Below are 50,984 nucleotides of genomic sequence, written 5' to 3' on the forward strand. Positions count from 1 at the left end.
TATCTAAGGAACCTGAAAGTCCCTGCAGAATTTCAAGCTAATTCTTATTTGTCTTTGGGTTTTATCAGTTTCTCAAAGGACTCTTTCACCCTCAAATAAGTTTAAAATCCCAAGTTTGATACACTATATTTTAAGTCCTTTCTGCCCCTGCCCCTGCCCCTCCCCTATTTAGGGTCAGGGTCGGTGGTGGGAACAAATCTGGTGAAGTTTGTTTCTTTTTTTATTAAGAAAGTGATTTCCTTAAAAAAATTCATTTATTTATTTGGCTGTGCCAGGTCTTTGTTGTGGCACGCAGGATCTTCATTTCAGGATATGATGACAGAGCCGGCAGAAGTAAAACTGCATCTTGTCTCAGCCTGGAGAGGTAAGAAAAGACATTCTTACACAAAGTAGGGAATGGGGGCTGCTTGCCAGAAAGACACCCCCAATTTCTGAGGAGGGTAGAGGGGCTGGAGATTGAATTAGTCAGCAGTGGTCAGTGCTTTAGCTGATCACACCTACATAATGAAACTTCCATTAAAACCCCCTAATCAATGGTGTTTGGAGAGTCTGAGGTTGGTAAGCACACGTGTGCTAGGAGGGTAGTGTGACCTGAAACAGCATGGAAGCTTGAACCCTGTTTTGTAGCCAGTCAGCCAGAAGTATGGGAGGCCAGGACTTTCGACTGGCACCTGAAGTGGAACACAGTCTGTGAGATTGAGCCCTTAAATGCTGAGGCACTCTGGGAAGTTAGTGTCAGAACTGCATTGAGTTGTTGTTGGTGGAAATCAGAGAATTGGTTGTTGGTGGTGGAAAATACTCCAGAGTGAGACTTTCATCATAGTGATTTTCAAAGCACATTCCCATGGAACAGTGGTGTTTGTGGAGCTGACTGAGGTTTTCTGTGGTGATTGATACTTGAATAATGATAGTTTTTAAAATTTGCTGGAAAAAAAGTGTAGAGGTTCTGAAATTGTGCTTCATGAAAACAAAATTCAGAGATCCACTTAACACCTAGTCAGAGAGGCACATTCAGTGCCTGACCTGATATGAAATAACATCTGACTTGTTATCAGAGAACTCTGTTCAGCAGCAGGGAGACCAGGTACTCTTGTCTCTAAGACTAGTATGAAAAAGCAAGTAGAATTTGGTTCTGATTTTGATTTGGCTATTTATAAACATTTTCACCACGTGCAAATGTTTGGCCATTTCTAAGCCTCAGTTTTCCTTTCTTTTACCTAGTTTTTCTTTTCTTTCTTTCTCTCTCTCTTTCCTCCTTTCCTTTTTCCTTCTTTTTCCCTCTGTCCCTTCCTCCCTTCCATCAGTTATTACTTACTATCATCTATCATTTCCATCTGTCCATCTATGGTGGACAAACTACTCATCAGTATCTATCTTCTTTTCCTTCCAGGCATTTAGAACATATACACACACACCCTCCCTCTCGCTCCCCCTCCTTCCCTCCCTCACTGAGGAGAGGTGATGACTTGTGTTCTGAAAAGCAGAAACACTGACGAGCTGGTGACAGTGTTCCATCTTTCCTTCTCCCTGCTGACAGTGTAAATGTGATGCCTCAGCTGACTAGGGTCCCTGAATGAAGACACAGTGGAGCCCAGCCATTGTGGACCTTCTGTGCATGAGAAATATGTTGTTGTGTTAGGACAGTGAGACTTGGGGGTTATTCGTTGCTTAACCCACCTTCACCTGACTAACACATCATCTTGCCTTGTTCCAAAAAAAAGTTAAAGTAGATTGAAACAGAAATAAAGCACAGTAGGATAAAAGAGTAACTGAGTAAATTAAGGGTAATTTATAATAGCATTTGCCTTACAGAATTATTGGGAGAAGACATAAATATTTATCAGTTGTGATTGACAGTAGATGTAACAATATGAGACGTTAGTTCATTTTTATGTTTGGATCTTTCTTTTTTTTTTTTGAAGATTTATGTCAATCTTTAATGATAAAGAAAAGGGAAATTCCAAAGCTCTTGTTCTTACTTTAAAAAGAACTTCCCAAGTATTATACTTTTCAGAAAACAGACAGCAATTCAAATCTTATTACAAGCGCAATGAATTTTTAAATGAATCAGTCAGAAATGGAGAATGTTAGAACTTAAAGGTTACATTCACAGGACAAAGTGGGTCTTTCTGTATGATGGTCCCTCCCCATCCCAGAGACCTCTTTCACTTTCTGCTATGCTCAGGGAGCCCTTCCTTGACCCACTTACTTACAATTACAACCCAATTTCTTCCACCCCACCCACATTATCACCCTAGCTTACTTATTTTTTCCATTGTACTTATCACTATCTGCCACACTACATCTTTTTCAAATTTATTTGATATCTTCTCCAACCCTGGAATGGAAGCTCCATGAGGACAGAGGCCTTTATCTGTTTCTGTTTACTGCTGTATCCTCAGCACCTAGAACGGTGCCTGACATTTAGTGTCAGCGCTCAGTAAAATTTTTTTGATCAAGTTATTGACTTGAGAGGAGTTTCCAGAATCCTTAGTGCAGACACCAAAATGGAGAAAATAGCCAACTGCCTGGCCCTCTAGAGTTCGTGTGAGCAAGACATACACACCACACTGAGAAATGTCTTCTCCATGTACACCCTCCTTGACCCTGATCTGTCGACCCATACCTTCCCTGTCTCTTCCCTTTACAGTGTTCTGGCTGTGAAAGATGCTGCTACCCACTAGACAGACTTCAACAACAGTAGTAATGAAGAGTAAAATTAAATAATGGTTAATATTTACTGAGCACTGATGATGTGCTTGCTTCAAGGCTAAGTACTCCCATTCATAGTTTAATTTGAATTTCAAAAACTCTAAAGTTAGCACTGTTATTGATATTTTCCTTATTTTAAGGATGAAGAAGTTGAGGCTTAAAGATGACAAATGATATCCTTAAGGCCACATTCTGAATAAGTGGCAACGTGTGTGTTTCAGTTACCTTTGCTCTGTAACAAGTCACCAAAACACAGTGGCTTAAAACAGTTTACTAATATTTCTCATGGTTCTGTGGGTTGAAAGGGTTCAACTGACTGGTTCTCGCTTGGAGTCTCTCGTGATGGACCTCTTTGTATGTAGTTAGGTGGGTTCTGAGAGTCAAGATGGCTTTCACATGTCCAGCATCTCAGGTGGGACATTAGGGGACTCTGTCTACATGGCATCTCCTCATTGTTAGCTTGGGTTTCCTCCCAGCATGGAGGCCTCATGGTCGTCCGACTTCTTGTGTGATAATTAGCTTCTTATGAATAGTCCTTAGGAGTCACACAATGTCACTTCTGCCTCATTCTATTTGTTGCATCGTAACAATTCAGTTTCACTGTGGGAGGTCATAAATACTGGCAGGTGTGGGTCATTGGGAGATTATTTTGGAGACTTGCTATCACATTGGGATCTTTAAACCAGACATTCTGAACTCAGGCTAAGAGGTTGCAAACCCATTTATCAAGATAGAATAGCAGGTGACATGTGAAGAAGGAAGCCTTAGCAAGACAATTGAGATTGGAAAAGATTCTGGTGAACTGAAGAGCAGTCTTATTAAAAACCACTAGCTATCTTTATGGTTACCATCAGTTGAATTGCCTGGCAGAACTACATGGTCTGTATTAATGCAAACTCTGATTATTAAAGGGAATCTTGAAACCTAGTTTGTTTGCTTTTATAAAATACCCTAATTTAGACTATTTTCCCACATAGGCTATTACAGAGTATTGAGTAGGTCCTTGTGATATACAGTAAGTCCTTGTTAGTTATCTATTTTATATATAGCAGTGTAAATATGTTCAAGAGTAGGTATATGTTTATGTATAATTGAGTCAGTTTGCTACATACCTGAAACTAACACAACACTGTAAATCAACTACACTCCAATAAAAAATTTAAAAATACCCTACTTTAAAAAGCACAGCATAGGTCAAGCAAAGCACTCTCGTATTTGGCCCATGGGCTGCCAGTTTAAAAAAATTTTTTATTTTATATTGGAGTACAGTTGACTAACAATATTGTTTTAGTTTCAGATGTACAGCAAAATGATTCAGTTATACACATATCTATTCTTTTTTAAATTCTTTTCCCATTTATGTTGTTACAGAATGTTGAACAGGGTTCCTATGCTATGCACTAGGTCCTTATTATTTATTTTAAATATAGTGGTGTGTCTATGATAGTCCCAAACTCCACATTTATACCTCCCCCACCTTTCCCCTTTGATAACCATAAGTTTGTTTTTTAAGATGTTCATTTGTATCAGTTTTTTAGATTCTGCATATAAGTGGTGTCATGTGAATTTATCTTTATCTTACTTCACTTAGTGTGATAATCTCAAGGTCTATCCATCTTGCTGCAAATGACATTATTTCATTGTTTGAATGGCTGAATAGTAGTCCATTTGTGTGTGTGTGTACACCGCATTTTCTTTATTCATTAATCTGCCAGTGGACATTTATGTTGCTGCCATGTCTTGGTTACTGTAAACAGCACTGCAGTGAACATTGGGGTGCATGTATCCTTTTAAATTGTGGTTTTCTGGATATGGGCTCAGGAATGCAATTGCTGGATCACATGGTAGCTCTGGTGAGCTTCCCAGATGGTGCTAGTGCTGAAGAACACACCTGCCAATGTAGGAGAAAGAAGAGATGTGGGTTCTATCCCTGGCTCTGGAAGATCCCCTGGGAGAATGCACTTTATAGTCTTCATATTAGGAGAAGGCAATGGCAACCCACTCCAGTACTCTTGCCTGGAAAATCCTATGGATGGAGGAGCCTGGTGGGTTGCAGTCCATGGGGTCACGAAGAGTCGGACACAACTGAATGACTTCACTTTCACTTTTCACTTTCATGCATCGGAGAAGGAAATGGCAACCCACTCCAGTGTTCTTGCCTGGAGAATCCCAGGGACGGGGGAGCCTGGTGGGCTGCCGTCTATGGGGTCGTACAGAGTCGGACACGACTGAAGCGACTTAGCAGCAGCAGCAGCAGCAGTCTTCATGTTAGCTCTGCTGTCTTGTTCAGTTCAGTTCAGTCACTCAGTCCTGTTTGACTCTTTGTGACCCCATGGACTGCAGCACACCAAGCTTCCTTGTCATCACCAACTCCAGGAGCTTGCTCAAACTCATGTCCATAGAGTCAGTGATGCCATCCAACCATCTCATCCTCTGTCATCCCCTTCTCCTCCCACCTTCAATCTTTCCCAGCAACAAGGTCTTTTCCAATGAGTCTGTTCTTTGCATCAGATGGCCAAAGCATTGGAGCTTGAGATTCAGCATCAGCCCTTCCAATGAATATTTGGAACGGATTTCCTTTAGGTTGACTGGTTGCAGTCAAGGGACTTGCAGTCCAGGGGACTGTCAAGAGTCTTCTCCAATACCACAGTTCAAAAGCATCAATTCTTCAGTGCTCTGCCTTATGGTCCAACTTTTATAGCCATACATGACTACTGGAAAACCATAGCTTTGACTAGATGGACCTTTGTCGACAAAGTAATGTTTCTGCTTTTTAATATGCTCTCTAGTTTGGACATAGCTTTTCTTCCAAGGAGCAAGCATCTTTTAATTTCATGGCTGCAGTCACCACCTGCAGTGATTTTGGAGCCCATGAAAATAAAGTCTGATGCTATTTCCACTGTTTCCCCATCTATTTCCCATGAAGTGATGGGACCAGATGCCATGATCTTCGTTTTTTGAATGTTGAGTTTTAAGCCAACTTTTTCACTCTCCTCTTTCACTTTCATCAAGAGGCTCTTTAGTTCCTCTTCACTTTCTGTCATAAGGGTGGTGTCATCTGCCTATCTGAGGTTATTGATATTTCTCCTGGCACTCTTGATTCCAGCTTGTGCTTCATCCAGCCCAGCATTTTGCTTGATGTACTCTGTATATAAGTTAAATAAGCAGGGTGACAATATATAGCCCTGACGTACTCCTTTCCCAGTTTTGAACCAGTCCATTGTTCCATGTCCAATTCTAACTATTGCTTCTTGACCTGCATACAGATTTCTCAGGAGGCAGGTAAGATGGTCTGATATACCCATCTCTTGAAGAATTTTCCTCAGATTGTTGTGATCCACACAGGTAAAGGCTTTGGTGTAGTCAATAACGCAGAAGTAGATGATTTTCTGGAAATCTCTTGCATTCCTATGATCCAATGGATGTTAGCAATTTGATCTCTGGTTCCTTTGCCTTTTCTAAAACCAGCTTGAATATCTGGAAATTCTCAGTTCATGTACTGTTGCTGTCTTGCTTAGAGAATTTTGAGCATTACTTTGTAAACATGTGAGATGGGTGCAATTGGGTGGTAGTTTGAACATTCTTTGGCATTACCTTTCTTTGGAATGGGAATGAAAACTGACCTTTTCCAGTCCTGTGGCCACTGCTGAGTTTAGCAAATTTGCTGGCATACTGAGTGCAGCACTTTCACAGCATCACCTTTTAGGATTTGAAATAACTCAGCTGGAATTCCATCACCTCCACTAGCTTTGTTTGTAGTGATGCTTCCTAAGGCCCACTTGACTTTGCATTCCAGGATGTCTGGCTCTAGGTGAGTGATCACACATCATGGTTATCTGGGTCATGAAGATCTTTTTTGTACAGTTCTTCTGTGTATTCTTGCCACCTCTTCTTAATATTTTCTGCTTCTGTTAAGTCTGTACTGTTTCTCTCCTTTATCGAGCCCATCTTTGCATGAAATGTTCCCTTGGTATCTCTAATTTTCTTGAAGAGATCTCTAGTCTTTCCCTTTCTGTTGTTTTCCTCTATTTCTTTGCATTGATCACTGAGGAAGGCTTTCTAATCTCTCCTTGCTATTCTTTGGAACTCTGCATTCAGATGGGTGTGTCTTTCCTTTTCTCCTTTGCCTTTTGCTTCTCTTCTTTTCTCAGCTATTTGTAAGGTCTCCTCAGACAACCATTTTGCCTTCTTGTATTTCTTTTTCTTGGGGATGGTCTTGATCACTGCCTCCTGTACAATGTCATGAACTCTGTCCATAGTTTTTCAGGCACTCTGTCTATGAAATCTCATCCCCTGAATCTCTTTCTCACTTCCGCTGTGTAATCATACAGGATTTGATTTAGGTCATACCTGAATGGTCTAGTGGTTTTCCTTACTTTCTTCAATTTATGTCTGAATTTTGCAATATGGGATCATGATCTGAGCCACAGTCAGCTCTCGGTTTTGTTTTTGCTGACTGTCTAGAGCTTCTCCATCTATGGCTGCAAAGAAGATAATCAAGCTGATTTCGGTATGGACTATCTGGTGATGTCCGTGTGTAGAGTCTTCTCTTGTGTTGTCGGAAGAGGGTGTTTGCTATGACCACTGCAGTCTCTTGGTAAAACTCTACTAGCCTTAGCCCTGCTTCATTTTGTACTCCAAGGTCAAACTTGCCTGTTACTCCAGGTATCTCTTGACTTCCTACTTTTGCATTCCAGTCCTCTATTATAATAATATACCTTTTGGGGGGTGTTAGTTCTAGAAGGTCTTGTAGGTCTTCATAGAATTATTCAATTTGAGCTTCTTCCGCTTTACTGGTTGGGGCATAGATTTGGATTACTGTGATATTGAATGGTTTGCCTTGGAAACAAACTGAGATCATTCTGTCATTTTTGAGATTGTACCCATATACTCATTTTCAGACTCTTTTGTTGACTATGAGGGCTACTCCATTTCTTCTTAGCGATTCTTGCCCACAGTAGTAGATATAATAGTCATCTGAGTTAAATTTGCCCGTTCTAGTATATTTTAATTCTCTGATTCCTAGAATGTCGATGTTCACTCTTGCCATCTCCTGTTTGACTGCTTCCAATTACCTTGATTTATGGACTTAACATTCCAGGTTCCTGTGCAATATTGTTCTTTACCACATTGGACTTTGCTTTTATCACCAGTCACATCCACAACTGGACACTGTTTTCGCTTTGGCTCCGATCTCTTCATTCTTTTTGGAGTTATTTCTCCACTCTTCTCCAATAGCATATTGGGCAGCTACCGACTTGGGGAGTTCATCTTTTAGTGTCATATCTTTTTGCTTTTTCATTCTGTTCATGGATTTCTCACGGCAAGAATACTGGAGTGGTTTGCCATTCTCCTCTTCAGTGGATCATGTTTTGTCAGACCTCTCCACTATGACCCATCTCTTGGGTGGCCCTATACAACATGGCTCGGTTTCATTGAGTTAGACAAGGCTGTGGTCCATGTGATCAGTTTGGTTAGTCTTCTGTGATTGTGGTTTTCATTCTGTCTGCCCTCTGATGGAGAAGGATGAGAGGCTGATGGAAGCTTCCTGATACTGCTGTCTTGTAGCTGTGCTCTTTCTTGTGTAGCCATTCTCATGCCCCTAAGACAAATATTTTGGCTGACATATCAGCCCACTACAGATGTTGTTCTGCACACAGAACAGCTCCTTATGATTGCCGCATAATCCTTTGCTCGCTCAAGGAAGTGGTGTACATGTGCATTCCATTTCCCTCAGATGTTTGCCTTTGTTCCTGATTTCTGGTCTTCGTGATGCTCCACTGAGCTGTCAGATAAGCTTCTAATAAATATACTCTCTGCAGTTTCCTCAGGGAATTACTCTCTCACGAGCTCTCCCTGCACTGTCTCTCATAATCCTATGTGTTTGTGAAAATTATTTCCGTGTGACTCCAACAGAGAAGGGCATGGTAGCCCCCTCTAGTATTCTTGCGTGGAGAATCTCATGGACAAAGAAACCTGGCAGACGATATAGTCCATAGGGTTGCAAAGAGTCAGACACGGCTGAAGTGACTTAGCATGCAAACATTCATTATAGCCCTATTTTTACCTCTGTAGTGTTCTCCGTAGTGACTGCAATTTACACTCTCATTAATGGTGCAGAAGGGTTCCCTTTTCTTCATACCCTTTCCAGCATTTATTGTTTGTGGACTTTGATGATGGCCATTCTGACTGATGTGAGGTGATACCTCATTGCAGATTCAATTTGCATTTCTCTGATAATTAGAGACGTTGATTGTCTTCTCATGTACCTCTTGCCCATCCATATGTCTTCTTTGGAGAAAGGTCCATTTAGGTCTTCTGCCAATTTTTTGATTGAGTTGTTTGTGTTTTTGATATTCAGCTGTATGAGTAGTCTGTAAATTATGGGCTGCCAGTTTGTAAATGTGCACCAGATCTCAAAGCTCATGGCCATACTCACTAGCAGAGCACACAAGACCCTCAGGGAGGTGCGGGCTACTCTGCCTGACTGTCCAGTTTCATTTCACACTCCTGCCAACATCCATGTATTCAGCAAGTGTTCATGACTCCTACTATATTCTAAGTATGTTCTAGGTGCTGAGGATATAGCAGATAACTAAACAAAGTCCCTGCCATCGGGGGACTTATGTTCTAGTTGGGGGAGACAGACACAAGCGAAGGTACAAAATGACAGATGGCGCCAAAGTGCCATAGGGAAAATCAGCAGGGTAAGCTCCTGCCTGGCAGCTTGCAGAACATGCCTTGCTTTCCTTCTCTGCTCTGTGTCTGCTGGGAATGACTCTCCCTTCCTTGAGGCTTAGCTGCTTGAGACCTAATGAGCATCACAACCTCTGAAATATTTTCTCTGACTCCCACCCTGTCCATGGAACATTGGTGACCCCCATCCTGGTTTCTGTGGCACCTGTCCCTGCTCTCACCACAAGGTTTAAGTATATAATTACTTTTCAGTATCTCCCGCAAGATAGTGTGTAATCATTCGAGGGCTTCTGTATTTCCTTAATATTTTATAAGTATTTGACAATCAAAGGGATAGCTTTGTGAAGGTCTTTAGTAAGGGAATTGCTGGGTGGGAGGAGAATCCTCCTGCTCTCTTTTCTTCATGCCTTCCTGTAAGAAAAGCATTTTTTTTTCTGCTGTCAAAACACAGAACGGTGCATGTGGTTACCTAGAAAACCAAGTTAAAGGACACACATTGTTTGTGTCCTTTGGTTTAGGGGCAGCTTCTTAGTGAGTGTAAAATACTGTCTTGTATTATCAGTGAGTCAAAAGAGGCAAAGCTGACTTTACCTGGTTGGGAAACAGATACTAGTATACCCATCATGTTTGTACAGTCACATATCATATTTGTACATTCATATATGCATATTCCTACACACATCGACACACACAAGATGAAGAACATATGTCCTGTGCCAATAGGCTGGGACCTAACCGTGTGTGCTTGCACTGTATGACTTAGGTAAACAGGATGCGTATTTATGACTGACAAGCATCAAACACTGAGCGCTGCTCCTGGCACAGCTCTACCTCTGACCAGCGTGTCTGACTTGCTGTGCGCTGCGGTTGCATCTGGTTGCCGCTGCCTGAGTTTCCGTGGTTAAAGCCTCCTTTGTCTAAAATTCTGAGAACCCCAGTGCCAGTGCCTAGAGGCTGGCTTGGTTTTCTAGAAGACGCAGGGTTGGGGCTCCCTCTGCCCATGTGTTGCCACCCCTGGAACAAGATGAGGGCTGATTTTCTGTTTCTTGAGCGGAGCACACACTTGTTCCACTGCACTCTGGAACACCTGAGATCTGGAGCCAGACCACAGAGGGCTGTGGGCAGAGCAGCCTCTGATGTGTCTCATCTCTGGAAACCCTGACTTTCAGGCTGTGTCAGAGCCGCCCCAGAAGAAAGTGACCAGGCTTGAACCCCGGGTGAGGGGAAGAGGAAGGAGTGGCCTTGGGCAGCTGGCTGGGAAGTTTGTGCCCTGAAAGGGTGGCAGCAGGGAAAGGCTCACCGATGGGCATTACTTGTGTGTGCCTTACCTTAGAAGAGGAGGGCTGGTTGTGGATGGGACAGTCGGGGTTGCAGCTGCCGCTGACCTCGCTGCTGGGGAACAGGCAGAGCCAGGCCGGCAGGGGTTCTGATCACATTGAGCAAGGGAGATTCGGGTCACAGATCAAATCTGCAGTTTCTCTTCTCTTCAGTTGTTTATTTGCTTCCTATGAGCTTTAAGGTGAATGCACCCAAACTTAAAAAAAAAAAAAAAGCATCCGGCTAAATGAGTGAAGATAATTCTTCAAGTCCCATGTCAGAGTAAACCTCCTCGATGTATTTCCTCTGCTCCCAGCTCTGTCCATTCCTCCACCCTCAGTCCAAGTAGGATTTACCTCCTTTTTAATACAACACTAATTTTAAGGTGTCTAGAATATTTATCACACTTGTAATGCAGTTACTGTTATATGAGGACTTCTCTGCTTCAACACAGCTTTTCTAACCATGGGGAACGTGAGCTGGAGGATTGGCTTGCTCTGTCTGCCTCCCTGAGGTGGGTGGTGAGGGCGCCACACGTAGAAGCTCAGTGATGAAGAGAGGAACCAAGGGGCTCTGAGACATGCTCCTTTCCCTGGCCCACTGCTGGTAACCAGCCACCAGTGCTGGCCACATTCAGGGAAGGAGATGGCCAGGAGATCTTTTAAAAACATTTCAAATAAATGAGGTTGGTAGAACACACAGTATGACATGGCTTCAGAAATGTTTCTTTTTTTTTTTTTTTACCATTTGACATTGTTTAATTATTAGGAATATTCAATAGAATTAGTGCTATACATGATATATAAGTATATACAAACACATTTGTACATATATGCATATTATATATATATATATTTTTAAGTTAGTATTTTATGAAATCACAACTACTAATAGATGACATCATGACATCACTGTGAAGTCTCTTGAGTGCCCCCAACTTTCATAGCCATTTCATAATCGGAGAGCTATACACAAGGTCCCCACTGGTGGTTTACTGTGTAAATAATTCCCTGAGGACAGGGTGTCGCTTGTGTCCACTGTATGCCCACAGGGGTTTGTGGTGCCAGGTGCTCAGAGCTATTGATGGAATGACTGATCGACTCCTGGCTTTATGGTGGCACCTCAGTCTAATTTGTTTCTTCTCTCAACTTCAGGTGAGGAGGGGAATGGGGCTGATGATCATCAGGAAGTCAGTCAGGAGGGCAATGAGAATTCAAGCCATCTGCCCAAAAAGTAGGAATGCAGTCAGTCATGAAGGTCTAATGTTGTGCTTTTATCAAAGGACTAATATCCACTCTGTTCTGGATAAACACAGGGAGGGACAGAAGTCATGGAAAAGGAAGGACCTTGAGATCGGGGATAGCTTTTATTAAAAAAAAAAATACCTTGGGGTTTGAGCGATAGAGAAAATGTGGCTGCTGATGAAGCCTGATTCAGATGTCTTCAGGTGCCTCTAAAATACAAATTATGTTCTGGGGACCTGGAAAGCATTGTGGGAGTTAGAGGAGGTGAAACCTCATAAAAGCAGTTTCATATTCTCACACTGAATTTCACTGGAAGGTTAGGTGGGTGGAGGTCTCTCTGTCAGCTCAGGATGAGCTCTGCTCTTCTCGTGAGCTCTGCTCTGCCACCCTGCAGCCCTAATTTTTGGGGCAGTATTGACCTTTCCTCTTCTCACAGACTGGCAAGACTTAGGCCAGTTGCCCCAAACATTGTCACTGCCCTTTCATTAAAGTTCTTGCTCTCTTTAAGCAGCCACAGAGATTTCCACTTTCTCTTGAATTGTTTTCTTGCTTCATATGAACGTTCAGTTGAATGGACCCAAACTTTTTTTTTAAGACATCAAATTAAATCAGTGGAGATAATTCTTCAAGTCCCATCCCAGAGTTAACCTCCTCAATGAAATATTTCTTCTGCTCCCAACTCTGTCCATTTATCCACCCTTATTGTTATGGATTAATTATGTCTCTTTTGGTTTTAAGTGACAGAAACCCAATTCAAATAGGTTTAGACTTAAAAAAAAGAAAATTTTATGGCCCTTGCAGTTTATAAAGTTTAAGGGTAGATCTCCAAGAGTAAGGCCCCCTAGAATCAGATACTCTGGTAATATCCTCAGGTATTTACCTTTGCCCCTCTCTCAGCTTTGCTGTCTTACACACTACCACATAGATGACTAGACAAGCAGGTCTAGGCCTCCTCTCTGTGTTACGAATAACCCCTGAAGAGCAAGAGTACTTCTTTCCTAATAGCTCCAGTAAGGTTCCAGAGCTGCTCAGTAATGGCCTAGCTTGGGGCACTTGGCCAGCTCTGACCCAGTCCCTAAGGCCACTAAAACTCATGGTTTACTGACCAAGTCTGAGTCCTGAGTCCATCCTTGGAGCAGGGTAGCATCTGGGTGGAATCAGCTACAACTGAACCGCAGAGACAGATGGTGGAAAATTTCTCAAAGAAAATTGGACGGTTGTTACCAAAAATGGGGTGATGATTACAGAGTGAATTACATCACAGTGAAAAAGCGCAGGCACTCTGTAAAGATTTCTGCATCCTTCCTACATGCAAGAGTGTTCCTATAGAAACATGTCTTTCCATCTAAGCTTTAAGGACTGGGCTCCTAAAATTGCGTCTCCCATTCCTCAATACCCTCCTGGTTCCATTTAAGAGCTGGTGGTTTTTTTTGTTTGTTTTTTGTTTTTTTTTTTTAAAGAAAGTTGGATATTTTCTTATAGAGGGTGTTCATCAAGAGGGAAAATACCATTTCATTTTTTTTTCCAATCCAGTGAAATAATCAAGAAGCACAATCTATGCTCCTCAGTGAAGACAAACAAAGTTTCTAAAACCATCTAGGAACAAAAGATCATCATAGATTTATCTGAATGGAACCAATATGTCATGTGGTTGGAGCCCCATCTCCAGGGTGATCAGGGTGTTTGGAGCATGCGGTCAGACGTACCTGGCCTTGATGAATGCTGGGAGACTGGAGGTTTTGGCCCTAACTTTGCCACTCACAACCTGGGTGAGACTGAGTAATTCACTTCTTTCCTGGGCTTCAGTTTTCTCATCTGTTAATGTTCGGTTTTGGACATTTTCTCTCTGGTGTACTCCATTTTATTTCTGAAGTATTTGATTTTTGGCAGATACTCAAAATCCATAATGCTCTTAATTATGGAGTAATCCACTTCTTTTCTGGGCTTCAGTTCTCTTATCTGTAATGTTAGGTTTTGGGTGTTTTATCTCTAGTGTACTGCACTTTATTTCTAAAGCATTTGATTTTGGGCTGGCATTCAAGTCTATAATACTCTGGGTTACACCTCCTCCATATCTGTATATGGCAAAACTTTGGCACTGCAAGATTAAATTTTAAAAACACCTTTCTGCTTGATTCAAGAAGAGGAATGTGAGTGACAATAATGCTCAACACTTCTTTCAAGATAAGGGATGTCACTAAGTCATGGATATCTTCAGATCCAGTGTGGGCTACACTTAGTTTCTGAGACATAGTCAACTAACTATCAACTGTCCACTGACCTTGTGACATGAAACTGCCCACAAAAATGAGCAGATGCCCCCTGCATGCCTAAACATGGAGGATATGAGACAGGGAGGGAGAGAGACATTTGTGCACAGGAAACAAGAAATTGTGTCTATTTCATGTTTAATCATTCTGAGATATATCATTAATGGAAATGAAATACTGCCTGCCACGATGCTCATTTCAGTTTGGAAAGGTCTTTTATCTCAGATTTCCAACTGGGCAACTAAGAAGTTATACTGGATGATGACACTGTGTTGAAACCTAAGGCAGGTCCATGCTAGATACAGAGAGAAAGAATGAACTGATGGCTGGATGCTAAGATGAATTTCAGTTCCAGCTCCATGGCCGTGAGCACAGGGATCTCTCTTCAGGAGGGAAGACAGCGCATAGGTACAGGAAAAAAAGTGGAGAACACAGAAAATACATGTCTATAAACTGGAGAAAGGGGCTACGGGACAGGAGAAGAGACGTTTGAACTCAGAGGTCATAATGCTTAGCTTCTGCCCCTGAGACCTGTGAAAGGAAGCGCTTCCTGCCACCCTTTGACCACTTCCTCAGTGTCCCTCCCACCACAGTCCCCCCCAACTCTTCAACTCTGTGGAGTTGGAGTTGAAACAACTGACCGAGGAGTGTTGTGGAAATGAAACTACTTTAGTGGATATTGTCACTGGGTCCTTGTCTGTGTCTTTATTCTCTGCCCAGCCCTCTCTGTGTGGTGGTATGGGTTAACCTGAGCCCAGGGAGAGTGAGCAAGGCCAGTGTAGGCTGTTAAACACACTCACATGTGCACACACACACATCCTAACTTGTGCGTGAACCTGCATTCTGTGTCAGCTGTCAGAATGTAGGTTCACACACAGGTTAGGGTGCAGGTGTGAAAGCAGGCCTTGATGTGCACGAACAAGGATGGTGCAGAGCTGCAAGATAAAGGACACCCCAGCACCTTTGCTCTCCCAGCTGGAATCCCTACCCTCAGAAGATTGGACCCTGAGGAGTGTCAGACCCAGGGCTGAGGTCTCCCTTTCTGTACGGTCCAATTACCTTGATATGTGAGTGATGTGATATGTGAAGATGAAGTGCATTGTAGGATTGGGGTTCTCACAAGTTAGGTATCTGCAGAGGGGAAGCTGATTCAGCCAGCGGTTCAGTCACTGTCCTGGGGATGCATTTAGGTATCTCAGTGTACATGAAAACCAGTTCCGTCAGGGGCAGGACAGACCTGCTGTGGATAGCAAGATACAGAGGTTAACCTCTGTAAGGTGATAGGGGCGGGTTTCTGGAGCTGGCAATATAAAGACAGGCAGGCTGGCCTCTGCAGTGGCGAAGCATGGAACAGGAGATGCCAGGTAGGTGCCTTGGCAGACCGATGGGGCGTTTACCAGGGGACTGGAGCAGGTGCCAGGGCACGGCCCTGGAAGGAGAATCTGGCAGAGCAACAGGCCTAGGGAAGACAACAGCGAGCAAAGCTGGCCTGAGTGTGAGAGGAATGGGCACGAGGGCAGGGCTTCAGGGACGGGGGAATAAAACCCCATTCCTGGATGTAGTGTGTTATGGACACTGGAGCTGGACAGCCTGGGTTTGAACCCAGGCCCTGCCACTCTTTTGAAAAATGATTTAATCTTTCTGAGCTTGCCAATCCCCTATTGCCAATGGGGATATTTAACCTTACTGGGTTATTTTGAGGAACTGATATGATAATCCACATAAAGGATCTGATTCAGTATCTGGATACTCTGTGACACTCAGGATCCTATTTTTTTTGCTACAGTTTATTATTTTATTTTTTTGAATAAGGACTTTCTCAGTTACCCATTGTCTCACAAAAGACAAAAGAGCTAAATATTTTTATAGTGGCATACCAGATATACACTTTTCTAAAAGTTACAGACATATATTCCATTTAATTTTTAGGAAAGGTTAAGAGAATAGATGTCTTATTGGATGCTCACTGTATATTTTCTCATTTAACCATCAAATCATGTGAAGTATATTATCATCATTACCCCCATTTCACAGATAAGATATCTAAGGTACAAACATTAGGTAACTTATTCGTCATAATGTAGTTTAGTTATAGGTACAGATTTAAACCCTGGTGTGACACTAGATAAGCATTGCTGGGGGCACCAGATGGTTGCTGGTTGATAAGAATAAGGGTATGAAGCTAGAGCATGGCCTGTAGCCCCAAGGTGACAGGAGAGCAGGTCTCCTGTTACTTCCTGTTCAGAAGTCGGTCTGGTCCCAGCGCTCAGCCTGCAGTGTCACCACCTGTAATGTGCAGTAAGTTTTGGGTGAAGAGGGTAGACGGATTATGGAGCCATTGGGTCACGGAGCTGGGAAGTTGTCTGCCCTCCCTGGCTCCTTGTTGGTTAAGAACTGAGGCCCTAGCGTGCTGACTCAGGGCTGGCCAGCCCACGGCACATGGGAAGGACCAGATGGCTCCAGGCAGTAAGTGCTGTAACTGTGTTCTTCTGGGTCTTGGTTTTTGTCAGCTGCAGCTGATTTTCTGAGGATTTAGTTTCCTATTTGGGCGGGAGATGCATTAAGCCCATTTTGGACTGATTTTTAAGAGCAGCAGCTTTCAGCATTTCAGTTTTAGTTTTCTGGATGACTTTGTGTTTATGGGCATGGGATCTTGGGAATCTGATCATGACCAGTGTCCACGCACCTCTCTTCCTCTCTTTGTCCTTCTTCTTACCAGTCCCTCCAGTTTCCTCTCTTTCCCCAGTTTTCAGCCTCCCTTTCCTCACCAAATCTTTATCTTCTGGCTCGCGGCTCTTTCACCTCCACCTTCCTCTGTCCACATCTTTTCCTATCTGTCTTTTGATCTTTTAACCAACTTCTCCCTCATCATAGAACTATAGTCTTTGGAGGAGTCGGGACCTCAGAACATCTGGTGCAGCCTGAGCCCCAGCTCTCCGCCAGCACATCATTATCCCAAGCTTGGGCATCTCCTGGAGCTGGGAACTGACCCCAGCCCAGGGTGGCTCGAGTCGTGTTTGCAGCGCTGTGACTGTAAACACAGTGGGGCTCCACTGATGAAAGAAGTTGTTCCCTCGGCCTCTGAGGAAGTGGAACCTTCTACTGTTTGGTACTACTTCTCCACAGGTCTGTCTAGACAAGCGACACTCAGGGGATATTTATTGAACATTTCCTGGCTAGAGGTTACAGATTGCAAAGTTGACTTGAAAGTGTCTCAAGAGTTAAGATGCTTGTGTTTAGGAAATAGACTAGATTTCCAGTGACATGGTGTTAAGTGTTGTAACAAACAAGCTGTAGGAACCTTGAAGGAGGAGGAATTCACTGTGCCTGGGAAGGCCTCACAGAGGAGCTGATGTCTGAGCTGACTTTGGGAAGAAGAGTTTACCAGGCAGGACTTGGGGATATGGGGCTCCATCAGGCAGCTTGACTAAGATAAAATAGAGTGAGGTATTTAACTGGAAGGAGTGAAGGAATGGGTTGGCCTGATAGATTCCCTAGGAGACTGAAAAAGATATCACGTGTAACATGATGTAGAAACCACACACAGGGTGGTGCAAGAAGGTCAGGGAGCAGGAACCCTGAGGAGTAGAGGTGTGGGGGTCCAGCACTTCCTATTGTGAGAGGACAGCCTTGCTGGGTTCCGGTTACCTCTTCTGTTGATAGAGGCGACATCGATACCAGCCTGTCTGTCTTGTGGTGGGGAGTGTAAGGGGTGGAGTCTGAGTATTCAGTCCAGGTCTCAGTCGTGGAGTACAGTGCATTTAGGGAGGTAAGGCGAGCTAAGCAGTTACGCGTGTGGCTTCAGAGACAGACGTTATGAAACAGGAGGCGTGGAGAAGTGGGGACTAGGAGTTTAAAAGTGAGAACGAGAAACTTCCACATGGAATTCAGGTTCCCTAGAATGATAAATAGGGATTTTGCTGGTATGTATTTGGGGAGGGGAACTTATTTGTCAAAGGCATGTGAGAATTTGCAGGAATGAGGGGGCAGTGGTGAGAAGAAAAATCTAGAGTCGCAGTGTGGTCTGGTAGGAAGACCTGAATTCATGTCTAAGCTCAGCCTTTTCATAGGTTATTTAGCCTCTCAAATCATTTGTATAATGGAGCTAAGATAATTCTTATCATGGAGGGCTGCTTGAGGGTAAAATAAGGTAATGTATAGAGTTCCTGCTTCCATGGTGTCTCAGACGGTAAAGAATCTGCCTGCAATGCTGGAGACCTGGGTTTGATCCCTGGGTTGGGAAGATCCCATGGAGGAGGAAATGGCATTCCACTCTAGTATTCTTGCCTGAAGAATCCCCATGGACAGAGGAGCCTGGCAGGCTACAGTCCAGGGGATCGCAGAGTGAGACACAACTGAGCGACTAAGCACAGCACAGCATAGAGTTCTAGCTCAGGACCTAGCATACTTGCTAAATAACTTGTTTCTTTCCTTCCCCTTTTCCTCCCCACCCATCCCAACAGAACACCGAGTAAGTGGTTCACCAGGAGGAACAGGAAAAACTGGATGAATTTGAGGTGGGCTTCCCAGGTGGTGCTGGTGGTAAAGAGCCCGACTGCCAGTGCAGGAGACATGAGACACGTGGGTTGATCCCTGGGTTGGGAAGATCCCCTGGAGGAGGAAACAGCAACCCACTCCAGTATTTTTGGCTGGAGAATCCCATGCACAAAGGAACCTGGTGGACTACAGGCCATGGAGTCAGACATAACTGAAGCAACTTAGCATGAAAATGACCGCAGGGACAGGACTCACCAAATTAGGAGCTCCTGAAGGAGTTATGAATGAGCATGGCTTTGTCTTTGCACCCTTCTGTGCTGCTTGGCTCCTGTTTGGTGCTCAAGACATGTACGGGTGGAATTGAACAGAAACAAATGCTTCCTGTGTTTCATTTCCAGATGTAGAAGGTGTGGTGGGGAAGCACCAGGAGATAGAGTGGGATTTCTTCCTCCATACTGGTTGTGGTTTGGGGAGAATCCTCTTACCTCTTTTGAGCTCAGGTCCAAATCTGTGAAGTTAGGGGCATGAATCAGTCGGCTCTTCCCTATTCCAGCATTGAGATTCTAGGACTTTACTGTAAGGTTTCAGATTGGTCAGACATCGCTAGTTTGCAAAGAAAGCTCAGTGGAGAGCGCCTCATTTATCAAATTGCAAACTGGTACAAGGTCTAGGGCTTTTCACTTCCCGGGCTGTGGCTGTCCCACCGTCGGTAATAGGCAGCGAAACATATCCAGACTCAGAGGCAGTATGCTCAAATTGTCTTCTTAGGAGACCCTGAGGTTAGAAGACTCTTCCAGCTGCATAGCCCTGACTAATATCTGCTAGACGGTCAAAGGAAACAGTGGGTGACAAAAACAACGACTTTGACATTTAAGTCAGTCCTTAGTGCATGTGACCTTCCCACGAACCCACCATGGCACCATGACAAATGTGAAGAAGCATTTCAGACATCAATAAGGCTTCTTAAAAGAGCCCACAAGACCTAGGTCTTTCCAGTCTTTTTTCACTTCCAGTTAATTATTGAGCTATAACTGGCATATAGCATTGTATGTGTTTACGGTGTACAACATCATGATTTGACATCATTATGAAGACATCATGAAATAATTATATACATTATATATACATCATGAAATAATTATCACAAGTTTAATGAACATCCATCATCTTTTATAGATGCAAAATTTAAGAAACAGAAAAAAATTTTTCCTTATGATGAGAACTCTTGGGATTTACTCTCTTAACAACTTTCATATATAACACAGTGAAAGTGAAAGTTGCTCAGTTGTGTCTGACTCTTTGCCACCCCATGGCTACAGCCTGCCAGGCTCCTCTGTCCATGGAATTCTCCAGGCAAGAATAATAAAGTGGGAAGCCTTTCTCTTCTCCAGGGGATCTTCCTGACCCAGTTCAGTTCAGTCCCTCAATCGTGTCCGACTCTTTGCGACCCCATGAGTCACAGCACGCCAGGCCTCCCTGTCCATCACCATCTCCCAGAGTTCACTCAGACTCACATCCATCGAGTCCATGATGCCATCCAACCATCTCATCCTGGGTCGTCCCCTTCTCCTCCTGCCCCCAATCTCTCCCAGCATCAGAGTCTTTTCCAATGAGTCAGTTCTTTGCATGAGATGTCCAAAGTACTGGAGCTTCAGCTTTAGCATCATTTCTTCCAAAGAAATCCCAGGGTTGATCTCCTTCAGAATGGACTGGTTGGATCTCCTTGCAGTCCAAGGGACCCTCAAGAGTCTTCTCAAACACCACAGTTCAAAAGCATCAATTCTTCTTCACAGTACAACTCTCACATCCATACATGACCACTGGAAAAACCATAGCCTTGACTAGATGGACCTTAACAGTAAAGTAATGTCTCTGCTTTTGAATATACTATCTAGGTTGCTCATAACTTTTCTTCCAAAGAGTAAGCGTCTTTTAATTTCATGGCTGCAGTCACCATCTGCAGTGATTTTGAGCCCAAAAAAATAAAGTCTGACACTGTTTCTACTGTTGCCCCATCTATTTCCCATGAAGTGATGGGACCAGATGCCATGATCTTCGTTTTCTGAATGTTGAGCTTTTAGCCAGCTTTTTCACTCTCCTCTTTTACTTTCATCAAGAGGCTTTTTAGTTCCTCTTCACTTTCTGCCATAAGGGTGGTGTCATCTGCATATCTGAGGTTATTGATATTTCTCCTGGAAATCTTGAATCCAGCTTGTGTTTCTTCCAGTCCAGCGTTTCTCATGATGTACTCTGCATGTAAGTTAAATAAGCAGGGTGACAATATACAGCCTTGATGTACTCCTTTTCCTATTTGGAACCAGTCTGTTGTTCCATGTCCAGTTCTAACTATTGCTTCTTGACCTGCATACAGATTTCTCAAGAGGCAGGTTAGGTGGTCTGATATTCCCATCTCTTTCAGAATTTTCCAGAGTTTATTGTGAACCACACAGTCAAAGGCTTTGGCATAGTCAATAAAGCAGAAATAGATGTTTTTCTGGAACTCTCTTGCTTTTTCAATGATCCAGCGGATGTTGGCAATTTGATCTCTGGTTCCTCTGCCTCTCTAAGACTAGCTTGAACATAGGGAGTTCATGGTTCATGTATTGCTGAAGCCTGGCTTGGAGAATTTTGAGCATTACTTTACTAGCATGTGAGATGAGTGCAATTGTGAGGTAGTTTGAGCATTCTTTGGCATTGCCTTTCTTTGGAATTGGAATGAAAACTGACCTTTTCCAGTCCTGTGGCCACTGCTGAGTTTTCCAAACTTGCTGGCATATTGAGTGCAGCACTTTCACAGCATCATCTTTCAGGATTTGAAACAGCTCAACTGGAATTCCATCGCCTCCACTAGCTTTGTTCGTAGTGATGCTTTCTAAGGCCCACTTGACTTCACATTCCAAGATGTCTGGCTCTAGATGAGTGATCACATCATCATGATTATCTGGGTCGTGAAGATCTTTTTTTGTACAGTTCTTCCGTGTATTCTTGCCACCTCTTCTTAATATCTTCTGCTTCTGTTTGGTCCATACCATTTCTGTCCTTTATTGAGCCCATCTTTGCATGAAATGTTCCCTTGGTATCTCTAATTTTCTTGAAGAGATCTCTAGTCTTTCCCATTCTGTTGTTTTCCTCTATTTCTTTGCATTGATCGCTGAAGAAGGCTTTCTTATCTCTTCTTGCTATTCTTTGGAACTCTGCATTCATATGCTTATAGCTTTCCTTTCCTTCTTTGCTTTTTGCTTCTCTTCTTTTCACAGCCATTTTGTTTTGCATTTCTTTTCCATGGGGATGGTCTTGATCCCTGTCTCCTGTACAGTGTTACGAACCTCATTCCATAGTTCATCAGGCACTCCATCTATCAGATCTAGTCCCTTAAATCTATTTCTCACTTCCACTGTATAATCATAAGGTGTTGGAAGCCAGTGTGAGGAACTCCGCCCATGGCAAAGGTCATGAGGAAAGAAGCTTGGCATACGCAAAGGCGTGATCAAGCCTCAGGAAACCCCCTGTTCCCGAGCATCTACCCCCAAATCAGAGTACTTTACGGGGAGCTCTCCCCCATAACCATTTCTCTCGGAGAAGGAGTTAACTTGCAGCTCCAAGTTAATAAAAATTCCTGGGCGTGACAAGAGTGTTTCAACTTACGAACTCTGAAGTTTCTCTGGCCTGCCTGATCAGGCTCGTCCGGCCACATGTGATTGTTTACAGCCTCCCAACTGTGAGAATGTTTTAAAACTTTCTAAATACAGACTCTTTTGAGAAGTTAGAAGATCATTAGTATAGTATTAGTAGGTTGATTAGGAATTATATTGGTGAAGGATTTTTTCATTTGTCCTGCCAATAATTACTGCTAATTCCCTGCCCTGAGTGTGACAAGGATGTCTCAGGTCAAACCTCTCTGCTGACAGACTAGCTTGTGTGACAACCTCTCAACCATAAACAGCACAGAGGTTGGAGTATTAGCATAGGGCTTTTTTCATTGATGAGTCAATGATTGCCATCAGGCCTCCATATCCTTAGGCACCTGGGAATATATTAATCAATGTATTTGGAATATAGAAAAGGAAATAGAGTAGCTTTTGATGTTAGCAATACTAGACTTTTTGAGTTAATGAATTTTCCCTTTTATTATAGACCACTGTACTTTGTTATAAATCACTGTGTCTTTGCTATGCGAAAATGTAACTTTATCACTATCTTAAGACAAAATAGATCTTAAGGGGAACATTGGTGAAGGGTTTACATTTGTTGAGCCAATATGTGCTGCTAAATCTCCATATTCCTGCCCTTATAATGAATATAACTAGCATATAGAAGAAATAAGTATTAACCTTTAAGATTAATCATGTTAAACCTTAGGTTAAGTAAATTCCTTTCTTGATTATAACTCACTACACCCTCACCCTATAGGAATGCAACTTTATTTGGAGGGTGGCTTCTGATTTAAGAAAAAATCACCCCTGGAAAAATAAGTTTTCTGGTTAACTGACCGGTATCAGAAAGGGCCATAAAATGTCAGCAGACCTCATGGCTAAAAGATGATGAAACTCATAAGACCTTTGTATAATTTTATGTGAAGCACCTGATTGTGACAAGGGTCAGGTCTGCTGACCCCCACGTGACTCTGTATTCATCCCTATGTATAACAAAAAGGTATATAAACAAGCCTGAAAAATAAAGAAATCAGATCAGTTTCTGGAAAGACTGATTCCCCCGTGTCGTTTCTTTCTTGCTCCCCACTTTCCTGGCTGAATTACCATCTGAAATGTGGGTACTCACCAAGCCTGCTAATTCTGCCTGGGCTTCTGAGGTTGGACCGGGGAGGCCTCAGTGCCTCCTCTCCTTTGGGAGAATGGAAAGACGCCTGTGGCCTACGTAGGTGGTGACTGGTATTCCATGTAAACCAGTTATTCAGCCTCTTTTCTCCACTAATTCTCCTACTACACCATCTGTTTCTAGTCTCCCTCTGTATCTGTAATTAAATAAGTTTTTTCCAGGACGCCAACTCCGTCCCTGACTCTGTAACTTCTTCGAATTACCCTGGATCCACTGGGGCTGGACCCCGGCAATAAGAGATTTGATTTAGGTCATACCTGAATGGTCTAGTGGTTTTCCCTACTTTCTTCAATTTAAGTCTGAATTTGGCAATAAGGAGTTCATGATCTGAGCCACAGTCAGCTCCCAGTCTTGTTTTTGTTGACTGTATAGAGCTTCTCCATCTTTGGCTGCAAAGAATATAATCAATCTGATTTCAGTGTTACCATCTGGTGATGTCCATGTGTAGAGTCTTCTCTTGTGTTGTTGGAAGAGGGTGTTTGCTATGACCAGTGCATTTTCTTGGCAAAACTCTATTAGTCTTTGCCCTGCTTCATTCTACATTCCAAGGCCAAATTTGCCTGTTACTCCAGGTGTTTCTTGACTTCCTACTTTTGCATTCCAGTCCCCTATAAAGAAAAGGACATCTTTTTTGGGTGTTAGTTCTAAAAGGTCGTGTAGGTCTTCATAAAACCATTCAACTTCAGTTTCTTCAGCATTACTGGTTGGGGCATAGACTTGGATAACTGTGATATTGAATGGTTTGCCTTGGAGACGAACAAAGATCATTCTATCATTTTTGAGATTGCATCCAAGTACTGCATTTTGGACTCTTTGTTGACCATGATGGCTACTCCATTTCTTCTGAGGGATTCCTGCCCGCAGTAGTAGATGTAATGGTCATCTGAGTTAAATTCACCCATTCCAGTCCATTTTAGTTCGCTGATTCCTAGAATGCCGACGTTCACCCTTGCCATCTCTTGTTTGACCACTTCCAATTTGCCTTGATTCATGGACCTGACATTCCAGATTCCTATGCAATATTGCTCTTTACAGCATCGAATCTTGCTTCTATCACCAGTCACATCCACAACTGGGTATTGTTTTTGCTTTGGCTCCATCCCTTCATTCTTTCTGGAGTTATTTCTCCACTGATCTCCAGTAGCATATTGGGCACCTAATGACCTGAGGAGTTCCGCTTTTGGTTTCCTATCATTTTGCCTTTTCCTACTGTTCATGGGGTTCTCAGGGCAAGAATACTGAAGTGGCTTGCCATTCCCTTCTCCAGTGGACCGCATTCTGTCAGGCCTCTCCACCATGACCCGCCCGTCTTGGGTTGCCCCACAGACATGGCTTGGTTTCATTGAGTTAGACAAGGCTGTGGTCCTAGTGTGATTAGATTGACTAGTTTTCTGTGAATATGGTTTCAGTGTGTCTGCCCTCTGATGCCCTCTTGTAACACTTACCATCTTACTTGGGTTTCTCTTACCTTGGCGTGGGGTATCTCTTCACGGCTGCTCCAGCAAAGCACAGCCGCTGTTCCTTACCTTGGACGAGGGGTGCCTCCTTACCGCCACCGTTTCTGACCTTCAGCGTGGGATAGCTCCTCTAGGCCCTCCTGTGCCGGCGCAGCCACCGCTCCTGGGGTTGCTCCTCCCTGTCGCCGGCCCTGGCCTCGGGCTCCGGGTGGCTCCTCAAGGTCACCGCCCCTGGCCTCAGGAGCAAGGTGGCTTCTCCTGGCGGCCTCTGATCTCGGACGCGGGGTGTCTCCTCCCGGCCGCCACTGGCCTCGGACGCCGGGTAGCTCCTCCTGGCCGCAGCCACTGACCTCGGACGCAGGGCAGCCCCTCTCGGCCGTTCCTGCGCCGTCGCAGCCTGGCGCTCTAGGCCGCTGCCCCTGACCTCAGACGTGGGGTAGCTCCTCTCGGCCGCGCTTGGTGAGCCGGCCCGCAGCTGCCTGACCAAGGAGTCGATATATAACATACAGCAGTAATTATATTTATTATGTTGTGTATTATATCCCTCATACTTATCTTACAACTGGAAGTTTGTCCCTTTTAACTGCCTTCATCTGGTTTCTCCTTCCCGCAAAACCCTGCCTCTGGTAACCACAAATCTGATCTCTTTTTCTGTGAGTTTGCTGGCTTTTAAAGTATAATTGAGCTACAATACTATGTTAGTTTCTATTATTTGATATTTCTATATATACTAAAATGGTCACCACGATAAGTCTAGGTACAATATGTCAGCATACAATGATGCTGCCTGATTCTTGACTAGCGTCTCCTCACTGCACACTTCATACCTGTGACTCATTTATTTTGCAGCTAGAATTTTGTACTTAATCTCCCTTACCAATTCCCCCTCACCTGCCCCAACCCTCCTCTTCTCTGGCAGCCACCTGTTTTTGCTCTGTATATTGGATTCTGTTTCCGTTTGTTCATTTGCTTTTTAAAAAATTTTATTTATTTATTTAACTGGGGGATAATTACAATACTGTGATGCTTTTTGCCATACATGAATCGACCGTATGTGTCCCCTCCCTCTTGATCCCCTCTTCCACCTCCCTCCCCACCACACCCCTCAAGGTTGTCACAGAGCACCAGCTTTGGGTTCCCTTCATCGTACATCAAACTCCCACTGGCTATCTGTTTTACATATGGTAATGTATATGGTGGTGATGGTTTAGTCACTAAGTCATGTCTGACTCTTGTGAGCCTATAGACTGTAGCCCCCTAATCTCCTTTGTCCATGGGATTTTCCAGGCAATATGTTTCATTGCTATTCTCTCAAATTATCTCACCTTCTCCTTCCCCCACTATGTCCAAAAATCTGTTCTTTATGTCTGTGTCTCCTGCTTTGTTTTTTAGATTCCACATAGTAAGTGAAGTCAGATAGCATTTGTCTATCTCTGCATGTCTTATTTTACTTAATACCCTCTAGGTTCATCCATGTTGTCACAGATGGCAAGATTTCATTCTTTTTTATGGCTGAGTAATTTTCCCTTATATATATCTTCCTTATCCATTCATCTGTTTCTGGACACTTAAGTTACTTCCATATCCTGGCAGTTGAAAAAAATAAGGTTGCAGTGAACATAGGGGTTCATATGTCATTTTGAATTAGTTGTTTCCTTTTCTTCAAATAAATACCCAGGAGTGGAATTGCTGGATCATATGGTAGTTCTATTTTTAATTTTTAAAGGAATCTCCATACTGATTTTCATAGGAGCTGCACCAGTTTACAGTTCTGTCCACAGTGCATGGGTGGGAGTTCTCTTTTCTTCACGTCCTTCCAAGCACTTGTTATTTGTTGTCTTTTTGATAATAGCCATTCAGACAAGTATGAGATAATTTCTCATTGAGGTTTTGACTTGCATTTCCCTGGTGATTAATGATATTAAGCATCTTTTCATGTGCCTATTTGGAAAAACGTCTGTTCAGATCCTCTGCCCATTTTCAGTTGGTTGGATTGTTTGTATTTTTGATGTTGAATTGTGTGTGTTATATATATATATATATATATATATGTGTGTGTGTGTGTGTGTTGTGTATCATATATATATATCATATATACGTACATATATATGATATCAACCCCTTATTGGATATATTTTTTGCAAATATCTCCTTCCACTCACTCCCATTTAGTAGGTTGACTTTTCATTTTGTTGATAGTTTTCTCCATTATGCAAAAGATTTTTAATTTGGTATAGCCCCATTTGTTTATTTTTGGTTTTGTTTCCATTGTCTGAGGGGAAATATACAAAGAAAAAAAAATTCTACCATGACTGATGCCAAAGAGCTTATGGTTTTTTCTAGAAGTTTTATTGTTTCAGGTCTTAAATCTTTAATCCATTTCAAATTTATTTTTGTGCTTTGAGAGAGGAATTTAGTTTGAGTTTTGTACTTTAAGAGAGTAATCCAGTTTGATTCTTTTTAATGTAACTGTATAGTTTTCCCAATACCATTTATTGAAGAAGCTGTCTTTTTTCCATCATATATTCTTGCCTCCTTTTTTCATAGATTAACTAACCACAAAAATGTGGGTTCATTTCTAGGATATCTTTTTTCCCACTGAATTATGTGTCTGTTTTTGTGCAGGACCATACAAATGGTCCTTTTCGATTACTCCAACTTTGAAGTGTAGTTTGTAATCAGGGAGCATAATACTTCTAGCTCTACTTTTTCTTTCTTAAGATTGTTTTGACTGTTTGAGATCTTTTGTGTTTCCATACAAATTTTAGAATTATTTCTTCTAGTTCTGTGAAAAATACCATTGATATTTTGCTGGGGATTGCATTGAGTCTGTAGATTACATTGGGTAGTATGCTCTTTTTAACCATATTAATTCTTCCAGTTTATGAACATGGGCTATCTTTTCATCTGTTTGTGTTGCCTTCAATCTCTTTCAACAGTGTCTTACAGTTTTCTGAGTACCATTCTTTTACCGCCTTAGTTAGACTTATTTTTATTCTTTTGCAGTGGTTGTAAATGGGATTGTTTTCTTAATTTCTTTTTTGATAGTTTCTTGTTAGGAAATAGAAGTGTGACAGACATCTGTATATTAATTTTATACTCTGCAACTTTACTGAATTCATTGATGAGTTCTAGTATTTGTGTGTGTGTGTGTGTGGTATCTTTAGGATTTTCTGTGTATAGTATCATGTCATCTGCAAACAGTAACAGTTTTACTTCTTCCTCTCCCATTTGGATTCCTTTCATTTCTTTTTATTGTCTAAGTGCTGTGGCTAGGACTTCCAACAGTATGTTGAATACAAGTGGTGAGTGTGGGCATCCTTGTCTTGTTCCTGATCTTGAATGAAACGTTCTCAGCTTTTCACTGTTGAGTATAATTTTGGCTGTGGGCTGGTCATACATGGCCTTTATTATGTTCAGGTATATTCTCTCTATAGCTACTTTGTGAGAGGTTTTTTTTTTTTTTAAATCATAAACAGATGTTAAATCTCTCTCTCTCTGCATTTATGGAGATGATTATATGATTTTTATTCTTTAATATGTTAATATGGTATATCACATTGATTGGTTTGTGGATGCTGAACCATCCTTGCATCCCTGATATTAAACCCACTTGATCGTGGTATAAGATCCTTTTAATGTATGATTGAATTTGGTTTGTTAGTATTTTGTTGAGGATTTTGGCATCATGTTCATCAGTGATACTGGCCTGTAATTTTCTTTTTTGTGTGATATCTTTGTCTAGTTTTGGTATTAGGATGATTCTGGCCCCTCATAGAATGAGTTAAGAAGCTTTCCTTCCTTTCCAAGTTCTTGGAATAGTTTGAGAAGAATAGGCATTAACTCTTCTCTAAACATTTGGTAAATTTAATCTGTGAAGCCATCCAGTTTTTTTTTAAATTCCTAATTCAGTTTTATTACCAGTGGTTGATCTGTTCATATTTTCTATTTCTTGGTTCTATCTTGGGAGAGTGTCCATTTTTTTGGTGTTCAACTCTTTATGGTAATCTCTTATGATCCTTCGCATTTCTGTGGTATTGGCTATAACTTCTCCTTTTCCCCCCTGGTTTTATTGATTTGGGCCCTCTTCTTGATGTCTGGATCAAAGGTTTGTAAATTTTGTTTACCTTTTCAAAGAACCAACTCTTAGTTTAATTAATCTTTCTATTGTTTTTTGGTCTCTATTTCATTTATTTCTGCTCTGATCTTTATTATTTCTTCAGAAATTTCCAGTCTTAATAGATACTGTCCTATCCTGTCTCCTACTGGCCTATAGGCAGTGGGTTCTCAGCCCTATATACTTGGGAGCACTGCTCACAGAGCAGTCTTGTTTCATAATCCCTCTTACATTGTGTCCTTTTTGGATTAGAGTTTTGGCTCAATACCAACAGGCTGTGTGACTTCAGGCAAGTCCCTTAATCTATTTAAGTGTCAGTTTCTTCATCTATATTCATATAATCAGCATACATTTATTGAGTACCTCTAATACCAGGCACTATTCTTGGCTTGGAATATTTATTCATTTGTCTTTGAGAAATTAAAGCAATTGGTCACTGATAAGATTTAGGGAACCAATGGATGACCTCCAACACTGTTCCCAGTTGTACACTATGTATTTCTGTGTTTGCATACAGAGACTGAGAGGAAAATATGGTCAGTAAGCAGAGCCATACCTACCTTACCAGGTCAAGGTTAGCCACCAGGGTTCTAACTGCAGGAGAACATGATGAACCTCCTGAGAGAAATAGTTATTCAATGAAATGGTATTAAACCCTTTGAGCAAGAGAGATGATGGTCTCTCCCTGGCTTCTTGGGACATACTTTGGGTGGAAAGGAGGTCATCTGAAGCCAGGAAAGACCAATGAGTGCTTGGGATCCAGTTGGATTATTAATGGTAACAGATGCCTTTGGTAGTAAGTCTGTTTCCTTTCAAATGGCTTTTGGCTAGCCTCAGATTTAAAAGCCAAAAGCTGATGGGAAATTTAGAAAGTGAAACATAATTTGAGCATTCCGTAAAATTGCTTTATGAGGAGCCTGTAAAGAATTTCAGCATTTATTTATTGAGTGCATGTTAGTTGCCAGGCACTGTGCTGGGCTGGATGTACAGTCGAATGCACTGTGATGTTATACCTCCTATCAAATAGTGATAAGTACCCGAAGAGGGGGAAAAAGCCTCAGAGAGAGAACACTAACTGGAATTATCTCCTTTAGATGAAGTGACAAGTGAAGACCTCTTTGAGAAAGTGATATGTAGTTTAGGATTGAAGGGTTCTGGCACCTGGTCAAATAAAAGTGGGGCAGAGCTGTGGCAAAGAGCTTTCCAGGCACCATCTTAGGCATAGATCCTGAGGTAAGGAAGAATTTGCCCCATTTGATGAACTGAAAGGCCAGTGTGGCCTGTGTGTGGTGAGAGAGGAAGGGAGTAGAAAGTGTTAAGCTGGAGAGCTGGGAAGAGCCCAGATAATGCAGCCTCATGATAAAGTGTTCAGATTTTATTCTAAAGGCAATGGGCAGCCACTGAAGTGTTACTTTTAAGAAGCAGACTTACATGATCAGATTTACACTTGCATCAGTGACAACTTTAGAAGTGACATGACCCACCTCAGTGGAAGATGAAGAAATACAATGTTGTCATGATTCCATAATAAGTCAATGACAGGCTGATAGCATGTGTAGGGTATTATCAGACTATGGAGCATATAACATTACTGAATGAGGCTGCAATAGAATCTTAATTCCCACTAAATAGTCCTGTTCATGGCCTGGGACCCTCTTGTAATTGTTAATTCAGCCAACATATGTTGAGTTTTTACCCAGTGATGTTGAACAAAACAGACACAGTGTACCACGTGTAATTTGTTAATTCTCAGTACTACCCCTGTCTCTTTATCCTCTTCCCCATTCCCAGGAGCATAAAGCTGAGAAATGACAATTCTTCCACTCCATTGCAAGTGAGATTCCAATTGGATTCCGTCAATGAGAAGCAATTCCATGAGATTTGGAAAGTAATGGAGGAGAAGGCGCTGGTTGTCACAGTAGTTACTGAAGAGTGTTTGGGGACAGGAGAAGTGGTTTGGGGTTTTCCTACAGCTTTCTGCTATTCACCTAAGAATCGCCAATATTAGTGTTGTTGGAAGCTGAAACTACTGGTTGTAGCATGAGTCTGAACTTCAAAGTTTCCTAAAGTTGTTCTTGCTGACTTTTGCTTGCCCAGTCTTTAATTCCTGTATTAATCCTTTCCCCACTTTGCATACTTAGGGTGGCTTCTGTTTTCCTGTCCAGACACCAATTGATACACAAAAGACAGGGAAAAAATGAGAATAGTCTTGACATCCAATAATACTGTTGCATGGAGTGGCAGGGATGAAGGATAATTTTGGCCCCATTGCTACTATCATCCACGTCTCCAGATTGTCCCCATTCAAGTTGCTGTGACCTGGAGAAATAAGAGTTGTGCTTGATCGCTTATCCTCCAATTCAGTCTTTTATACTAGAAAAGGACATCAAAGTTACCTTTATCTTAGAGACAGGAGATCAGATTGAAGCACAGAGAAAGTTATGATCGTCCACCTCCTGAAGTGAGTTCAAAAGCCTTCAGTATCTTACAGATTTTCCTGAGCTGATCAGATTGTGAAGTGGGAGTAGAAAAGGGCCACCGATAAAAAGAACAGAAAGAGCACACTCTTCGCAGATCAAATAGACATAAATGTGACTGAAGCCTGGCTCAACCTCTTGCCAGGTTTACTTTTCTTCTCTGAATCTAATTATTCATCTATAAAGATAATATACTCATTTTCATAGACTTATTCTGCATATTAATGATGATGACGATAAATAATAATTACTGCTAACAGTTGTAAAACATGTACTGTATTCCAGACACTCTCCTAAGTGCCTCATGTGAATCAACTCATTTAATTAATCCTCACAATAACACTGGAGGCAATGGATGTAAAGAATATAGCAGAGCTGACAAGATGACTTATGAACATGGGTTTCTGACTCTGACCCTTGAAACAACTCCAAGAAACAGGCAGTGTCTTGATGGGCCTGAGAAACTAATATCAACCTGAGAAGGTCTTGAGGGGAGCAGAAGGGGTGGCTGCATCTCAGTGTACATGTGTGTGTACGTTTACAGCAGCTCAGGGGGGAGGAGGGTCAGATGCCACACGGAGATGGGCCAGGCCAGAGCTTTACAACTCTGTGTGTTTCTCTTTTCTATCTTGCTTGGTTGACATTTTGAGGCAGATAAACAACAGTGGATGCCCAGAAGCACTGGGGGAAATATCAATATAGTGCTGGAATCTGGCTGAGATGGGGAGGAGGAGTCAAGAGCAGGTATAGATAAATGACTCCAGCTGAGGAAGAAAATCTCTTAAAAAAAAGAGCAGTGTTAGGCAGACCCTTGGTAGATTTTACTTGGCAAGGTAGGTGACAAACAGGGGATGATTTACCCCAGATTATAATGCCAGAGGCTCTTCCTCCTAAGGAGGGACGCACTGCCAACTCCGTAAGCTGACTAGGAAGGGCATGAATTACTCCTGGATTCCTGGGCTTTAGCCACCTCCACCTCTCCCTCCCTCTAGCTCCCACACACATGCTTCACATTATGCTCCATGAGAGCTGAAACTCACAGGAATGTGTAAGCTCGCAAGGAAAAATGATCAGACGTATGAGAAACACAGTGCTCTAAAAGAAAGACAACACTAAACAAGTTATAGCAGGCAAAGAAAATTAACAGACCATAGAACATGAGTTTAAAATAAGCATGAGAAATACCTTCCAAAAATAACGAAGGTAAAATACCGACAACATTAATCAAGGAAAACAATTGAAAGAAGAACTGGTGGGAAATATTGGATTTGAAAAAATGTTATAGTTGAAATAAAAATCTTAATGAATTTGTTAAATTTTAGAAAAGATATAGCTGAAGAATGTATTGGATGTATTACTGAGCTGGAAGAGATCCGAAAACTTCAAAGCATCAAGAAAGTAGATAGAAATTTTGAAAGGAATCTTACTTGCAAATCTTTTGGGGAAAAAATGTCAGATTTTGAAATGTATATCCCGCTAAATTACCATTTAAATACTAGTACAAAGGAACTGTAAGGATCCTTCACAACCCAGAATTAAAATTCTAGGCAGCAGGAACATGACAAAGGTGGTAGTAGGGAATGGGACTATAGTTTGCTCTCTCTTCTATGAATTTACCTTATGTGGACTACTTCAATGGACTTCCTTGCCCTCTGGCTTCTGATTGAATTTGCCTAATGGGAAGCTCCAGCAGAAGAGAAGGAGCTATCCTGTAGTGAAAGTGAAGTGAAAGTCGCTCAGTTGTATCTGACTCTCTGCGACCCCATGGACTGCATAGTCCATGGAATTCTCCAGGCAAGAATACTGGACTGGGTAGCGTTTCCCTTCTCCAGGGGATCTTCCCAATCCAGGGATCAAACCCAGGTCTTCTGCATTGCAGGCGGATTCTTTACCAGCTGAGCCACCAGGGAAGCTCTTGTAGTAGGATAGTTAGTTATTCTCCAGGTACACCTTGGACTGGCTGCAATTCTTGACTCGAAGTCACAAGTCCTGTTAGGCTGTCTTCTCCATACAAGTCTGCCCTTCTTAGGTTCTAATAACTCATCATTCTTCTTAACTAGTGGTCATAACAATCCTGTTCCTTCTAGTGCTAGAAGAGTATACTGTTTTCTTTTTTATTTCCCTACTCCTTACTTATATGGTTGTCCTTTTCGCTAAGTCCTTCTCAAGCTATCCTAAATTCTATTCCATCTGTGTGCTGATGAGATTCTGATGATATAAGAGGAAACTTTATTGACAGAGTTATATATTAAAAACAAAACCTTAGAAAAAACATCATTGTGAGAAACTTTAGAACAGTCTCTCTGTGAATGGGGACAAGAGATAGATACCCATAATCACAATTAATGTTTTATATAGCTCTTGAGGTTTGGGACAATCCAAAAAGAAAAGTAAAGGAATGAGGCGTAGGATTAGAAAGGGAGATTAGAATTTATCATTTTATCCACTAATAATGTTATGTATATAGGAAAGAAAATCCCAGAAATCAATAGGCACACTATCAGAAATAAAGAGAGTTCCATAAGTTTACAAGAGTCTAAATTATTACAGAATGAAGAGCATTTATGTAAACCAGTTAGAGTCATTTGCAACTACAAATGACTACAAACAAAGCTAGTAAGGTGATGGAGTTCCAGATGAGCTATTTCAAATCCTAAAAGATGATGCTGTGAAAGTGCTGCACTCAGTATGCCAGCAAATTTGGAAAACTCATCAGTGGCCACAGGACTGGAAAAGGTCAGCTTTCATTCCAATCCCAAAGAAAGGCAATGCCAAAGAATGTTTAAACTACCACACAATTGCATTCCTCTCACTCACTAGCAAAGTAATGCTCAAAATTCTGCAAGCTAGGCTTCAATAGTATGTGAACTGTGAACTTCCAAATGTTCAAGCTGGATTTAGAAAAGGCAGAGGAACCAGAGATCAAATTGCCAACATCAGCTGGATCATTGAAAAAGCAAGAGAGTTCCAGAAAAACATCTATTTCTGCTTTATTGACTATGCCAAAGCCTTCAACTGTGTGGATCACAACAAACTGTGGAAAATTCTTAAAGAGATGGGAATACCAGATGACCAGACCTGCTTCCTGAGAAATCTGTATGCAGGTCAAGAAGCAACAGTTAGAACTGGACATGGAACAACAGATTTGTTCCATATTGGGAAAGGAGTATGTCAAGGCTGTATATTGTCACCCTTCTTATTTAACTTATATGCAGAGTACATCATGCGAAATGACAGGCTAGATGAAGTACAAGCTGTAATCAAGATTGCTGGGAGAAATATTAATAACCTCAGATATGCAGATGACACCTCCCTTATGGCAGAAAGCAAAGAAGAACTAAAGAGCCTCTGATGAAAGTGAAAGAGGAGAGTGAAAAAGTTGACTTGAAACTCAGCATTCAAAAAACAAAGATCATAGCATCCAGTCCCATTATGCCCATTTTTATAGATAAGAAAACTGTGGTACAGAGGAGGGAAAGTGACGTGTCCAGCTCACATAACTAACAAGTGCAAAAGCTGGGATTTGAACTCAGGAAGTCTCACAACAGAAGCGCACAATCCTAACCATTTATCTAGCCTCCTCATACATTGATATGAATCCTTGCCATTCTCAGGAAAATTTTTATAGTTTAAAAATATGATTCTATACAACTGCTATTAAGAATTACTTCAGGATACTTTAAGGGTTGTATTTTGGTTGTACGTAAGGTGGAACTCTTAAAATTATGTTTTTTGATTATTATAAACTTACTGGTTTTTTTTTGCCTATGAAGAAACCCATATGTGAATTTAAAAGCATGTTAACTCTGCCCACCTGTAAAAGAATGAGAACATTGTGCCATGTTAGGAAAATTAAAATGGAGGAAGTCTCGTTTAGGCTTCGAAAGCAGAACAGGCTTCTGACCAGCTTCTCACCTGCCTGGACACTGCCCAGATTCCATGCCTGCCTGCATGCATAGCAAGTAAGGCAGAACTTTAGATAAGAAAGGGAGCAGGTCTTGGAATTCTCAAGCCCCTGAGGGTCAACAAAACCCACCCCAGGGCCCAACAAAACCCTAAAATGCACAAGGTGAAACAGTCGCTCAGTTGTGTCCAACTCTTTGTGACCCCATGGACTGCAGCACGCCAGGCCTCCCTGTCCATCACCAGCTCTTGGAGTTTACTCAAACTCATGTCCATCGAATTGGTGATGCCATCCAACTATCTCATCCTCTGTTGACACCTTCTCCTCCTGCCGTCAATCTTTCCCAGCATCAGGGTCTTTTCAAATGAGTCAGTTCTTCGCATCAGGTGACCAAAGTATTGGAGCTTCAGCTTCAGTCCTTCCAATGAATATTCAGGACTGATTTCCTTTAGGATGGACTGGTTTGATCTCCTTGGTGTCCAAGGGGCTCCCAAGAGTCTTCTCCAACACCACAGTTGAAAAGTTACGAAAACCATAGCCACATTTTTAAGTGCAAATTGATGATGGTATCAGTTTGCAGCCTGGGATTATAAGTGGGAGCCCTTGAAACTGCAATTTGGAGTCTTGCCCATGGAGTGGACGCACTGCCCAGGACCCTTTCCCAACTGGGACTCCAGATTGCTGTTAATGAAGCACTTCCCAGCACTGTTCAAGTCTGAAAAGAGGTCAGCCCAGTTTGGTGATATATATGCTGTTATTTTTCTCTATTGTTTAGATTTCTCTTCTTTTAATTATTATATATTGAAATTAAGTCAAATGATCTCTTTTGTTGTTTTGTTGTTGTTGTTCAGTCATGTCTTCCTTTTTGCAACCCCATGGACTGCAACACACCAGGCTCCTCTGTCCTCCACTGTCTCCTGGAGTTTGCTCAAATTCATGTCCATTGAGTCAGTGATGCTGTCTAACCATCTCATCCTCTACCATCCTCTTCTCCTTTTGCCTTCCATCTTTCCCAACATCCAGACTCTCAAGAGTCTTCTCCAATATCACAATTTGAAAGTATTAATTCTTCAACTCAGCCTTCTGTATGACCCAACTGTCACATCTGTACATGACTACTAGAAAAACCATATCTCTGACTATATGGACATTTGTTGTCAAAATAATATCTCTACTTTTTAATATTCTAAGTTTGTCATTGATTTCCTTCAAAGGAGCAAGGGTTTTTTAATTTTATGGCTGCAGTCACTGTCTGCAGTGATTGTGGAGCCCAAGAACATAAAACCTGTCACTGTTTCCACTTTTCCCCCTTCTCTTTGTCATGAAGTGATGGGACTGGATGCCATGGTCTTAGTTTCTGAATGTTGAGTTTTAAGCCAGCTTTTTCACTCTCCTCTTTCACCCTCACCAAGAGGCTCTTTAGTTCCTCTTCACTTTCTTCCAGTAAAGTGGTATCATCTGCATATCTGAGCTTATTGATATTTCTCCTGGCAATCTTGATTCCACCTTATGATTCCTCCAGCCCGGCATTTCGCATGATGTATTCTGCATATAAGGTGACAATATACAGCCTTGTCATACTCCTTTCCTAATTTTGAAGCTGTCAGTTGTTCCATGTCTGGTTCTACCTGTTACTTCTTAGCCTGCATACAGCTTTCTCAGGAGGCAGGTAAGGTGGTCTGGTATTCCCATCTCTTTAAGAATTTTCCAATTTGTTGTAATTCACACAGTCAAAAGCTTTAGGGTAGTCAATGAAGCAGAAATAGATGTTTTTCTGAAACTCCCTTGCTTTCTCCATGATCCAACACATGTTGACAACCATAACAGAGGTGCCTAAAGGGCCCAGGAAGGCCATTTCTCACAGTGAGTTTCATGGGAAACACAGTGGAGGGTGTGCAAGCCAGGCAGCCTGGCACACCCATGTCCTGACCTTGAGAGCTGCAACAGTGGCCCAACTCCAGCTGACTGGGTTTGCAGACAGGGCCTCCAGACTGCCCAATATTCTAGTGTTTCAAAACCCAATATGACTATAACATATATGGACTATCCCAATTTTTCTGAATGGCCTACACAACAAAAGTTTATTTTCTCAGTTCTGGATGATAGAAGTCCACGATCAAAGAGTCAGTAGGGCTGGTTTCTCCTGAGTCCTCTTTTCATGGTTTACAGATAACCACCTTCTTGCTGTGTGCTCACTTGGCCTTTTCTGTGTACATATGCCTCCCTGCTGTCTCTACCACTTCTTCTTTTTTTCAGGAAGTATTTATTTCTTTATTTTTGGCTATGCTGGCTCCTTGTCAGTGTGTGGGCTTTCTCTAGTTGTAGACAAGCACGGGCTTCTCATTGCCGTGACTTCTCTCTTTGTAGAGCATGGGCTCTAGGGAACATGGGTTCAGTGGTTGCAGCTGTAGGGCTTAGTTGCCCCATGCCATGTGGGATCTTCCTAGAGCAAGAATGGAATATGTGTCCCCTGCATTGCAAGGCAGATTCTCAACCATTGGACCACCAAGGGAGCCCTCTACCTCTTCTTCTTATAAGGACATTAATCATGTTGGATTAGGGTCCCACTCAGACTACCTCATTTAACCTTAATTACACCTTAAAGGCATTATCTCCAAATACAATTACATTGGGGATTGGGATTCGGTGCTTACACTTTGGAAGAACACTATTCAGTCCATAACAGCAGTCCACTGTGAGTCTCAACGGTAATCTTTTGCCCCAGGCATCTGTGGTTGGTTTATCTTGTGCTTTTCTGGCCTAAGTTCTAGGCTCAGCAAAACAGAGATGAATGTCTGCATTATGGACTATCCCGTTTTTTGAGGAGGACGGTAAATAGAAATAAACAACATTGTAAGGCACAAGCAAAGCAGGTCTGAGGGCTCTGTGAGGCATATGGCCACGGGTTTGCAATCTCTGATCTATTATAGAGTAGGCGGGCAAGTCAAGTTTGTAACCTGTAAACTACGGTGCTTTGCTGTGTCAGGGTAAACAGTACTTGGGTGTGGGGGAGGGATGGCAGCAGGGGGTGATTCCCTCCTGCCAAAGGTAAGACACAGAAGTGACTCCTCTGGCCGTGACTCGGTGCTTTCGCCCCACAGGCCACTCTCCTTGTAGCTGAACAGCGGCCGGAGCCTACAGAGCTGCGCTGACGCTACCCCCGTCTCAGGGCCTGAGGACAACGAGCCCACCCTACCAGCCTTTCAGGGAGCAGGGCAGCAGCGACTGGGGTTTTGAAAGCTTTCATCAGAAAGTTGTGGGCGGAAACTTCCGGGGGTTTGCTCTGAGCTTCTTGAAGCTTCTCAGGTTCAGATGCAGAGTGAGTGGGTGTCTCTTTGAGAAGCAGAAAGAGAGAACGAAAGAGAGGTGTTTCCCTTGGTTCTGGAAACTCTATAAAGAGAGAACCGGCTTCCTTCTCATGAGCACTCAGAAATAGGAGTCCGGCCCTTGACACCTGGGCCTCCGCACGACTGAGGAAGAGGAAAACCCTTGGCTGGGGGCTGGCCTGAGGCACTGGATACCATGCAGCAGCCCTTGAATTACCCATACCCCCCAATCTTCTGGGTGGACAGCAGTGCCAGCTCCCCCTGGGCCTCTCCAGGATCAGTCTTCCCCTGTCCGTCCTCAGTGCCAGGAAGGCCGGGGCAAAGGAGGCCACCACCACCACCACCCCCAACACTACCGCCATCGCCACCCCTGCCTCCACTACCACCACCACCTCTGAAGAAGAGGAGGGGCCACAACACAGGCCTGTGTCTCCTTGTGGTGTTTTTCATGGTTCTGGTGGCCCTGGTTGGACTGGGGCTGGGGATATTTCAGCTCTTCCATCTGCAGAAGGAGTTGGCCGAACTCAGAGAGGTAAGCTGCCTGGGGGATTGCCGCACCCTGGAATGTGCGGAGGTGGGGGATGGGGTGAAACTGCCCTGCTGCAGTGGGGGAGGAGGGCGACAGAAATCCACATGGACCACACTTGGCTTGCAGCATACTTCTCAATCCTTTCTTCCTGTCTTAGAAATGAATCACGCTAGCCATCCTGTTCTGCCTGCAGAGAAATGGGGGCTCAAATGGGTGGAAGGAATATTTTCTATCTTGGGAGGGATCAGGATCAAATCAGGACTGGCAGATGATCAGTTGGCTGATCATCTGAGAGAGGAAGAACTCTGCTACCTACCTCATACTCGATTCAAGAAAGAAAAGGGACTTGGCATCTGTGAAGTGAATTTGTTCAAATGCACAAACTAAATTTCCTTGAAAGTGCTTAAAATTATTAGAACTATTTCAAATCACAAAACTGAGGCATGGACAGGCACAATTGCTTGGCCAGAGTCTGAGTTAGGAGAGGTTCTGGGTGCTTAGATTCCCTTTCCAGTGCTTAGTTTATTTGACAGTTCTTCTTCCTTTGCTTAAAGAACTTCATCAGTTCAGTTCAGTTCAGTCGCTCAGTCGTGTCCGACTCTTTGTGACCCCATGAATCGCAGCACGCGAGGCCTCCCTGTCCATCACCAACACCTGGAGTTCACTCAGGCTCGCATCCATCTAGTCAGTGATGCCATCCAGCCATCTCATCCTCTGTCGTCCCCTTCTCCTCCTGCCCCCAATCCCTCCCAGCATCAAAGTCTTTTCCAGTGAGTCAACTCTTCTCATGAGGTGGCCAAAGTACTGGAATTTCAGCTGTAGCATCATTCCTTCCAAAGAAATCCCAGGGCTGATCTCCTTCAAAATGGACTGGTTGGATCTCCTTTCAGTCCAAGGGACTCTCAAGAGTCTTCTCCAACATCACAGTTCAAAAGCATCAATTCTTCGGCGCTCAGCCTTCTTCACAGTCCAACTCTCACATCCATACATGACTACTGGAAAAACCATAGCCTTGACTAGATGGACCTTAGTTGGCAAAGTAATGTCTCTGCTTTTGAATGTGCTATCTAGTTATTATATATCTTTTCTCTTTTGCCAGTCCACCAGCCAGAGGCATACAGCATCATCTGTGGAGAAGCAAATAGGTGAGTTTTTTTATGCTTGCACGTTGAGTTTCTAAAAACAGTCCTCAGCACCGACCATGTTGGAGGAGTACCTTGAATTCCACCTTATTCTTAGGCATATATAGACTATAGAAGAGAAATCCTAACCAATTCTGAAATCTCTTGTCATTTTGGTTCTTGATACTGCCCTAAAATATGAAGTGAGTTTAACTGTTCAAAATTAGTTAAGTATCACAGAAAAATTCAAAACTAATTTCTGCTTGAATTTGGAAAGAGAAACACACGTGTACAACCCTGGACCTTTGCCCACCCCCCACACCCCAAGCAGCTGGCTCCAGGCCTGCCCCCTTCCTCAGGCCTCCTGATTCCCATGTACAGGGCGGTGGCTATAGCTCCTCAGGAGAGAAGGGAAGGTGCAGACAGACACAGCTGTTGCTGGGAAAGATCCTTGCTCTCCTGTTTAATCTCTGTACTCTTGCCTGGAAAATCCCATGGATGGAGGAGCCTGGTAGGCTGCAGTCCATGGGGTCGCTAAGTCGGACATGACTGAGTGACTTCACTTTCACCTTTTGCTTTCATGCATTGGAGAAGGAAATGGCAACCCACTCCAGTGTTCTTGCCTGGAGAATCCCAGGGATGGGGGAGCCTGGTTGGCTGCCATCTATAGGGTCACACGTAGTCGGACATGACTGAAGTGACTTAGCAATAGCAAAAAAAAAAAAAATTACTTAAGAGTCAGACCTGATTTAAAATTTTAATAGGTTATATTTAAGCTTTTAAAGAGTGGGCAACCAGTCATCCACATTAGGGTGGTTCTTTTGCAGCCGCTGGAAAGCTTGGAGGAAGATGTTAGGCATTTTACAGAGGGTAGTCCCACTTCACTCAGAGATAATCATGCGCTACTTTTGATAATAAAGGGAAATCCTCTGTGTGAAATTCAGTACAGGAAGATGACAATGTTGAACATCGGCCTCCTAAAGTTTTAGGACATAGTTTTGGAAACTGTGGATTTAGAATACTCGTTAAACTAAGATGGAAAGGAGGTTAGAGAACATCTGGTCCAGTCTTCTCACCTTTCAGAAGAGAAGCAAAACACCAGATGGATTAGTAATGTCCCCAAGACCTCTGCTGTGGAATGGGGCTGAGAAGGAGCTCAGGCTCCTGATGCCTTGCCACCTCCAGCTCTTACCAGTGTGTGCTCCGGCCCTGTGACACAGGGAAACTCCTACTCCTATCTATCTCTGATGGGCATGGAATGAGAAATAAGGACAACAGGCAAGATGCCTCTGCAAAGAGAAGACAGCACTGGTCATCTAGTTGGGGAAGCCTGCTCCAAATTCTCAGGCTGTGCCTGAGAAACCAGGTCACCCTATTGCCCTAGCAGGTAGGCTCTTGTAGGAGATACTGGTAGGGTCCTCTGGTTTCTAATTCTGGGTATGAACCTGTAAAGAGAAATTCCAGATGTACCCAAGCAGAGTACAAATGTTTGTTGGAAGAATAAAGCTTCTGGAGGATTTCTAAAATAAAATAGCTTTGAAGATCAGTGAAATGTGGCTGGTAAAATGGGTACCAAATTACTCATCTTTCAACACTCTCTAGAGTCCTTTTAGTGATTAAAAATCAAGTTAGCAGATGAGTCAGGTCAACCTGTCCCACTAACAAGTATTAAGTATCTTCCTTAGACCAAACCAGATGGGCCAGAAATTGGTGTGTTATCACATAGAAATCAAATTAGCAACTCTACTAATGAGATAAGAGATGCAAATTTTAAAAAGGGGGATACCTAGGTTGACCCATCTAATTAGTGAAGTTTGAAAAAATAAAGCCCAACTGGCAAAAAATGTGAGTGAAAAGGATCTGCTTAGTGACAGTCAGTGAGCATGTAAATTGCTATACCTTCTCTAAAGAGCAGTTGGGAAAAATATATCAAAGGATTAATACTGTTAATTTCCCTTGTAATCTCATCACTAAAGCTATCTAAAGAAAATAAAATGTGCCTGAAAATTTATAATAAGGATGTTCACCACTTGCTTAGAAGACTATTTCTAATCAACCACTTAGGAGAAAGTTAAATGCCACTCAATAGGAAATTAATTAAACACATTGCAGTGTATTCACACAAGAGCATAATATGCAGCAACTAAAATTGTATACAAGAAGGACATTTAATGTCATAGAGATTGTGTAGCCCATATTGTTAGATTAAAAAGACAAGTTATAAAACAGTGTATTTAGTTTAATATTCATTCTTTAAATACATATACATATTTTCATATTCTTAGTAAGCATCTAGAAGGACTTATACTCCAACAGGTTAACTGGGAGGTACTTACTACTGTAGATTATTTAAACTTTCTTATTTGGTTCACTGTCATTTTCCCACAGTTAACTCATTGAATCTTTTATTCATTCACAAGTGTTCTTGGAGTGCTTCCTGTATGCCAGGCTGAGTGTAGGGTTAGTGGGTGACAACAGAACAAGAGAGACAAGGGGCCTGCTCTCATGGAGCTCTTAGCATGCTAGAGAAACAAACAAAAGCAAGCAAACAGACAACATACTTTCAAGCTGTGCTAAATGCAACCTAAGATAGAGTGGTCTGGAAAGTCCCCTCTAAGGAGATGTTGTTAACATGGGTGTGTGTATGTGTGTTGGGGGGGGGGGGGCGGGTAGGAGGCTGGGAAGAGCAGTCCAGCACGGAGAATGGCGTGTGCAAAGACCCAGCGGCAGGAAAAAGTCATCATCAAAAGTGTAGGGTATATTTCTCCTTTGTTTATTCCAGCATTTATCCAGCAGGTATTTTTATTGAGTACCTTCTATGAGACCAACACTGTGAGGGATATAAAGATAGACAACGTGTGGTTCTCTGTTCCATTTCCTGTCAGTTTATGGCTGAATGCCAGATAGCTGCACAGATGGTTGTGGTATAGGAATATAGAAGAGACTCAGTTTTGCCTTTCCTGTTCGCTAACACCTCATTCATGGTGTGTGGTCTTGGGCAGCTACAGAGGGAATGACTGCTCACATCATAGCCTCAGCTGGCGGGAGCATCTGCAAACCACATGGAATTTTACAGGCTAACTGTGAGGAGCCTGATGTGGATGAGCACTCGTCTATGCAACTTTTATTCAAAGTCTAAGTTAGCTGAATTTATTAGCCAAATGGTAGTGCTATTCCACTGAAATATCTCAAGTCAGAGAAATAGGATCTATTTTGAGAACTGTTGTCTATTTTAAATCTATCAGTTTAATTTAGTGAACATGTACTGATAGCATGCCCTGGGTTAGAAACTGAGCTAATTACTCTGATAGATTAAACATATAGTAAGGAATTTGCCATTTATTTGGAGGAGTAAGACTAGTCATACAGTTACCATTAAAAAGAAGGCGAGTCAGAACCAACAAAATAGGGTGACGCCAGAGTGCTTCCAGGTTTCAGTGGAGGAAAGAATCATATTCAATTAGAAAGGCTTGGGAAGGTTTTCCAAGAAAAGAGATATTTTAGATGGTGTTCGTAGTGTCGATAGGAATTTGACACAGAGATCAGTTTGGGAGGGCATTCCAGGCAGGAAGAACAGCACAGACTAAAGCACAGAGGCAGGGAGGCTGGGTGTGCTCAGAACTCTAGTGTGGCAGCATCCAGTGTGGGTGAGTAAGCCAGAGGAGGCTGGACAGATGAGCAGAGGTCATGTGGTGGGGAACACCTGTGTGCAATTACATGTTTAATGAGGAGTCATTCGAGGTGTTTGAGACCTTAGAGTAATTAATCTGGGGCCAACTGTAGAATGCCACTGGGGAAGACCTGGTGGCCTGGACATTCGCAGTCTTCTTCAACTTTTGTCCTGTAGTCCTGAGGGCAGCAGAGCCAGAGATGCAAGGGCCCTGGATTTGGACTCAGGAGACCTGAGTGTTGGTCCCACTCTGACACTGAGTTAGCGGATCTTCTTGGACAAGTCACCCAGCTTTCAAGCTCATTTTGCCATCTGTAAGATGGGACAGTAATCTCTACCTCAAAGGATTGTTGGGAGTTATAAATGCAGTAACTTATATGGCAGGTCTTTATAAACCAACCTTTATATTGCTTTGTAATTTATAATTTATGCATGTCTGTCTTAAATTGACTCCTTTTTACCTCTCTGTTTCTGAAATATAGGCTGCTGTAAGTCCTATAGCTTGGACTTGAATGATTAGTGTATGTTAGACTGTTGCCATTTATGCTTATAAAAAGTATCTTTTATTTAAATGCCCTGTTTAGAGTCCCACAAAAAAGAATAGTAGTTATGTCACTTTGACATGTATCCTTCATCTCTCTGTAATACAGGTCACCCCAGTCCACCCTCTGAGAAAAAGGAACTGAAAAAAGCGGCTCATTTAACAGGTCTGTATCTGGAGGGCCATCTTGGGAAAGCCTTTGGCAGAAAGCAGAGTAGCTGGTTGGTTTCTGTGACTGAGCTCTGAGGGAGCTGATACTTTCCAGTGACAGTATTTGAAACCCAAGAGTAGTCACATCTTTCTAGTCACGCCAACACCACACACATGCACACACACACACACACACAGGGCGGCTCTAGGCAAGGCCCTGCTCTAAGCTGGAGAAATGGAGGTGCTTATGACATGATCCCTGCTCATAAGGAACCCACTTTCTTCACTCACTCCAAGGACCCTTAGGGAATTTGGGGCATAGGTCCTAGAGGTGAGAGCTGGGGAGATGGTGAACAGTGAATTATTTCAATATGTGTTGCCTTGGTTTTCTGGGAGAGTTTTTCTCTGTCCATGAGCAGAAATAAGAGAAGGGAGGCCAGGCCCTGGCACACATGGTCGTGCAGTGGAGTGACATGATTTGATAGCAAGACAGTGGGGGCACTGTCAGTGTGAAGTCCACAATATCTGCAAAGTGGATGAGTATCACAGAAACTGGCATGCTGCTGTCCCTGAAACTATGTCAGCAGAGGCTGTAAAATGACCCAGTTTAGATCAACAGATATTTCTTGAGCATGTGCTGTGTGCCAAACCTGGGCCACGTGGAGGTGAATCACACATGGCTCCTGCCTTCAAGGAGCTTACAATCTAATAGGGAAAGACAGGTATGAAAGCAATATTTCCAGCATTCTCTGCTTGAAGTAGGTATGTACACCATGCTGTATAGATACAAAGGAAAGGGGATTCTTGCCCATACTGAAGAATCTTTCGTGTAGGTAAAGAGTTGGACTAGATGATTCCTAAGGTCTTTTCCAACTTTAGAACTTCAGAGTGCCTTGGATTTGACTTCTCCTCTCATGAAGAGACTCAGACTCTAGCAATTTGTAGGCTAGTTCTGAACCTCTGTTCATAGAATCTCTGTTCCAGAGAGCTAAAATCATCCTAGTCTTTTCTCACTGCAGTTGGTTAGAAACATATGTTATTGTCCCAGTTGTGTGGATGATAAAATTGAGGGAGTCAATTTGATAAACGTGCTGAAGAAGTTCAGTAATAGGTCAGGTCTGACCCATCACCCAGTTCTATGTCATTTGGGGAAAAAGCACTTGCTCAAGGAATGGTCCACAGTTTTGCCTTGAAAGCTTGGTCTGTGCGATACATGAGCATTCCTGGCTGAAAGCTCCTCTCTCGTTTGATTTCAGGCAAGCCCAACTCAAGATCCATCCCTTTGGAATGGGAAGACACCTATGGAATTGCCCTGGTCTCTGGGGTGAAGTACAAGAAGGGCAGCCTTGTGATCAATGAAACTGGGCTGTATTTTGTGTATTCCAAAGTGTACTTCCGGGGTCAGTCCTGCAACAACCAGCCCCTGAGCCACAAGGTCTACTCCAGGAACTTTAGGTACCCCCAGGACATGGTGCTGATGGAGGGGAAGATGATGAACTACTGCACTCCTGGCAAGATGTGGGCCCGCAGCAGCTACCTGGGGGCTGTATTCAATCTCACCAGTGCTGATCATTTATATGTCAATGTGTCTGAACTCTCTCTGGTCAGTTTTGAGGAATCTAAGACATTTTTTGGCTTATATAAACTCTAAGCAAAGCACTTTGGGATTCTCTCCAGTATGATTCCCTGTTTCAGGCCCTGAGAATATTGTCTTGAATGAGAGTTTTCTTAAGTCCACTTGAGGCCATGAGAGAAGACATGAACCAAGAGAATCTTGAGACCACGGAGTCCAGCAGGTCCACAGTTCCTGAAAGGCCCACAGCCAGACAGGAGGAGGACTATGAGTAACGAACATGAAACTCTGGGCTGCCATGTGGAGATGCAAAGGCAGGGAAAAGTGACTACCAGTTGCTTATGCCAGCAACTACACTCGTCTTAAGTGGCCTAGTGCATTTGGACACATTGAAAATGGCACCTTTTAACTCACCTCTTGGGGTGGGTCTACTGTCTACCTCAGAGGAGGCTGTCTTTCATGTATATGGGTGTGACATGAATGTATAAGGGATGGGAAAAGAGGACCAGGCTTGCATGATAAGCTAAAGAGACTGAAAGGCCAGCATCCCACTGGTAGCATCTTTATTTCTAGATGTACAGTCTGAGCCATCAGGTGATGTTAACAGAGAAGCAAAAGAAATCTTTGGGAACTCAAAACACTCCCTATACAGCATGCATATTTCCAGTGCAATTGTAGGGGTGTGTGTGTGTGTGTGTGTGTGTGTGTGTGTGTGTGTGTATGTGACTAGAGGGTTACATAAGTAGAAAGAACGCGGGAATTGGGAAGGGCATATTAGAATATGGGCTGCATTTGGTGGTAGATTTTGAATGCTTTTTGGTAACCAACTCTAATAGTCCTCAAAGCTCTTTGATTGTCAGTTGTTAATGCCATTTTTCCATAATATAACTATATTTATATGTATTTTGTACATTTTTAATGAAAAGAATACCCATAACAAAAACTATATTTTATAATATAGGTAGGCATTGTGAGTGTTCTATTTGGAAATCACTGAGGTTTGTATCTTTTCCTTATTATTTCTTTTCTCCACGGCTTCCTCATTCATTATGATTTAAGCCCACTTAAAGAAGAATTTACTAGTGTGAGAAGAGTTATGAGGCAGACCTTTGCATCTTTGCCAGGCTCTCCTCTCCTTACTATATTCTCTTTCCCTTCTTGCTTCTACTACCTAGAGTTTCTATTACCGATATTATTGCCAGTGTTAAGCTCACCTATTTCCCATAGATTTGATGACAGTTTGTCTTTTCCTGGTGGCAGAGACATGCACAATGGAAAGGGCATAGACTTGGGCCTAAAAACCTGAATTTGAATCTTTGTTCCTCTACTTGATAACTATGCAGGTCACTTGACCTTTTTTGGACAAAAGGGGGGTGATACGTACATAAAGTATCTAATACATAGTAGAATGTCAGAAATAGTATCTGCCATTATTAATAAGGGGAGGTACTTCATTCCAGAAGAAGCTACAAATCTGAGAGATCCATCCAAACACCTGTTTCTTGCCTCCTCACCTTGGTCAGTCACAATGACCTTTTCCTATTTTGTCCAAATGCTCATTACCATGACTTCTCCTTATACTTTGTCACTGTTAAAAATAACACTTCTGTTAGAATTTGACTTCAGCACCTTATTTTCACAACACAATCTCCTATAATTCCAACTCAATTTGGTCCAACATCTTCTCTCTTAAAATATATTTTTTTCCATATTTGACATTCAGTTAATAAATAGTATCATTTTCTTGCTTATCTATCAGCTCCTTCTTTATCTTCACTCTTTTCTCCATTCAACTTAGATTCCATGATCTGTCATTACAATCAGTACCTTGGAAAGACCTCGAACTCCAAAATACTCTGTTACAGTCACTATTTTCCTCTTGGAAAATCTCATTTTCTTTAAGCTGGCATCCTAGCAGCTGGATGTTGCTGGAGAAAAATAACTCAAACTGGTTGATTAGTTTCATTTTATTTTTATCTATCATCTGCTTAAATCAGCCAATCAATTATTTATCTATCAGTGAATTATTTCTGTCTTTTGATTGATTTGAATAGGTAATACCTACACATAGTACAAATTGTAAAAGGTATGCGAAAACATAGGATGAAAGCAAGTCCTCTTCTCATCCTGTCCTGTGGCTCCACCTCTGCCCACGAGGAACAGCACTGTCTCCTTATGTAACTTTTGCGAGATGGTCTATACATAAATATGACATCACTTTATGTCAGGGTTTCCCAAGCTCGGTTCTGTTGACATTCTGAGCTGGCTGATTCTTTCTTGTGAGGGTTGTCCTGCCTGCACATTGTAGTATGTTTAGCAGTATCCCTGCCTTCTACCCACTGGATACCAGTAGCATTCCCCTCCCGCCATGTGTGATAACCAAAAATATCACCAAATGAAGTCAAATGTCCCCAGGCTGGGAGTGAGGAGACAAAGTCCCTCCTGGTTGAGAACCACTGCTTTTTATTAGTGATCAGAGATTTCAAATCAGCATTCAAAGGCCCACCGCTTTTTCTTCAGTTTCTTCATGGGCATTTTTTTTTTTTCACTGTTTGAGACAATTACATCATGTCTTTTCCTCTTGTAAACCAACCACATCCCCTCCTCCCACCATGGAATCTCACTTCTACCACTGAAACACAAACCCACCTGCGTCTGAATGATCTCTTTCTTCCATCCAGTACGGAGGAGGATGAGGACCATCTATTTGTGCGCTAGACTCCTTTCCTCTTCCCTGCTTTACCTGTTTACATTTTTTCTTCTTTCTTCTGGATCTTCAAACTAGCTGTCTATGAAATAATGCCCACTAGCATGTAATACATATATACTCAAGTATTCCCTTTCACTAAAAGACAAATCAAACCACAAATCAACCCAAACCTTTCTTTAACCTTCCCCTTCATTTCTCATTTTTCTGGTAGAGACAAACATCTGAGAAGGCTTTTTCCACACACATGAGCTCCATTTTTTTTTTTTTTTCAGCCAGGAATCTGGCTAGGTTATTTATTTGACCACTTAAAAAATCTGGTTTTTTCTTTTTTTTTTCCTGTTAGAATAAAAGTTCCGAAAGCAAGACCTTTTCTGTTGTGTTTGCCTTTGTATTCCAGATTACCTCAGTGCCAGCACATATTAGGTGCTCAATAAATATTCATTGACTAAATAACTTTAGTCATAAGGCAAAAGCCTTTCAGTGGATGTGTTTTTCAGAGTAGTGAATCCATAGCTGTGTTGCCTCATGGATGTGTGCGCATGTTTATCCATCTTTGACTAGATTACCCAATGAGAGTTTGAGGCTACAGATGAAAAAAAATTGTGCATCCTAATTCATGGAATTAGAAAACAAGAAAGATCTAATTGGTCCTTGGAATTACCAGGAGCTTTTGGGAGAATGTGGAGGAAAAATTCTAGGTAATTAGAGCTGAAACTGTCATTTAGAAGATACTCAATACATATTTCTCTTCCCTGGTAGCTCAGACAGTAAGGAATCTGCCTGCAGTGCAGGAGTCCTGAGTTCGATCCCTGGGTTGGAAAGATCCCCTGGAGAAGGGAATGGCAACTCACTCCAGTATTCTCACCTAGGAAATTCCGTGTACAGAGGAGCCTGGCAGGCTATAGACCATAGGGTCCCAAATGATTGGACATGACTGAGCAATTAATACTTTCACTTTTTCAATATGTATTTGTTGAATAAATTAATGAACAAAACCAAAGGTGCAGGTTGGAGTATGTCACCTGATTTCCTTAAAACTCTTCTGTTGATTAATCTGCTTTATATGGTCAGGTTTCTGACCAGGTACCTCTTGGAGAAAGTCAGAGAGGTATTCACCCTTCTTTCGGCTGATTGTCTGTACTCCCAACCCTCACAATGACATTTTCCTCATCAGTTTCTTCTTCATATGGCTTCATCCATTGAAGTAAACTGGTTCTAATGGTCATGGGAAGTTGGCTGGACCATTTTGAGGGGTCAATGGGACCTTCTAGAGAATGGTGTTAGAGCAAAGAGGAAATAGGAATGGTGCTGGGCATCCAGAGGAGACTTGATGCCATTAGCTAGTGGTGGTACTACTGGTCCTTTTATGCATCTGAGTCTGCTCTGCTAGGATGCCTTCAGGATTTTCTGAAGACAAGTTTGTAACTTACTATTTCATTTCAGGGAAGAGGTACTAACAGTTTCCTTAGCTATTTTTCTGTAAGCAGGAATACAAGGGATGTCAAAACCCTAAAACTTTTTGAATGTGCTCAACAAAAATAGAGTCAGCCATTGTTCCCTTATGAAATGATAAACCCAAAGTAGAACACTTATTAAAAAAAAAAAAAGGTCACCTCTGGTTCAGTAGTTTGAGGTTTTCTTTCTTTTCAAAGAACTAAAACCATAGAAAACCATATTTTTTTTTCCCTTAGCCCCCTAGAGTGGTAACTTTGTATCCTCTGAAGTAGGTTTTGACTTACCACAGCTTTTCAGAAAAAAAGGCTTTACTGGGACCATCACTGTGAGAATGACTAACTTGAAACAACAGATCATTGGAAGACATTGAATTGCTTAGAGA

The 50,984-nt window shown here is 42.4% G+C and overlaps 1 protein-coding gene across 1 annotated transcript; it reads left to right on the forward strand.

Annotated features, from left to right (window-relative positions):
* Positions 1-275: 275 nt before the first annotated feature.
* On the forward strand, positions 276-49,510 carry FASLG (Fas ligand). The gene is made up of 6 exons (XM_069545672.1): positions 276-364; positions 30,938-30,980; positions 38,629-39,385; positions 40,482-40,527; positions 44,824-44,880; positions 46,121-49,510. The coding sequence occupies exons 3-6, from the start codon at positions 39,050-39,052 to the stop codon at positions 46,513-46,515; spliced, it is 834 nt and encodes a 277-aa protein (XP_069401773.1). The 5' UTR covers positions 276-364; positions 30,938-30,980; positions 38,629-39,049; the 3' UTR covers positions 46,516-49,510.
* The last annotated feature ends 1,474 nt before the right edge of the window (positions 49,511-50,984 follow it).

Source organism: Ovis canadensis, chromosome 12 (assembly GCF_042477335.2).
Source record: "Ovis canadensis isolate MfBH-ARS-UI-01 breed Bighorn chromosome 12, ARS-UI_OviCan_v2, whole genome shotgun sequence".
NCBI classification, from domain to species: Eukaryota; Metazoa; Chordata; class Mammalia; order Artiodactyla; family Bovidae; genus Ovis; species Ovis canadensis.

Excerpts from the sequence above, each read along its gene's own strand:
- FASLG (XM_069545672.1), top strand. The coding sequence starts at position 39,050 with ATGCAGCAGCCCTTGAATTACCCATACCCCCCAATCTTCTGGGTGGAC. Across the intron at positions 40,528-44,823 it reads ATCTGTGGAGAAGCAAATAG|GTCACCCCAGTCCACCCTCT; the intron begins GTGAGTTTTTTT and ends TCTGTAATACAG. Across the intron at positions 44,881-46,120 it reads AAAAGCGGCTCATTTAACAG|GCAAGCCCAACTCAAGATCC; the intron begins GTCTGTATCTGG and ends GTTTGATTTCAG.